Source organism: Aulonocara stuartgranti, assembly GCF_965226115.1.
Source record: "Aulonocara stuartgranti genome assembly, chromosome: 3".
Classification (NCBI taxonomy): domain Eukaryota; kingdom Metazoa; phylum Chordata; class Actinopteri; order Cichliformes; family Cichlidae; genus Aulonocara; species Aulonocara stuartgranti.
The window spans coordinates 50,698,636-50,770,724 of record NC_138941.1 but is presented as its reverse complement, the minus strand read 5'-3'; the positions used below and the strand labels follow the sequence as shown (position 1 = coordinate 50,770,724).

The 72,089-nt window shown below is 41.4% G+C and overlaps 1 protein-coding gene and 2 long non-coding RNA genes across 3 annotated transcripts; all 3 read right to left on the bottom strand.

Annotated features, from left to right (window-relative positions):
* Positions 1 to 4,145: 4,145 nt before the first annotated feature.
* On the bottom strand, positions 4,146 to 12,114 carry LOC309703808. The gene is made up of 3 exons (XR_014276036.1): positions 11,755 to 12,114; positions 11,140 to 11,217; positions 4,146 to 6,959 (listed from the first exon to the last, which is right to left on the bottom strand). It is a non-coding gene; the product is annotated as an uncharacterized lncRNA (long non-coding RNA).
* An 8,856-nt stretch (positions 12,115 to 20,970) lies between these two features.
* LOC309703809 lies at positions 20,971 to 36,622 on the bottom strand. Its single transcript, XR_014276037.1, has 3 exons — positions 36,182 to 36,622; positions 25,630 to 25,707; positions 20,971 to 23,669 (listed from the first exon to the last, which is right to left on the bottom strand). It is a non-coding gene; the product is annotated as an uncharacterized lncRNA (long non-coding RNA).
* Positions 36,623 to 51,568: 14,946 nt separating this feature from the next.
* On the bottom strand, positions 51,569 to 56,872 carry LOC309703797 (uncharacterized protein). Its single transcript, XM_082528704.1, has 3 exons — positions 56,512 to 56,872; positions 55,799 to 55,876; positions 51,569 to 53,680 (listed from the first exon to the last, which is right to left on the bottom strand). Exon 3 carries the CDS (start codon positions 53,559 to 53,561, stop codon positions 51,918 to 51,920), a length of 1,644 nt encoding a protein of 547 aa, XP_082384830.1. The 5' UTR covers positions 53,562 to 53,680; positions 55,799 to 55,876; positions 56,512 to 56,872; the 3' UTR covers positions 51,569 to 51,917.
* Positions 56,873 to 72,089: the final 15,217 nt, after the last annotated feature.

The window sequence follows — 72,089 nt, the reverse complement described above, 5'->3', positions numbered from 1 at the left end:
CCACACACACGGACCAGTACCTCCTCTCTGACTGACACCACCCCATGGAACACAAACTCGGAGTAATCAGGACTTTAAAACACCATGCAGGAAATTTTCTGCTCTAAGCCTGAAGGGAAAAAGAAGGAACACACACACAAGGAAGCTCTTAAAACATGTGGTTATCCTAATTGGGCTTTCATCAAGTCAGTAAAGATGCACAGAAAAGAAGATGAGACATTAGCTAGGCAGGATAAGAAAGACAAAGGCAACAACATTGACATCCCCTATGTAGCTGGTGTATCAGACAAAACTCCTAAACACAAACTTAACAATGTAGTGTTGGTATTAAAAAATTTGCATTGCCTCAATAAAGCTATGCTTTTTTATTAATAAGTGTTAAAAAGTTATACAGTGTAGTATTAAGTAGACACAGCCCTGAAAATAAAGGCATTAGACTATGTGTCCTTGGGGAGTAGAAAGCTGTAGACTTTCGCCCACGCTTGCCTGGGAAAATGTAGATAAGAGGGGACCATCTCTAGTGGACAGTTACTGAGACACAGGGTGGGCCATTTGTATTGTATTTGTATGCCATGGATCTCAAAATGGTGGTGTGCCCCTAACACTTTTATTACAGAAGCTTTCTCATTCTACAAGGTGGGCCATTTATATGGATACACCGTAATAACATGGGAATGGTTGGTGATATTAAAGTCCTGTTTGTGGCACATTAGTATATGTGAGGGGTAAATGCAACCCTCTTCTCCCACTCTTCACACACTGATAGCAACACCGCAGGAGAAATGCCAGCACAGGCATCCAGCATCCATAGTTTCAGGTGCTGCACATCTCGTATCTTCACACCATAGACAATTGCCTTCAGATGACCCCAAAGATAAAAGTCTAAGGGGGTCCGATCGGGAGACCTTGGGGGCCATTCAACTGGCCCACGATGACCAATCCACTTTCCAGGAAACTGTTCATCTAGGAATGAACGGACCTGGCACCCATAAAGTGGTGGAGCACCATCTTGCTGGAAAAACTCAGGGAACCTGCCAGCTTCAGTGCACAAAGAGGGAAACACATCATCATGTAGCAAATTCAAATATCCAGTGGCCTTGAGGTTTCTATTGATGAAGAATGGACCCACTATCGTTGTACCCCATATACCACACCAAACCATCACTTTTGTTGTTCCAACAGTTCTTGGAGGGATCCATCCAATGTGGGTTCGTTTTGTTTGTTAACTTCACCATTCACATAAAAGTTTGCCTCATCACTGAACAAAATCTTCTGTGTGAACTGAGGGTCATGTTCCAATTTTTGTTTTGCCCATTCTGCAAATTCTGTGCGCCGATCTGGGTCATCCTCGTTGACATGCTGCAGTAGCTGGAGTTTGTAAGGGTGCCATTTGTGGGTAGCTAATATCCGCCGAAGGGGTGTTCGACTAATGCCACTCTCCAGTGACATGCGGCGAGTGCTACGCTGTGGGCTCTTGCTGAATGAAGCTAGGGCAGCCACTGATGTTTCTTCATTAGTGACAGTTTTCTTGCGTCCACATTTTGGCAAATCCAACACTGAACCAGTTTCACGAAACTTAGCAATCAGTTTGCTAACTGTAGCATGGGAGATGGGTGGTCTCGTAGGGTGTCTTCAGAATCAGAATCAGAATCAGAATCAGAATGGGTTTATTGCCAGATGTTGAGGTTTACAACATTAGGAAATTGCTGCGGTGCTTCAGTGCAGACAATAAGACAATAAGTCTTGCATTGAAATCTGCTGCAATGACCTGGTTTCTGCGTTCACCAGATATCAACACAATTTTGATCCGCTCCTCACGTGTTAACCTCTTCGACATGTCAATGGCTGTGAACAAAGAGAAACTTGTAAATAACTCATGAAAAAATAAAGTTACGTTGAAACCAAGCACACCATTGTTTTTCTTGTGACATTACCAATAAGTTTGATGTGTCACATGGCCCTCTTCCTATTGAAAAAACAAAAGTTGTATCCATGATGGCCGACTTCTAAATGGCCACCATGGTCACCACCCATCTTGAGGAGTTTGCCCCCTCACACATACTAATGTGCCACAAACAGGACTTTAATATCACCAACCATTCCCATGTTATTACGGTGTATCCATATAAATGGCCCACCTTGTAGAATGAGAAAGCTTCTGTAATAAAAGTGTTAGGGGCACACCACCATTTTGAGATCCGTGGCAACGTGTCATGCAGGACGCATATCCCTTATAGAAGTAATAAAGCGTTAAATGGCCTATTGAGCAGTGTTTTGTCTTCCATTGGATGCCTCTGAGGAATCAAAAGAACTCAGCGAAGTGTTGATATTTACAATAGTGTAGAGCTGGGCGATAGAACGATAACGATATGTATCGCGATATAACTTTTACTCGATAGAGAAATTAAGCTATCGCGATAGACCTCGCCGCTCTTGTCCTCTTTAAAAAAATAAAAAAAAATTTTAAAAAAAGGTCAGCCGATCCAAATTCAGTAGCGCAGAGCCGAACCAATAACAGCCGCAGCGTCACGTCACGTGACTTGTTACGTACAGCACAAGTGCCAAGCCGCACGTGTGTTTGTTTGGGAAGCAGCCAGCGGGTAATGGAGGAAATGAGTGTGCCGACTAGAAAAATCAACCGAGCGTGACCGAAGAGAAAACAGATGATGGTTCCAATGCCGGAGAGATTGTCGAACGGAAGAGCCATAGAAGTTCCGTAGTGTGAAGGTATTTCAGCTATTTCAAGTCTGACAAAAAACAGAGTAGCGTGCACTGTAAATTGTGCTGAAAGCAAGTCTGGAAATACAATAAACTGGTGCATGCATCACACTGTGCGCCACGTTATTGTTTCGGTGAAATGAATTTCTACAATACTGTTACTGTTAATTCTACTCTCTGCAGTGTTTAAATGCTTACATATACACACAGTTACTGTCCGTCCACACATACGACTCGGTTCTGCTTCTATGCCCCAGCTTTGTTTACTTTTTCCCACCGAGGCTTCTAGACTTCTGATTGGCCAACATTTCTGCACGGTTAGGAATCTAGCGCCACCTGCTGCTTTGGCATGTTCATAGCAGCGTTTTCCTTCATTTCTGCCTTTATGTGTAGACGGGATTATTTTTTAAAACGAAAACGGAAAATCTCCGTTTTCAAAAATACCCGTGTACGTGTGGACGTAGCCTCAGTCTCTGACTGGAAGCGCTAATTCGTCATTCGGCTTTTGTCAGACTAAAGTAACTGTTAAAACTGTTTGAAAAGCTCAGCTATACAACAAGGAGAGATTGAGAATTTCCTTTTAGTTCTCAGTTTATTTGATATTGACAAAAGTTAGTCAGTTTTGTCTGTTCTTCTGTAAAACAAACTAAGATTTATTTTTAGAATTAATATTTTGTTTCTAAGTGGAATTGACAATTTAGTCTGTTTCATTTGTTCTATTTTGAAACTTAAACGCTTTAGCGGCTGCCTTTTGTGTAGTTTGCAATATTTGCCTTTATTTATCTGAAAAAGTCTCATGTTCCTTAAGTACATCTACCCTGTTGAACTTATTATGGGAAATAAATATTTAAAAACAAGCTGCTGATAATTTCACATTTTACTTGTGAGGAACGGCACATTTAAATCTTACAAATATAGTTATTTGGCTTATATCGTGATAGATATCGTTATCGCCTGAAATGAAAAAAACATATCGTGATATGAAAAAATCTCATATCGCCCAGCTCTACAATAGTGTATGCAGTAGTGTAGCGAGGAATTCCCAGACCTCTACATTGGATAGACCAAACAACCACTTCATAAATGCATGGCACAACATAGAAGAGCCACCTCAATGGAACAAGATTAGGCTGTCCATCTGCATCTAAAGGACAAAGGTCACTCGAGGATGCCAATGTTCACATTTTGGACAGAGAAGACAGATGGTTTGAAAGAGGAGTGAAAGAAGCCACCTACGTCCACTGTGAATAATTATCTTTGAACAGAAGAGATGGTTTACGACACCAACTGTCTGCCATTTCTAATCCAATTTTGAGATCCCTTGCCAGACGCCTTAACAACCACGGTCAGAATACGGTCCTCTCAAGTTAGTATTGTCATGATGGTACTGAGTGACAGACAGAAGAAAGGACTCACAGACAGGGAAATAAACGCAAAGAGGCAGATTTATTGTTGTAGCAAAAAAATACTCTCAAACACCAAAACATACAAAAATACTAATAAACAAAACCACACACATACACAACCCAAGAACTGGAGGTTTCATTAGGAACATAATAATGATGAAACAAGAATAGGTATGTCCCAACTGCTGAACACCTAAGCTGGGAAAAGGGCAAACTGGGAAGACAGAAGAGCAACACCAAACGCAGTTCAGACACAAGCATTTCATTGCATATCGTAGTTTGTATGACTGTGCATGTGGCGAATAAAATTAAAACTTGAAAGTAAAACAAACTTGGAGAAAAGGTTGATAAAACAATGTGAAAAAGAGGGTGTCAGGTTTATATTGTTGATTGTCATTTATGCTTAGAAATATTTACTCATATATGCTTAAGAGTTTATAGTCGATGTCATATTGATAGGGGTCTGATCCTTAGTAGTCTACAAGGCTTTGTGTGCATTCCAGAGTGTTCTGGCATTCACACCCACATCCTGGGAGCATGGGAGAGGTCGTACCTTCTTTTATTGTTTCATGGTAGGATAAACACATCTATATCTGTTTTAGTATAAGTGCCTTATGTTTAGATGGACTGCTGGACTTCCAGACCAGCAGGTTTAGGGAAGTCGTTTATGGGGTCACATTCTGACCCCACACACACACATACTTACACACACACATACCTACTCACACACACACAGACAGTACTCTTTGTTCACATATATACCTACGTAAGACGTCATGTGTTAATGAGCCTATGCATATTCATGTAACCTCAATAAAAGAGCAGTGTTACGAGGGAGCAGACGAGAGCAACTGGAGTCGGGCGAAGGAATGGCGCTTGTCCAGTTCTCTCCCGTGCACAAGAATCATAAAGAACTTTACCTGCTTGTGTCTTGAACGTTCCAGCAAATAGGTTTATGCTACAAACCTATCAGAGGGAAGATATGATAACAGAACCTAAAGACTAGAAATTACAAATATTACATAAAGCAGAAGAACAAATACAAGAACAGAAATAGAAATAAACACTAAATATTACAATATTCAATAAAACTGAAGCTAGAAACCGCCAATGCCCCAAAGCACAAAACACTGGGTCAAGACCCAGTACTATGACAGTTATAGGAGTCTGCAATCTTAAACTTAACCTCCTAGGACATGGCATCCACATATGTGGACATCACATTTTGGGTTATTTAGACCAAAATACTAAATTTTGCTTTACAAGGGCCTGATATCCACTTACGAGGACATTATACTGCTACTGTTCTATCAAAATTGTAAATGAATATCCTCATATGTGGCTCTTATTTTTCTTAAAAACAAAAATAAGGTAAAAAAAGAAAAAAAAAATCTGGTAATTCTTTCTTTTGATGTTCTTGGGCCCCAATATGCCCAAATATCAAAGAGAAATCAAAAATGCATGCCGTGGAAGAGTTCGGGTCTTAGGAGGTTAAGATGATTGACCAGGACGTCCAAAAGAACTTTGTCAGAGCAATGTCACATTGGTCTGCCAGTTTTGTCATAGCACGACATATAGTGTGGATTTTCTGATGACTCAATAATATTTGTTATAAATGAAAGACTTTCCACAAATTTCACAATTACCATAATTCAACACACACTATAATTGCAGTGTGAACGATCAGATTTTTTTTGAATGTGTACATAGAAGTAACAGCCTTTTAGCACTGACTGCTTAAAAATGAATTAACTCCAGTGTGGATTAGTTGATGATTTCTTAAAGTATCCATGCGACCAAAACCCTTTCCACACTGACAACAGACAAATGGTTTAATGCCAGTGTGGATGGCCTGATGTTCTTTTAAGGTTGTATGCAGAGTAAAAGATTTTCCACACTGATCACAGATGAATGGTTTCAATCCAGTGTGGATGAGCTGATGTTTTTTTAAGCTGCCACTCTGAGTGAAAGCCCTGTCACATTGATCACAGCTGAATGGTTTAAATCCAGTGTGAGCGAGCCGATGTTGTTTTAAGTTGCCATTCTCAGTGAAGGTCTTTCCACACTGATCACAACTAAATGCTTTCAATCCAGTGTGGATGAGCTGATGTCTTTTTAAGCTTCCACTTTGAGTGAAAGCCCTGCCACATTGATCACATCTGAATGGTTTAAATCCAGTGTGGATGAGCTGATGTTTTTTTAAACTGCCACTCTGAGTGAAAGCCCTGTCACATTGATCACAGCTGAATGGTTTAAATCCAGTGTGAGCGAGCTGATGTTGTTTTAAATTGCCATTTACAGTAAAAGACATTCCACACTGATCACATCTGAATGGTTTAAATCCAGTGTGGATGAGCTGATGTTTTTTTAACTTGCTATTATGAGTGAAAGCCTGTCCACACTGATCGCAACTGAATGGTTTAATGCCAGTGTGAACGAGTTGATGTCTTTTTAATTTGCCATTGTCAGAAAAAGACATTCCACACAGATCACAGCTGAATGGTTTAAATCCAGTGTGGATGAGCTGATGTTTTTTTAAGCTGCTACTCTGAGTGAAAGCCCTTCCACACTGATCACAGCTGAATGGTTTAATGCCAGTGTGGACGAGCTGATGTATTTTTAAACTGCTATTACGAGTAAAAGCCTTTCCACACTGATCGCATGTAAGGCTTCTGTTCCCACTGTCAATGCGCTGTCGTCTTCTGGCCTGCTTCATAGTGGTAGAAGTCTTCTCCACAGGGATCACAACAGGTTCATCTTTACTTGCAGGAACTGGTTGGGTTATGTTGCAATCATCAATGGACCGAGGTTTCGACATGCTTTCCATTCTTTCGCCTACAATGACAAAGAACCAAAACAGTCACATGCAGTTATGGAACGACCAAACCTACAAAGTGTACATATGACGCCACATTGCATTCTTAGAACCTTACTTCAAATTAAGACCATACTTCCAAGAAAGAAAATCCACATATGCATTTACGCATCTATATACATCTACATACTTATATACAGACGTGGACAAAATTGTTGGTACCCTTCGGTCAATGTAAGAAAAACTCACAATGGTCAAAAATAACTTTAATCTGACAAAAGTAATAATAAAGTTTTTTTTTTATAAATCTTAACCAGTGAAAGTCAGCTGAATTACTTTAAAAAATAAATGCATGAAACAGGCCTGGACAAAAATAATGGTACCCTTAGAAAAAAATGAAAATAATGTGACCAAAGGGACATGTTAATCCATGGTGTGTCCAATCTTGTAATCAGTCAGTGGGCCTATATATAGGACTCAGTGTGTTGATTGATGACATGGTGTGTATCCCACTCACCATGGACCAGAGGAAGCAAAGGAAAGAGTTGTCTCAGGAGATTAGAAAGAAAATCATAGACAGGCATGTTAAAGGTAAAGCCTATAAGACAACCTCCAAGCAGCTAGATGTTCCTGTGACTACACTTGCACCTATTATTCAGAAATTGCAGATCCATTGTACCGTAGCAAACCTCCCTGGACATGGCCGCAGGAGGAAAATTGATGACAGATCAAAGAGACGGATAATCTCAATGGTAACAAAAGAGCCAAGAAAGGCTTCTAAAGAGATCCAAGCTAAAATTCATACTCAAGGAACATCAGTGTCAGGTCACACCACCTGTCATTGTTTGAGCCAAATTGGGCTACATGGGAGACAACCAAAGAGGACTCCATTGTTGAAAACAAATTATAAAAAAGCCAGACTGGAATATATCAAACTACATGTTGACAAGCAACAAAGCTTCTGGGAGAATGTCCTCTGGACAGATGAGACAAAAATTGAACTTTTTGTCAAGGCACATCAGCTCGATGTTCACTGACAGAAAAATGAAGCATATCAAGAAAAGAACACTGTCCCAACTGTGAAACATGGGGGAGGCTCGGTTATGTTCTGGGGCTGCTTTGCTGCATCTGGCACAGGGTATCTTGAATCTGTGCAGGGTACAATGAAATCTCAAGAATATCAAGGGATTCTGGAGAGAAATGTGCTGGCCAGTGTCAGAAGGCTTGGTCTCAGTCGCAGGTCATTTGTCTTACAGTAGGACAATGACCCAAAACACACAAACACCCAAGAATGGCAAAGAAGGAAACATTGGACTATTTTGAAGTGGACTTCTATGAGCCCTGACCTCAATCCTATTGAGCATCTTTGGAAGGAGCTGAAACATGCAGTCTGGAAACGGCGCCCTTCAAGTGGGCCAAAATACCTGCTGAGAGGTGCAGAAGTCTCATTGACAGTTACAGGAATCGTTTGATTGCAGTGATTGAGTCAAAAGGTTGTGCTGCAAAATATTAAGTTGTGGGTACCATCATTTTTGTCTTGGCCTGTTTCATGAATTTATTTTTTAAATAATTCAGTTGAAGCATAGTTGAAAAGCAATATCTGACTTTCATTGGTTAAGATTTATAGAATTTTTATTTATTATTACTTTTGTCAGATTAAAGTTATTTCTGTGACCATTGTGAGATTTTCTTTCATTGACCAAAGGGTACCAACAATTTTTTCCATGTCTGTATACCAGATGCTGATGTTTACTTTCCTTTTGTCATTTATGTTGGAAGTGATAACAGAGCTGTTAATTTGGTTCACAAATCCCTCAGTCAGAACATTTATTATATTTAGATGGAAGCAAGCGAGTTAACTCCTTGGTAACTTCTAACTTAGTTAAATGTCATAAATTCCGTGTTCATGGATGTTAAACTTAATTGTTACACCTGGTAGAACAGCCACACTCATCTTTTTATTGATGGTGAAAGAATTTAGACAGTTTTTCAGCTCTCAGTAAGGCTGCAGTGGTCATTTGACTTTGGGACCTGCACCAGAGTTTGGGCCCAGACATGGCTAATGACATCAGACATAAAGACTGGATAGTGCTGGTCTACCAAGTCATAACCAGGTCACTAATAGGCAAGTTAATTAATACAGTTGATACACTTTAAAAAACAAAACAGGTTAGCTGAACGAAAGCACTTATACTGCGGACAACCAATACATGTCATCGTCCCAAAAAACATGGCCGCTCCAACGGCTTCAAAATAGTTTTAAACAACAAAGATTTAATGAATAACAAAAAAAATAAAAATTGTAGTTATTCTCAAGTATGTTTTTTGTGTAGTGGAGATAATTTGTAACATATTTTGAGTAACTTGTCATAATAGTCGGGTTTCCTTTTAATGAAAGCAGGTTGAGAACCTGACCTGGTAAACTAACTGAATAATGACCTCATTGAATTGAGCTGTTTCTGTGGAATGACTCGTTCTGAAAACTGATGAGTACATACCATAAATATACATTTTTAAATATAAACAATGTTTTACAAGTATTTCACAGACAAATGAACAATTACAAACAAGTCATTAATAGCGATGGGTATCAAAACCCAGTTCTTGTTGAGAACTGGTTACCACTGTTTCAATTCCTTGGAATTGTTTGCCATTTTTGCAAACGATTCCATTATTGATTCCAGTCGCCCCGAATGACGTCACCATGTTGCGGAGCGTCATTTACCTGGCAGGAATCACCGCGCCTAAGCGGCTCAAACACTCAAAAGTTTGGTTATACTTTACGAGAACGGATGACAACAGGGCAACTTGCAATACTTGCAAAGTAGATATTTCATTTAGAAATAGTTAGCTAGTTTAGTGTTTTCTGTTAATTTATGTTGTAAATTTATGTTGCATATAGCACCTTGGTTCCTGGAGGAACGTTGTTTCGCCTCACTGTGTACTGTTAAACTGTATATGGTTGAAGTGACAATAAAGCCAACTTGACTTGAGGAGGAAACACTACGAATATGCAAAAGCATTTGCTCACAAAACACGCGATGACCTTAAATCAGGGCTGCCCAATCCCGGTCCTCGAGAGCTACTATCCTGCAGATTTTAGATGCATCCCTACTCCAACACAGCTGAATCACATGGTTTGATTACCTCTTCAGCATGCCATCGTGTTTGGCAAAGGCCTGATAACAAGCCATTCATTTGATTCGGGTGTGTGGGAACAAGGATGCATCTAAAAGCTGCAGGACGGTAGCTCTCGAGGACCGGGATTGGGCACCCCTGTCTTAAATGAATGTCGTGGTTTTAATTCCGCTCCAGACTCGTGAATCTCAACCCAGCAGCAGCGGTAAAGTTTGCACGTCCTCTCCCGTTAATACGGCAGGTAAATAATCAACTAACAGTGCATATTATGTTAGCGCGATCTGCCTTATTACAAAACCTGCCATTACTGTGCATTTAGGTGACCGTGATGAGAGAGACAGACAGAGTCTGGCTCAGATGCTGGCAGTTCTCACTGCAGTCTACCAGTAGCATCTCCTTTCAGGCCAGGATAGACGAATGTCACCGAGCTGTGACTAAGTTTGTGGTAAAAGGCTTGCACCCATTTGCCACAGCAGATGCCCCCAATTTTCGGTATGTGAATGTGTTTAATTGTAGGCAGGGACATTACTGGATATTCTTGTGTAATTGCTACAGAATAATTTATGTTACCCTTTGTTATTGCTACAGAAGAATATTTATTTTATTATTTTACATTTACAATTTTTTTTCCTGGGGACCCTGTGCCCATTGAAAAGCCGTAGGCTGTGGATCTCTTATCTCACTGTTGGGTTTGTAAGGCCGTGTTACTCCTAAATTTCTATCTTGTTCAAAGAGAAGATATAAAACAAAGTTCTAAGCTAATCGACCTTAGTGTTCTCCTTTTTTAAAAAGAATCGATAAGGGAATCGATAAAGAATCGAATCGTTAAACAGAATCGAAAATGGAATCGGAATCGTGAAAATCTTATCAATACCCATCCCTAGTCATTAAGATATTCTAGTTGCTTTACGAAATTTTTCTTCAGCAGTGATCTGTCTCTCATTTGGGAAAGACAGGCAAAATGTCAGTGTGTACAGAATTAGATGTTATTATTATTAATAATAATCAAAATAATTACAGATTAATGTCTGTAGAATAATGTTGGTGATTTTTCTTTGTCACCTTTGATGAAGAACCAATGTTTCTGACTACAGGTGCTGAGATGCTGCTCCAGCAGACTCTTCGCCTCCTGCCAGTCACCTGTGACAGCAAAAAGATTTTTATTTTTTAATCCAGTTAAAATTATTGTAGGGCACTACTGCAGACCATTGTATTGTGTAGCATTATTGTGCCTCATAGGTTCAGCACCAACATCAGAATCAGAAAAACCTTATTAATCCCAGAGGGAAACTAAGTTGTCATAGCAGGAAATATACAACAAACAACATGCACTCACTGAGCTTACGAAGACAGGGAGCTGCTACAACAGCCTGCCGCTAGAACAGCGTCATCTTAAAAGACACATTACTGGTTGGTGATTCTGTTATTAAATGTTGAGTCTGTTGTATTCTATCCACCTCATCAAATCATAATACTCAGTACAACATCTTCATTTGAAGGAAAACAAATAGCTGAACACAAACGATTAAAAAAAAACAAGGTCCTGCTGGAAGCTCCAAGCAGACAAAATGACAGGGGCTGAACGGAACGTACAGCCGAAAACAAAATTAGCTAAGAGAGAGAAACCCTGTAGACAGTTATCGAGTGAGGCAACTAATATGATTATAATGTACTCACCCTCGACCCCCTCTCAGAATAACCCGAACTAAAGATACCCCAGCGAAGAAGGCCGGCTTTGTAGTTGGACTAGGACTAGTAAAGACAGCTGGCTCACTCTCCTCCCATGTTAATGGCTACCTTGCAAAGAGACCAAGCTGTCCGAGCTACGAGAGCGTATATGTTTCCAATTACGCATGAGAAACAGAAACGTGATCTGCCGGAGACCAGAGGGGCAGCAGTAAGGAAGCTCAGTACAGCCCACACAATATTTGCCTCAGTCGGCTTGAAAAAAACCTCAAACTCCTTGATAACAAGTATGATGACTGTGATTACACTCTTTCTTCTGAAGGCCTACTTTGTGCTCTGGGCGGGCACGCGCACTACGTCTTCTTCGTCTTTGTGGTTTGTCGGCGGTTGGCAACAAACGTTGGCAAACAACGATGTGGTGTAATACCGCCACCAACTGGTTTGGAGTCTGTTCATGATTCGCTCATACCAAATAATAACACTAATAAAAAAAATAAAAATAAAAATAAATAGATGAATACTACCGCATATATACATCCTCGTATCCTTCCATACAAATCAGCCTGTTTTAGAAACAGGCTAATAAAGCCCCCAAAAACTTTCACATCTGGATTTCCTTTTCAAAAATCCTTTATATCTTGCTTAATCTTGTTTTCCCCCTGGTTTTAAATTATATAACTTCTTTCTTCCTGATCTATTTCAGAGTGCAACAGAACATGTTCTATGTTTGTCATTTATTCCACAGCGACTACATTTCCCCCCTTGATGTATCCCTGTAATGAATAGTTTACAGTTTAACCCAGTGTGTCCAAAAATGAATCTCCTCTCTCCTGGTGCTCTCTGTACTTCTTATGTGTCCTGTTTTCCTTTGAATAGAATAAAACCACCCCCTTGTCCTCTCCTCCTCCCACCGCTACCATCTTTTCCTCATTTTCTGTGAATTATCATGCTCTCCATTTCTGCTTTGCTAATACTGATATTTAAATGTATCTGATCTCCTTTAACAGTATGTTTTGCAATTTTATCTGCCAATTTTATCAGCTTTGTTATTATTTTTATAATTATGTATTATACTGACAATTTCATTCACACAGCATTCTATATAAAACAGCAAGTATATGTAAACTATCAATTCCTTTCTGCTTAGGCTCAAGAGTTGGGAGTTTGTCTTGTAATCAGAAGGTTGCGGGTTCGAGCCCCGGCTTGGACAGTCTTGGTCATTGTGTCCTTGGGCAAGACACTTCACCCGTTGCCTATGGTGGTGGTCAGAGGGCCCGGTGGCGCCAGTGTCTGGCAGCCTTGCCTCTGTCAGTGCGCCCCAGGGCAGCTGTGGCTATAATGTAGCTTGCTATCGCCAGTGTGTGAATGTGTGTGTGAATGGGTGAATGACTGAATGTAGTGTAAAGTGCTTTGGGGTCCTATGGACTAGAAAAGCGCTATACAAATGCAGGTCATTTACCATTACCATTTACCATCAGATGATATCAGCTCAGCACATAAGCAAATCACAGAAGAATGGGGCATAACTGAGAAGGTGATTGCAGTTGTCACAGACAATGGTGCAAATATAGCTGCTGCAGTTCATAAAGCTGGATGGAGGCATCATACATGTTTTGCACACACACTGAATTTAGTTGTAAAAGACAGTGTCAAAGCTGTCCCAGACGTGGTGCAGGTGCTGGAAAAATGCAGTCGTGTCCTTTTTTCACCACAGCACAAAGAAGCTCAAGGATATTCAGCAGTTGAAAATTTCAGAACACAAGCTAATTCAGTCAGTAGATACCTGCTGGAACTCTGTCTTTTACATGTTGGAGTGGATCTGTGTGCAAAATAAAGCCGTGACCACAGCCTAGCTTTTAGGGAAGAATGCATTGTGCTTAAATGTGGGAAAATTATCCCTGATTAAGGAAACAGTTGATGAAGAAGTAACACAGGAAGTTTAATCTGAAAAACATGTTTAAGTCTCCAAAATTATTCCACTTGTGTCACTCTCATGCTCCCACTCTTAACTGTAAGCTCAACACCTACTGTTGGTTCTGTCTCAGGGCCTTCTACTTCAGGGTCTATCCCGAGTCCTCCACCCGAAGGTCCTGCTGCAACAAAAGGACAGATTTTGACATGCAGGTTGTGTCAAGCCAACATCACCTGTCAGCTTTCAGTGATGTACTAATTAAAATACGCCGGTACTCAGAGGAAAACCTAATTCCCTGAAATAAAGATCCATTGGTTTGGTGGCAAGAGCATGAACAAGCCTTCCCATCCCTAAGCAGACTTGCAGTGAGATACCTAGGAATTGTTGCTTCTTCTGTACCTAAAGAGAGAATCTTTTCAAAAGCAGGAGAGGATGTGAGCAAAAAACGGTGCAGATTTAAAGGGAAAACTGTAAATATGCTTTTGTTCCTAAACAAAAACCTGTGAATAAGGGAATGTGTTACTGTCAAATGTTTTTGCTGAAATGTAAAGCCAAGATAAACGTTAAATGACATGTTTAATTATTTTGAAGGGGAGAATCTTTGGTTGCCAGTCTTGAAGAACACCAGCGCATATCCACACATGAAAGATGGAGGGTCCAGATACTTATTTTACACTTAATGGAGCACTGTGGGGAGTATTTCTTGTATATAAACTATATCAGCTATAAGGTTGTTCGTGGTTTGTGTGTGTTGTACGCACACATGCACACACATACACACAGACACACACTCTTCATTTTCATGACTATTTACATTGTAAATGCTCACTAACTGAAAAACATAGAAGTAGGCATTAAAATTTACTGCCTAATTTACTGACCTCTACATTGGAGAGACCAAACAGCCACTTCACAAGCGCATGGCACAACATAGAAGAGCCACCTCCACAGGACAAGACTCAGCAGTCCATCTGCATCTTAAGGATAAAGGACACTCTTTCGAGGATGCCAATGTTCACATTTTGGACAGAGAGGACAGATGGTTTGAAAGAGGAGTGAAAGAAGCCATCTATGTCCACTGTGAGCGACCATCTTTGAACAGAGGCGGGGGTTTACGACACCAACTCTCGGCCATCTATAATCCAGTTTTGAGATCCCTTCCCAGACGCCTTAACGCCCACTCACATCCTGGGCCATCTGATCTCAGGAATTCGCATGATAAGGTGGGGCCAGGTTTCACAATGAACTCACCCGAAACTCTGGCGGATTGGGTCCCACACCCAGTTTCACACCTTGTCTCAGGCGATTAGAGGATCATCAGGGGGTCCTTTTGTCCCTCTGTGGGGGGTTACTCCCACTAGGTTTATATCTGGGACTCTCCACCATTTGACCTTAGAACTGAAGAAGCTTCTTGGATGAGAGGTGAAACGTCTTCAAGTAACTTAAAGAAGTCCAGACACTTTTCTTTGCAAACTCCTTCGACTTTCTAGCAGTCCTTCACAAACAAGGAACAGTCTGACTGTTCTCTCCATCTGTCAGCTGCTGCTGGCTCTTCCTCCTCCTCTTCCCCACACTGCTGAGCCCGGGGTCTTTTGGAGTGTAATTTGTTTCATAGTTAGATACCTGACTGCCAACTAGGGATGGGTACCGGTATCCGGTGCCATGATGGCACCGGTTCTGTCATAAACGGTAGTAACCAGACCGAAAAGCAGCGCACATTTCGGTGCTTTATTTTTTCCTGAGCTGTGATACACTTTAGATTCTAGCCAATCATTTTACGTTTCCGAGGATAGTAGGCGGGTCCAGGTACGTACGTTCTTTTAGAGCAGAGCTACAGCAGAGGCGGAGCCAGATATTTGAAACACCCGGGGCTTAGCCCAAAAGGGTAGTATGCATGTGGGATTTTTTTTTTTTTGTTTGGGGGGGGGGCAGAAATGACTGAAAGATTAATAGGCTCTGTTTTGAGTTTTGTTCAAAAAAGAATGACTTGATATAGGGAAAAATATATATCACATATGCAGGACACCTTAAACTAGTTTTTTAATTAAGCAGCAAAGCAGAACAAGGTCAGGGCTGTATCAAGACACGAGGACTAAACCCCAATTCAACCAGACCCAGAATTGATCCGGAATTAAGACAGGATTACAACAGTTCAAAATCAGGACTACTGAGGACTTAACCAAGACAGAACCAGAATCAGAACTAGATGATAGTAGCACTAAAATCATCATAGACCTGCACTACACTTGTTTTTTAATTCTACCAAAGTACACTATTTAGACTAAGAAAAGTTTATATAATTATTTAGCCTTGTTGTGCAAACAAGCTGCATAATGTAATAAATGTAGAATTTGAAAAATAACAAACCTAAAAAGAAACACTAGGTACGAGATACATGAGGACCTATGATACGGTGATACTTTTGGTAAACAACCATTTGAACAACAGGTGTGTCTCACCTGCTCTTGTTCATCTCTGTTCTGTCCTCTCTCTCCCTCTCTGTTCCTCTCTCTCCCTCTCTGTTCCTCTCTCCCTCTTTGTGCTGACAATCATCAAATATACAGTTGAAACCAGATATTTACTCTTCAGATAAAAACACTTTTTTTAATTGTAACATCAAATCGGACTAAATGTTTATTTTTTTTAGATTGATAAATATAAAAAACATATTTGTTAACTTTAAGAGTAAAGAGAGAAACTGTCTGTATTTCTTAATTGTAAATGGCACCAAATTGTATTCAAAATTGAGCCACACTTATGGAGCTCCACAGTTCTTTTCCTGGTGTTTTGGTTGACATCTCTTGATGTTCCCATGTCACAGAAACAGGCTCTGTGTTTTGCCTTATATGCATCCACAGCTGTGCCACTAATTTACTCACATGGACTCTACTAACCTGTCAGAAGCTTCTTCAGCTCAGAATGGAATCGTCTGGAGTTTTCTTATTAATTAACAATAAACTTAGTGTATATGTGCTCCTAAATTTGATGAAAGTGATGATAAATAGACAGCTCTGTCTCTCTTTATTCTGACATTTAACTCATTCAAAAGATATTTCAATATTTATTTAAAACAAAAATTTACTCTAAATTGATGTTGTACAGTAAAAATGTTTTATGTTTTCTCCCTAAAGTGTAAATATCTGGTTACAAATGTGAATATCCTGCTGCGTACTGAAATCCCTCTTGTTTTGCATAGAAATATACTGAACAACATACAAAGCATAATATATAAAATAACATTTACCTGAGTTTTTTCTTTGAAAGAAGCCTCTAATGTCCATTCTTATGTTTCAGTACATAACTGAAACCGATTTAGTCGGGGAGGGTAAGAACTGAAAATATGAAATAAACACACATGTAAGCTAAGACTCTCTAAAGAAACAGCATTGTTGTTGTTCGGCTTTTCATTTCGCCATTTGTTGATTCACTTGAAGAGCAAGTAACGTAATATTGGTCAAGTGATCAGTTTGATATCAATCTTTCGTGATACACCGTCATATTTACATTATTTGTACAGTAAGAATGATTTGCTTTGGTACCTGCTCAAACTTAAGCTCTCCTTAGTATGGCTGGCTCCGTTTCTCCAACAGCGCACTCACAGGCAGCAGCTGCCCCGCCCCCTCGCTCAGTCGCTTAGTGCCTGAGCTCGGATCATACCAATATCAGGGGGGATTCACGCACAGTCGTAAATTCCCACAGTGTGCACTATGTGCTTCGAATATTGTGTGTAGTAGTGATGGTAAATTTGATTCTTTTTACTGAATCGAGTTTTAATGAGTCACTCACCAAAGTGAATCGGGTGTTTTGAGTCATTTGATTCACTGAGTCAGTTGACCAGAGAGTGCAAAAAAATTTACATTTTCACCCAAACTTAATTTGTTTCTCTTTTCATGTAAATCCCACTGCTAAGATGAATGATTCTAAAAAAAACCCACAAAAAAACCCCAACTATTTTATAGAGCAAAAAAAGAGCAAAAACATTTCTAAAATTAAGCAATTTCCTATCAAAATTGCTTAATAAACATTTATTTTTGTTTATTTTTATTTTATTAGTATTTTCCTTAAATGTGTTAAATATATATATTTTCTCATCTAAATGTCCACTGAGCTGTGAGCCAGGGGGCGGTAATGCGCCTTAACATTGGTTGCCAACCAAGAAGAAGAAGAAGCTGCGAGCCAGGAGGGAGGGGGTGAGTGAGTGATTCGTTCGCTCGTTCTATGATTCAGGACAGGAGGGAGGGGGTGAGCGAGTCCTGAGTGATTCGCTTAAGCTTACGATTCAGCACAGGAGGGAGGGGGTTACTGAGTTCTGAGTGATTTGCTTAGGCCAGGGGTGCTCACACTTTTTCCGCATGTGAGCTACTTATAAAATGACCAAGTCAAAATGATCTACCCACTACAAAAATCCAAAACATATACTTATTTATAAATATATTGAGGATTCTTTATATCTACAATGTATATACATGCATAACCGCAATATCCAATATTTCACAACACAATTAACTATGTAAATTTTTTGTCATTACCTGAGTTTACTCTGATGACTTGCACTGAATTGAATCAGCCAGGGATGCATAGTCCGGACAGTAGCTGCTGACGGCCAGGTTTAAGAGAAAAAACCGAGAGCTAAAAATTGGAGTTAACTCGCTGACTAGCTTGTCAGTTTTACTACACTTCGCGCCGCTGTTTGCGCATCCGCAGCGACCTAAGCGTCAGAAAAAATCTGCTGTCATCTGACTGGCTTCCCTGTATCAATCAAGTGACGGGATGGATGATAGGCTGGCATCTATTTTTTTAATGCCATGCGATCTACCAATACTACCTTTGCGATCGACTGGTCGATCGCGATCGACGTATTGAGCACCCCTGGCTTAGGCTTACGATTCAACACAGGAAGGGAGGGGGTGAGTAGCTCAAATGTGTTGTTAGCATGTTAGCAGAGCGATGCTACTCTGAACCGAGGAGTTATTTTCTTGATGTGAACTTCTACTCAGGGTTTTTTCTTCCAGTTCAGAGCAGAAATGCTTTTGTTAAGAAACTGGCTGTTGTTCCCCCCCGCAATTTTAATTATAATCTAGATATATTTCTACTAATGGAATTAGTTTGCTAACAGCAACAGGGATGAGTCAGTGAGTCAGTTGGGCTTGTGAATCATGATTCACGAGTCAGTAAAGTGATTCTCGAGTATTGAACGATTCGTTCACGAATCGAACATCACTAGTGTGTGTGTATTTTTGTCCTAGATTGTCTGACGCAGCAGTTAGGGGCAAACTCTATGTCCAAGTTTGTCTTTGCACAAGCAGTGCAGAAATGGCTCCGATACGCCCCAGATCGTTTGGGTGGTGCAGGACGCACATCATGCATCCCCATCCCAGAGTAAAAAATTACAAACTTCTGTGAAACATATAAATGTAAATCGGAAACTGTCTTTTAATAAAGTATTTAGCAAACGAAACATGCCTATTGACCTTTTTTTGTTTATTTTTTTTCTGTTACATCACATGCAATGCTTTCTTATTTTAGGATATTAATATTGACATGATACATTGTGAGACATTTGTTTGTTTTTTATAAAGGGTGTCCAATTTGAGGAATAAGTACAATGTGTGTTTAGGTGGTTTAAGTATTGATGGAAACATACAGTAGTTTAGTATTGGTTAAAATACCTATGAAGAAAGGTAGATTTCCAGTCATGATTTAACTGTTGTTTTAATAAAAGGCAACTGTGCGAAAGAGGTGGAAAATCAACACCATAGCTCAACAGTGTTTCAATATCAGAATCTGACATTGTTTCAATGTCAGCAGTATTAGAAAACATAACGTTGAATCAATGTCAGGTTTCAACATTGATTCAACATCAAAACCTGACGTTGTTTCAACATTAAAAAAGGGTGCAAGAGTGACGTTAAGTCAACGTCACACTTCAACGTTGATTCAATGACATCGCCTGATATTGACTCAACATAGTTTCAATGTTTCCTTGCTATCTGGGTCACCACTCCGCAGTCTTCCCCCCAGCCCACATCATAATGCCCTGCCCAGCTTCCGGCACCTTTCGTCACTCCGGCAGAACACACAAACCGACACAGCTTTGCGATCTCTCCAGCATGCAGAGTCTGATGTCGAGGCCTTCCCTATCCGGTCGTTAAGTCTGACGTCACTAGTCGTGTCTGGGCCTAAACTCCGCTGCAGGTCCATATAGCAAACGATCACTATGGCATTACTGAGAGTTGAAAAACTGTCTAAAGTCTTTCATCTTTAATAAAATGCTCAGTGTAACACTGATGTGCGTGTTTCGAATACTCCCAGATCAAAAAAAAGAGTATGTCACCCAAATTTGACACCAAAGAGCTCAAAGATTTGGCCCAGTGGGTTCGGCTATGTACAGGAGAGGCGAACTGAATGAGACTCAGACAACCGCGAGTTTTGAAAAATAACCGGAATTGTATTTTTCTTCTCAATTAGAAACAACAGGACATTATGACAAACATACAAAACATTTACAAATGAAATTATTCCCTTTCGGTACCAGTACTCTCTTAATAATACCTTTTGGCAAAATCACAGTAATCACTCGATGGGAAAGAAATCTTACCTGGGTGCACCCTTTCTAGAAGTACAGTTCACATCCAACAATGAACCACAATTTCAATCATCAGCATATAAATGTTAACACTTATTTGCATTTTCACAGACTTCGTTTACAAATAGCAACAGTTAATCAGCTGGAGGGCTATTTCCGACCGCTCACACTCACTTTTGTCCACATTCATGGAATGTACAGAGTCCGTAAAACGTGTCCTTAAAACCACCCGCCCATGAGTCCAGGGGGATGTGTGTGAAGAAGGGGGACTACGAGTACAAAATGTACTATTTGTAATATTTGTAAATTACACAGCTACTTTCTCACCTTAAAACATGTTAAAAGTTTATTTTGTGGCCCAGAAAGATTAATAAGAGTAATTTTCAAACTTAGTAGCGGCCGCCATTATTGTCAGCTGAAATTTGACTGGGCCGCGCTATGAATTCTGGGTTATGGTTTGCCACGAAGCACACATCCGACCCATCCTTCAAATTCGGGGAAATGAAAGACGCATTTGTCAGCTGCATTTGAAGGAGTCGACGAATTGGGACAGCCTTCGTCGCCTGGCTGTGATGTAATCGGCCTTCAAATGCGGCCTCCGGAGGATGCTGCCGACGTTTTGGGACACAGCTTCAGTCTCTCACTGAAAGTGCTCCTGTGACTAGCTGGTATGTCATGGAGTGGGTGGGAAGTATTATCCATGACTGTCTTTATCTTGAACAACATCTGCCTTCAGACACCACCCTAACGGAGTCCAACATTACTGGCCTTGTGGATCAGTTTATTTAGTCTGTTGGCATCTGTGACCCTCAACCTGCTGCCCCAGCTTGCAACAGCATAGAGCAGTGGTCCCCAACCTTTTTTGCGCCACGCACCAGTTTATGGTAAATGGTAAATGGCCTGTATTTTATATAGCGCTTTACTAGTCCCTAAGGACCCCAAAGCGCTTTACACATCCAGTCATCCACCCATTCACACATACATTCACACACTGGTGATGGCAAGCTACATTGTAGCCACAGCCACCCTGGGGCGCACTGACAGAGGCGAGGCTGCCGGACACTGGCGCCACCGGGCCCTCTGACCACCACCAGTAGGCAACGGGTGAAGTGTCTTGCCCAAGGACACAACGACCAAGACTGTCCAAGCCGGAGCTCGAACCAGCAACCTTCCGATTACAAGGCGAACTCCCAACTCTTGAGCCACGATCGACTGCCCGACAATATTTTCACGGACCGGCCTTTAAGGTGTTGCGGATAAATACAACAAAATAAAACTAGTGCCGGTATTGAAAAACAGAAGATTTATTCATAACACACGTGGAAAGACCCAGGAAAACCGAGTTAACGATAAGAAAATAACGCTAAAAACCCTGAAAACCATACATTTCACACCTGAGCCTCAACTCTTGCAACCCGGTACCAAACGACTCACGGACCGAGGCCCGGGGGTTGGGAACCTCTGGCATAGAAGATAGCACTGACCTTATGCAATCTTGGACTTTGTTGTCATTGTCGGTTGTTGATTTGTCCTATTCTCATTGTCTGATGGATTATAATGGCTGTTTGTACAAAATTTGAAAACTATGCATACTCTCTCTCTTCATAGATAGATAGATGCGTGTGTTTATGTTTATCTGGCTAAATTCGATATGGTTCCAGCAACAGTTTTTACAGTAAGATATGTTTTATATGCATGTACAATCTTTAATATACATATATACACATGAAAACATACATATATGTTATCTGTGGGTGTGGGGCAGAGAGGGTGTTCGCCCAGGGCACCAAACAGGCTAGGACTGCCACTGCTGACAAAACACAGAATGTGAAAAAGAGGGGAGGCATGATAACAGAACCTAAAGACTAGAAATGACAAATATTAGATCAAGCAGAAAAACAATTAAAAGAACATAAATAGAAATAAACATCAAATATTACAATATACAATACAATACGAAAGAAATTCCACAAATTCAATACACGCTACAATTGCAGTGTGAACAATCTGATTTTTTAAAATGTTTACATAGAATTGGCCGCATTTCAGCACTGACCAATAAAAATTAATTAACTCCAGTGTGGATTAGTTGATGATTTTTTAAAGTATCCATGCGACGAAAACCCTTTCCACACTGACAACAGACAAATGGTTTAATGCCAGTGTGGATGGCCTGATGTTCTTTCAAGGAACTCATGCAGCTAAAAGATTTTCCACACTGATCACAGCTGAATGGTTTCAATCCAATGTGGAGGAGATGATGTTTTTTTAAGTTTCTACGCCGAGTAAATGATTTTCCACACTGATCACAGCTGAATGGTTTAATTCCAGTGTGGATGAGCTGATGTTGTTTTAAATTTGTAATATGAGTAAAAGCCTTTCCACACTGACCACAGACAAATGATTTAATTCCAGTGTGGATGAGAAGATGATCTTTTAAGCTTTTGCTGTGAGTAAAAGACTTTCCACACAGATCACAGGTGAATGGTTTATCTGTAGTATGGATGAGCTGATGTTCTTTTAAACAGTTACTATGAGTAAAAAACTTTCCACACTGATCGCAGCTGAATGGTTTAAATCCAGTGTGGATGAGTTGATGTTTTTTTAAGCTGCCACTCTGAGTGAAAGTCTTTCCACACTGATCGCAGCTGAATGGTTTAATGCCAGTGTGGACGAGCTGATGTTGTTTTAAGTTGCCATTTTCAGTAAAAGCCTTTCCACACTGATCACAGCTAAATGGTTTTAATCCAGTGTGGATGAGTTGATGTTTTTTTAAGCTGCTATTCTGAGTGAAAGTCTTTCCACACTGATCGCAGCTGAATGGTTTAATGCCAGTGTGGATGAGTTGATGTTTTTTTAAGCTGCTATTCTGAGTGAAAGTCTTTCCACACTGATCGCAGCTGAATGGTTTAATGCCAGTGTGGACGAGCTGATGTTGTTTTAAGTTGCCATTTTCAGTAAAAGCCTTTCCACACTGATCACAGCTAAATGGTTTAAATCCAGTGTGGAGAAGCTGGTGTTTTTTTAACTTGCTATTTTGTTTGAAAGCCTGTCCACACTGCTCGCAGCTGAATGGTTTAATGCCAGTGTGGACGAGCTGATGTCTTTTTAAGTTGCCATTCTCAGTGAAAGTCTTTCCACACTGCTCACAGCTGAATGGTTTAATGCCAGTGTGGAGAAGCTGGTGTTGTTTTAAGCTGCTATTATGAGTAAAAGCCTTTCCACACTGATTGCACATGAAGCTTCTGTCTCCACTGTCAATGCGCTGGCGTCTTCTGGCCTTCTTCATAGTGATGAAAGTCTTCTCCACAGGGATCACAACTCATTCATCTGTACTTGCTGGCATTGGTTGGTTTTTGTTGAGGTCATAAATTTGGAGAGGTTTCAGCACACTTCCCCTTCTTTTGCCTATGATGACAAAGAACTAAAACAGTGACATGCACTTCACAAAACCTATTTAGTGTACATATACATACATATATCTATACTAGGGCTGCCACAAACGATTATTTTGATAGTCGACTAGTCACCGATTATTTATGCGATTAGTCGACTAATCAGATCATCATCCACTGGACGTAAAACGTACAGCTTATTGCACCAGCAGCATCTGCTCTTATATAACTATCATTAGCTTACAGCTTTAAGCTTTTAAGGTGCTAACTAAAAATAAAGACAAGATGATAGTTTATTCAGTTTTAATGAAATTTGCAGATTGTTTCGGTAAAGTTTAACAAACTCCTTGCTATCTAAAATATAACAGGACACCGGAGTATATTCTCCAGCATCTCACACTTCTGATAATCAGCTGTCTGCTTGACGTTCATTCAGCTGTGTAAAAACTATAACTTTAATCTCAGCCAATCCGATTTACTCAGGAACAAATAAAATACAAAAAAAAAAAAAAAGCCAAACAACAACATTTTTAATTTATCTAAGTGACTCATATATATTTAACCTGAGTAGCGAAAGACGGCGGTGGGTTTGAAAACAATTTGCCGGGAGTCCGGTGTTCTAACGGCGCTAGTGACCTAGCCCCCGGCTAGCTATCGAGCTAGTGGGTAACAGACGTCTCCGAAAACGTCGGAGCGCTTTTGAAAATATGTGGTGTCCTGATAAACTGAGCCGATATTTGAGGTTTACACAGCTACATTCTCGCCTGAAAATATGTTAAACGTTTATTTTGTGACCCAGAAAGAATAATAAAAGTAATATTAAAACTAACTAGCTACCGCCATTGTTGGAAACTAAGCTGGGCCGCGCTATGAATTCTGGGACACAGCTGCTTCTTCTTCTTCTTCGGGGTTTAACGGCAGCTGGCATCCTTGTACATGCAGTGCTGCCATCTTCTGTTTCAGTCCGTTATTACACTCTTAAATCCTGCTACTTATTCCTGCGTCTTTTGTGATCTTACAAAGCTTCAAACGACGCGTCGACTATTAAATCAGTCGTCGACGATTTTGATAGTCGACGTAATCGTGACTAGTCGACAAATCGTGGCAGCCCTAATCTATACACACACACACACACACACACACACACACACACACGAAAAATAGTAATCAATACAAGGGATGGCTATTTTAAAGAATCTAACATTTTTAAGAATCTAAAATCTGAGTATGTTTTGAGTTATTTAACATTTTTTTGTCTCCTAATTCCATATGTGTTCATTTGGAGTTTTGATGGTTTCAATTAGAATCTATAATGTAAAAAGTCATTATAAAACAGAAAAATCATGAGAAAGTGTGTCTAACCATTAGACCTGTGGCTTAGTCAGACTGGCTACAGAGCTGTTTCTGTTTTCCTCATTTACTAAGATTTCATAACTTTATAGAGGGCTTTTTCTTGTTCAGGTCAAAAGAAGCATGAATTAGTCTTCAGTGTAGGTGTACTTATAAGTTCTTCCAGGGAGTCAAACTTCTCTGGTTTGTTGCCTTCATTTTCAGAGCAGCCAAAGTGTGCAGAGGATGTAATACTATTAACAAAATACACTATCAGAGATTATCAGAGGGAATAAAGCACAACTGTGTATCAGCTGTGAAAAATGTATCATGTGCAACACTAGAACATATTATCAGATACTTTATGATAGCAACATGTAGAGTGTGTAAAGGTTACAAAAAATCCAGGACCAAAAACTGATCCTTGAGAAGCTTATTTTCAGGAGGGTTAAAAACGGCTAACTTCATCTATCCATTGATTTAATGTAAGCAGGTTGAGAACATTATTTTTCTTCAGCAGTGATTTGTCTCTCATTTGGGATAAACAAGCAAAATGTCACTGTGTACAGAATTAGATGTTATTATTATTAAAATAACAACCAATTAATGTCTGTAGAATAATGTTGGCGATTTTTCTTTGTCACCTTCAGTGAAGAACCAATGTTTCTGACTACAGGTGCTGAGATGCTCCTCCTGCAGACTCTTCGCCTGCTGCCAGTCACCTGTGACAGCAAAAAGATTTTTATATTTAAGCCAGTTAAATTTATTGTATTATTATAAGGCACTACTGCAGACCATTGTATTGTGTAGCATTATTGTGCCTCGTACTAACATCACAAACATCAGAATCAGAAAAACCTTATTAATCCCAGAGGAAAACTAAGTTTTCATAGCAGGAAATATACAACAAACAACATGCACTCACTGAGTGTAGAAACAGAGTTATGATGGATAAATACTGGATAGTAGGAACAAAAAGAAGGGGGGGGAGGGGGGCGCTTATGAAAACAGCTGCTACAACAGCCTGTGTTCCAGATCTACTGGCGTTTAGATCAACTGGCGTTGGTCGAACAGATGTGTGACAGTCTTGCGTTTCAGGAGCTGCTACCGACAAACCAGCAAAAGAAAAAAAAAAAAAAAAAAAAAAAAAGCCAAATGTCTTGATGTTGTTGAACAACAAAATGTTTAAAAATGTGGCGAGTTTACCTGGTGATATCCTCATGTGCGACGCGATCGCGAAAACAGCAAACAAGTAATACCACGCCGATGTTGTTTACAGGACAGCAAGAGTAAACGATCGGGAGACTCTTGTCGTCGTTATCGTTCCCCTCGTACGGTTTATTTCTCCGGTTTCAGCGTTTTTGCTCCACAACTACAGCGAGCAGTTTACTTTATGCACTAACATGGAGTCGAGTCAACCAGCGCCACCTCTGGCCAAGTGCCACAGCCTACAGCCAGATCAACTTGTGACACACATCTGCACCACGTCTGAATTCGTTTCATGCACAACACATTTGTACTAGGGCTGCCACGATTGGTCGACTAGTCACGATTACGTCGACTATCAAACTCGTCGACGACTAATTTAATAGTCGACGCGTCGTTTGAAGCTTTGTAAGATCCTGAAAGACGCAGGACTAAGTAGTAGGATTTAAGAGTGTAATAACGGACTGAAACAGAAGATGGCAGCACTGCATGTACAAGGATGCCAGCTGCCGTTAAACCCCGAAGAAGAAGAAACTGTCCCAGAATTCATAGCGTGGCCCTGCTCAGTTTCCAACAATGGCGGCACCTAGTTCGTTTTAATATTACTCTTATTATTCTTTCTGGGTCACAAAATAGACGTTTAACATATTTTCAGACGAGAATGTAGCTGTGTAAACCTCAAATATCTGCTCAGTTTATCAAGACACCACATATTTTCAAAAGCGCTCCGACGTTTTCGGAGACGTCTGTTACCCACTAGCTCGATAGCTAGCCGGGGGCTAGGCTAACTAGAGCCATGAGAACACCGGACTTCCGGCAAATCGTTTTCAAACCCACCGCCGTCTTTCGCTACTCAGGTTAAACATGATATACAAGTCACTTAGAGAACTTAAAAATGTTATTGTTTGGCTTTTTTCAGTATTTTATTTGTTCCTGAGTAAATCGGATTGGCTGAGATTAAAGTTATAGTTTTTACACAGCTGAATAAACGTCAAGCAGACAGCTGATTATCAGAAGTGTGAGATGCTCGAGAATTTACTCCGGTGTCCTGTTATATTTTAGATAGCAAGGAGTTTATTAAACTTCACTGAAACAATCTGCAAATTTCATTCAAATTTAATAAACTATCATCTTGTCTTTATTTTTAGTTAGCACATACCTTAAACACTTAAAGCTGTAAGCTAATGATAGTTATATAAGAGCAGATGCTGCTGGTGCAATAAGCTGTACGTTTTACGTCCAATGAATGCATGATCTAATTAGTCGACTAATCGCAAAAATAATCGGTGACTAGTCAACTATCAAAATAATCGTTTGTGGCAGCCCTAATTTGTACCCTTCAATTGTGTCTGTTTGTGCGTCATGCAAATAAACCTTTGAAATGAATGAAATGACCCTAATATTTCACTATTGTTGTAACATCACATGTCGTTAGCGTAGTCTGTCTGCGTCTTTTCTCTGCGAGCAAACATTTTAGAGTTGGTTGTTATATACAGTCTGTATAAGTGTGGTTAATCTAATAAACATTTGTAAGGAGATGGCAGTTACTGTGAATGTACAGCAGGTGATCAGTAATAAACAGTCAGACAATGACTCTGACAATCTCATTCAATCTTGCAGACTGAATGCACCTTCTGTGGAAAGTGGTACCACACAGTGTGTGTGGACTTCCCCTGTGCAGAAGGAGACTACAAATGTTGTGGGTGCTAAATAAACAGAAAAAAGTGATCCCTGTTGTCTTTGCTTACTGATTGTTTTTAGTGTTGACAATCCACATTGCTGGGATTGCATCTTTCAACATGTTTGTGGGTAGATTTGGATGTACCAGGGGTTAGTGCAGCCACTCAGCCTCTACTCAATGTGATCATAGCAGCAGGTGCAGATGTGTCACAAGTTAATCTAGTAGTAGGCTGTGGCACTTGGCCACAGGTGGCAGTAGTGGACTGACCTCCATTTGAAACTGGTCCAGCTGCTGTGTGATAGTGGATCTGCTACAAATTGAAGATCATAAGCAAGTTTTGGAAATGAACCCTTGTATTATGTTGAAGAACAAAAAAATGACATTGATTTTGTTGCGGGTCACTTGGTGTTCGCTTGCTCTGCGGTAGAGTATCACTTCCTGTTCCTGCTCAAACACAGTGGTGTTTCTGAGTAGCTTATTTGCTTAGCAATTTAATTAACAACTTTTAAATACATTCTTCTTTCATAGTATAATCTTCACGTGCTTCATCCGAAGCACACTTTCTGTGTACTCACTACCTAATTTATAGCCAAAGTATTCACTCACTGTCTCTGTACTGTCTCGCTAGCTTAGCTTAGCTCGTAGCTGACTCATTAGCACCATGGCTACTTCACCTGTCCCTCCTGCACTTTCTTGCTCATTGTGTCAGATGTTTAGTTACTCCTCGGCCTCCTTTAGCAGTAATGATATCTGTAACAAATGTAGCATATTTGCAGCGCTGGAGGCCAGGATTACTGAATTGGAGACTCGGCTTCGCACCCTTCATTCACCCGTAGCTAGCCAGGCCCCTGTAGCTGGTGCAGCCGAAGATAGCGTAGGCCCCGCTAGCTGTTCCCCGGCAGACCCCAAGCAGCTGGGGAAACAGGGAGGCTGGGTCACGGTGAGGAGGAAGCATAGTCCTAAACAGAAGCCCCAGGTACACCACCAACCCGTTCATGTGTCTAACCGTTTTTCCCCACTCGGCGACACACCCACCGGGGGTCAAACTCTGGTAATTGGCGATTCTGTTCTCAGACATGTGAAGCTAGAGACACCGGCAACCATAGTCAATTGTCTTCCAGGGGCCAGAGCAGGCGACATTGAAGGAAATTTAAAACTGCTGGCTAAGGGTAAACGTAAATTCAGTAAAATCATAATTCACGTCGGCAGTAATGACACCCGGTTACGCCAATCGGAGGTCACTAAAATCAATATTGAATCGGTGTGCAACTTTGCCAAAACAATGTCGGACTCTGTAGTTTTCTCTGGTCCCCTCCCCAATCAGACCAGGAGTGACATGTTTAGCCACATGTTCTCCTTAAATTGCTGGCTTTCTGAGTGGTGTCCCAGAAACGATGTGGGCTTCATAGATAATTGGCAAACCTTCTGGAGGAAACCTGGTCTTGTTAGGAGAGACGGCATCCATCCCACTTTGGATGGAGCAGCTCTCATTTCTAGAAATATGGACAAATTTATAAACAAACAACTTAAACATAAACAATTACAAAGAAAGAACAATACAGTATCCACATCTGAACCAAAGAGTAAAACAGTGAAATGTGGATTATTAAATATTAGGTCTCTCTCCTCCAAGTCTTTGTTAGTACATGACTTAATAATTGATCAACAAATCGATTTACTCTGCCTTACAGAAACCTGGTTGCAGCAGGATGATTATGTTAGTTTAAATGAATCAACACCCTCGAGTCATTCTAACTACCAGAAATCTCGAAGCACAGGCCGAGGGGGCGGTGTGGCAGCAATTTTTCCACACCAGCCTATTAATTAATGAAAGACCAAGACAGACTTTTAATTCATTTGAAAGCCTGATGCTTAACATTGTCCACCCCAGCTGTAAAACTCAGAAACCAGTCTTACTTGTTATCATCTATCGTCCACCTGGGCCTTACACAGAGTTTCGGTCTGATTTCTCAGACTTTATATCTAATTTAGTTCTGAGCTCAGATAAAATAATTATTGTGGGTGATTTTAACATCCATGTAGATGCTAAAAATGACAGCCTCAACATGGCATTTAATCTGTTATTAGACTCAATTGGTTTCTCTCAAAATGTAAAAGAACCCACCCACCACTTTAATCACACTCTAGATCTTGTTTTAACATATGGCATAGAACCTGAACATTTAACCGTGTTTCCTGAAAACCCTCTCCTGTCTGATCATTTCCTGATAACATTTACAATAATTGATTACACAGCAGTGGAGAGTAGACGTTTATCAGAGTAGATGTCTTTCTGAAAGCGCTGTAACTAAGTTTAAGAATATAATCCACCCACTGTTATCATCTCCAATGCCCTGTACCAACACAGAGCAGAGCAGCTATCTGAACGCTACCCCAACAGAGGTCGATTATCTTGTTAATAATTTCACCTCCTCACTACGTACGACTCTGGATACTGTAGCTCCTGTGAAAACTAAGGTCTCTAATCAGAAGTACCTGACTCCGTGGTATAATTCTCAAACACGTACCCTAAAGCAGATGACTCGTAATCTGGAGAGGAAATGGTGTGTCACAAATCTAGAAGATCATCATTTAGCCTGGAGAAATAGTTTGCTGCTTTATAAGAAAGCCCTCCGCAAAGCCAGAACATCTTACTATTTGTTATGGCCCTAGCTGGGCCTCCTGATACTGCCCTTGTGTGGGCGTGGTGTTTTTCTCCGCCTCCTCCTCTTTTGCTCCACCCCTCTGTCTCTCTCTTGCTCTCTCTCTCTCTCCCCAGGACACAGCTGCTGCTCATTGGACTCACTTACCACCTGGGCCCAGTCAGCAATCACCTCTCTGAGGTCATATAAGCTGGGGATGAGCTGTGAGCAGGATGTGGGGTGTCTCTGCTTGGTGTGTAGGTAGCCTGCCTGAAGTGTGGAGTTGTGGAAGCAGTATAGCTGCTTTACGTGAGTAGTGTGGGCTTGTGGGCCTTGGCAGCAGTAAAGCCAGCTACTGTTAGTGACAGGGTGAGCTTGTGGGCCCCTGGAAGTGCCTCCTCATGGTGTGGAGTTTTTGTTTGGTTGTTGTGTTCTTTGTTGTTGCCACAATAAAGACTATGTTATTTACTAAGAACACCTGTCTGTTTTCCTTTCATTCTGTTCTGGACTCATTTGTTACTGGTCCCCTCACTCGCATGCCTAGACCCCTTTGGGGGGGGACGTAACACTATTCATCACTGACTGAAGAAAATAAGAACAACCCCAGGTTTCTCTTCAGCACTGTAGACAGGCTGACAAAAAGCCAGAGCTCTTTTGAGCCAACCACCCCTTTAACGTTAACTAGTAATGACTTCATGAACTACTTCACAAATAAAAGTTTTATCATTAGAGAAAAAATTACCAATAATCATCCCACAGATGTAATATTATCTACAGCTACTCTTAGTACCATTGATGTTAAGTTAGACTCTTCTTCTCCATTTGATCTTTCTGAGTTAACTTCAATAATTACTTCCTCCAAACCATCAACGGGTCTTTTAGACCCCATTCCTACAAAACTGCTCAAAGAAGTCCTGCCATTAATTAATTCTTCGATCTTAAATATGATCAACCTATCTCTAATAATCGGCTATGTACCACAGGCCTTCAAGCTGGCTGTAGTTAAACCTTTACTCAAAAAGCCATCTCTAGACCCAGCAGTCTTAGCTAATTACAGGCCAATCTCCAACCTTCCTTTCATATCAAAAATCCTTGAAAGAGTAGTTGTCAAACAGCTAACAGATCATCTGCAGAGGAATGGTTTATTTGAAGAGTTTCAGTCAGGTTTCAGAGCTCATCACAGCACAGAAACAGCTTTAGTGAAGGTTACAAATGATTTTCTTATGGCCTCTGACAGTGGACTCATCTCTGTGCTTGTCCTGCTAGACCTTAGCGCAGCATTCGATACTGTTGACCATAATATCCTATTAGAGCGATTAGAACATGCTGTAGGTATTACAGGTACTGCACTGCAGTGGTTTGTATCATATCTATCTAATAGACTCCAATTTGTGCATGTAAATGGAGAGTCCTCTTCACACACTGAGGTTAATTATGGAGTTCCACAGGGTTCAGTGCTAGGACCAATTCTGTTTACATTATACATGCTTCCCTTAGGCAGTATCATTAGAAGACATAGCATACATTTTCACTGCTATGCAGATGACACCCAGCTCTATCTATCCATGAAGCCAGATAACACACACCAATTAGTTAAACTGCAGGAATGTCTTAAAGACATAAAGACCTGGATGGCCGCTAACTTTCTGCTTCTTAATTCAGATAAAACTGAGGTTATTGTACTCGGCCCTGAAAATCTTAGAAATATGGTATCGAACCAGATTCTTACCCTGGATGGCATTACCTTGGCCTCCAACAACGCTGTGAGGAACCTTGGAGTCATTTTTGACCAGGACATGTCCTTCAATGCACATATTAAACAAATATGTAAGACTGCGTTCTTCCATTTGCGCAACATCTCTAAAATTAGAAATATCCTGTCTCAGAGTGACGCTGAAAAACTAGTTCATGCATTTATTACTTCCAGGCTGGACTACTGTAATTCATTATTATCAGGATGTCCAAAAAACTCACTGAAAAGCCTTCAGCTAATCCAAAATGCTGCAGCAAGAGTACTGACAGGGACTAGAAAGAGAGAGCATATTTCTCCTTTTTTGGCTTCCCTTCATTGGCTTCCTCTTAAATCCAGAATTGAATTCAAAATCCTGCTCCTCACATACAAGGTCTTAAATAATCAGGCCCCATCTTATCTTAATGACCTTGTAGTACCATATCACCCTATTAGAGCACTTCGCTCTCGCTCTGCAGGCCTACTTGTTGTTCCTAGAGTATTTAAAAGTAGAATGGGAGGGAGAGCCTTCAGTTTTCAGGCCCCTCTTCTGTGGAACCAGCTTCCAGTTTGGATTCAGGAGACAGACACTATCTCTACTTTTAAGATTAGGCTTAAAACTTTCCTTTTCGCTAAAGCATATAGTTAGGGCTGGACCAGGTGACCCTGAATCCTCCCTTAGTTATGCTGCAATAGATGTAGGCTGCCGGGGGATTCCCATGATGCATTGAGTTTTTCCTTTCCAGTCACCTTTCTCACTCACTATGTATTAACAGACCTCTCTGCATTGAATCATATCTGTTATTAATCTCTGTCTCTCTTCCACAGCATGTCTTTATCCTGTCTTCCTTCTCTCACCCCAACCGGTCTCAGCAGATGGCCGCCCCTCCCTGAGCCTGGTTCTGCCGGAGGTTTCTTCCTGTTAAAAGGGAGTTTTTCCTTCCCACTGTTGCCAAAATGCTTGCTCATAGGGGGTCATATGATTGTTGGGTTTTTCTCTGTATCTATGAAGCGCCTTGAGGCGACTTTTGTTGTGATTTGGCGCTATATAAATAAAATTGAATTTTGACCCGTACTGTGTAAATCCACTCAGAATTGTCAAAAAACTGCAATAAAACAATAGCAACTTTACTTCCCATCAGATAAACATGTAGAACACAAACATACAACTGTTAGACTTTCCATAACTATTTTAGGTACAATTTGGTTTTTCATTCTTACAAACACATTTCTTTTGAACTTGCCCAACGTTCTCAGTTTTTCAATGCTCAACATTTTCAATTTTGTCCACATGATGGACAGAATGTAACTGTGTGCTTTCTGCAGATGTACTTCTTGCATTTCTCACAAAAAGTGCTTGTTTTCAAACAGGAATCTTCCTAACTAAGATTTAAAACAAAAGATTCTACGTCTCCTCCAGTCTCACAAACAGATGACAAACCAAGCGACACACCTGAGTCACTGACTTTCTTAAATCCACTCACTCTCACTGGCTCTGTTTATTACTAATCACTGTGTAACTGCTGTGAATTCACAGTAACTGCCGTCTCCTTACAAATGTTCATTAGATTAACCACACTTATACAGACTGTATATAACTACCAACTCCCAAGTCATGTTGATGGATTGCCTATATTGGCTGGAAATATAAATTTCCAGGGAAAAGACACAGGCAGACTCTGCTTACAGGATGTGATGCGACAACACTAATGAAATATTGATGTGTCATATTTGTCCAAGGTGTATTTCATTGTTATGGGAAAAGAGAATATTAAAATCATGATGACCAATTGGAGTGGTGATTTCTATGACTTTGTGTATATAATTTGGAATTTTGTACAAATGTAGGCCAATAAGGAATATATGATATCATTTCATTCTTTTCAAAGGTTTATTTGCATGACGCACAAACAGACACAATTGAAGGGTACAAATGTGTTGTGCATGAAACGAATTCAGACGTGGTGCAGATGTGTGTCACAAGTTGATCTGGCTGTAGGCTGTGGCACTTGGCCAGAGGTGGCGCTGGTTGACTCGACTCCATGTTAGTGCATAAAGTAAACTGCTCGCTGTAGTTGTGGAGCAAAAACGCTGAAACCGGAGAAATAAACCGTGCGAGGGGAACGATAACAACGACAAGAGTCTCCCGATCGTTTACTCTTGCTGTCCTGTAAACAACATCGGCGTGGTATTACTTGTTTGCTGTTTTCGCGATCGCGTCGCGCATGAGGATATCACCAGGTAAACTCGCCACATTTTTAAACATTTTGTTGTTCAACAGCATCAAGACTGACGGAGTGTGTTTGAGACAACCTCACAAGTGTCACAGGTGACACATTTGGCGTTTTTTTGCTGGTTTGTCGGTAGCAGCTCCTGAAACGCAAGACTGTCACACAACTGTTCGACCAACGCCAGTTGATCTAAACGCCAGTAGATCTGGAACACCTGCCGTTAGATCAGCGCCATCTTAAAAGACATTACTGGTGGTGATTCTGTATGGGCTCAAAATGTGGTCATAAATATTTTGTACTTGTAAAAAAGATGTGTGTGTGCGTAAAAAAGATGTGTGTGTGCGTAAAAAAGATGTGTGTGTGGACTTAGAAAAAAAAACCCTGCAAGTTACAAGTACGGATTTTGACCCTATTTTTCTTTCTTTCATCTGATTGGTCAATGTCATGTCAATCACAAATGTAACAATCCAATCAGAGAACAGATGGGTTTGGCTGTTGGAGGGGCGCTTTTATGAACTGCAGGTCCTTGAAGGGTGATACAGTTTGAAGCTGGAGGATCGCTATATAAATATCCGATAGCAGGTAGGTCCCCTAACTTTCAGTAGCTGTTGAAAGGATAAAGTTGTGGTATATCAGTGGTTAGAAATACCATTATTACTTTAGGATTAGTTTAACACAAAGTCAGGGCCGACCCAGGACCATTGCTGTGAGTCACAGTGCGCAGCATAAAAGTCCTTTCACATCGGACACAGGATGTGCTGCTAATGCTAACTGCTAACTAAAAGCAAAGGATCCAGAATTTGTTACGCTGGCTGCTGGGCTCTGTGGGTTTTTGCAGCAGCTCTACCTGTACTAGATGCACCTGCTCCTTGTCTTTTCTATCTCTGACTTTATGTCCTCTACAAGAGTTTGTTTTTTTTGCTGCTTCTTCAAATGTTCAATAAAAACATGTATGCTAATTCATAACGAAGAAAGCTTTGTAATGAAGACTGTCATTTCCAAAACACTGCCCGCCCCCACCCCGCGGTCCGCAGCGCTGTTGGAAAGGCTGTGGAAGTCCCTGTATTAAACACGTAGTCCTGTGACACAAAAATCACCAAACTCGGACGACCACAGACTGTTTTCCTTCGTGGTGATGAAGGAAAACGCTGGGTTGGCATGTAAAAGGGCATTTATTCCCTTCAAAGACCTGCAGTTCAAAAAAAGCGCCCCTCTGACAGCCAAACCCATCTGTTCTCTGATTGGATTGTTACATTTGTGATTGACATGACATTGACCAATCAGATGAAGGGAAGAAAAATAGGGTCAAAATCCGTACTTGTAACTTGCAGGGTTTTTTTTTTTCTAAGTCCACACACAAATCTTTTTTACGCACACACAAATTCTTTTTACACATACAAATCTTTTTTACAAGTACAAAATATTTATGACCACATTTTGAGCCCATAATTCTGTTATTAATTGTGGAATCTGTTGTATTCTATCCACCTCATCAAATCATAATACTCAGTACAACATCTTCATTTGAAGGAAAACAAATAGCTGAACACAAATGATTAAAAAAAAATAAGGTCCTGCTGGAAGCTCCAAGCAGACAAAATGACAGGGGCTGAACAGAACGTACAGCCGAAAACAAAATTAGCTAAGAGAGAGAAACCCTGTAGACAGTTATTGATTTAGTAAGCTATATAATTATAATGTACTCACTCTGGATCTCCTCTCAGAATAACCCGAACTAAAGATCCCCCAGCGGAGGAGGCCGGCTTTGTAGTTGGACTAGGAGAGAGACCAAGCTGTCCGAGCTACGAGAGCCTATATCTTTCCAATCACGCATGAGAAACATAAACGTGATCTGCCGGAGACCAGAAGGGCAGCAGTAAGAAAGCTCAGCACAGTCACACTATATTTGTCACACCACAAAAGTCTCCGTCGTAGATAACAAGTATGATGACTGTGGCTATAATCATTACTCGGTAAGTCTACTTTCCGCTGTGTGCACGCGCAGTACTTCGTCTTCTTCTTTGTGGTTTGTCGGCGGTTGGCAATAACGACTCATTACCGCCACCAACTGGTAGTGATGTGTCCTGTGTGTCAAAGCTTCGAAGCGTGTGTCGGCTAATCTTGGGGGAGTTTTTGTAAAGCGCGTATCGAGGCTTTCTTTGATTACGTATGCAGTGACGTTCAAGGCCTCGCGGGCAGCCCGTACCATGTGACTGATTCAGGAACTGGCTCGCCGGTTCGCGCCAGATTCGAAATAAAATTGGCATCAAAACACAGCTGATTTCCCCCATCACATTGTGTTGTGGAATTAGATTACGTACGTGCTACATAGATACTTGAGCATTTCATCGTTGATAGAACCAGCAAGGTAGAGATTTTTTTAATCTCCTCTCTCCTTATCTCATCTTATAAAGTATGCACACAGTAATACATATCCCAAATGATAAGTACCATAATAAAAATAAACAACATGACTGACTTTAATTATCCATAAAATCATCACATTCTCTGTAAGATTAAGGTCAACTATTGAATGGTGTATATTTTAAAGACTTTAAAACAAAGTTAACGCTGAAAGTACTAACATCACTTCTTTTTTTTTTGGACGATTTCTGGACGATTCTAGCACCAGTTTTTTACAGAACGTTGTGTGAAATCAAGGAAAATATGGAACGCCAGGACTGCCATAATGAATTAATTAAATACACCATTAAATCATTAGTTAAATGTGTCAATAATTAATTAAAATTGGAATTAATTAATTAAATAAATAGTTATGACACATGTAATTAATTAATTATTGACACATTTAATTAATTATTTATGTATTTCACATTTTAATTAATTATTGACACATTTAATTAATTATTGACACATTTAATTAATTATTTAATGATATCGGGGTGGCTGTAGCTCAGGTGGCAGAGCAGGTCAGCCACTAATCAGAAGGTCGGTGGGTCGATCCCAGGCTGGATCCTCCTGGCTGCATGCCAAATATCCTTGGGCAAGATACTAACCCCGTGTTTGCCTACTGGTGGTGGTCAGAGGGCCCGGTGGCGCCAGTGTCCGGCAGCCTCCCCTCTGTCAGTGCGCCCCAGGGCAGCTGTGGCTACAATGTAGCTTACCATCGCCAGTGTGTGAATGTGTGTGTGAATGGGTGAATGACTGAATGTAGTGTGAAGCGCTTTGGGGTCCTTAGGGACTAGAAAAGCGCTATACAAATGCAGGCCATTTACCATTTACCATATATTTATTTATTTCATTTTGGCAGTCCTGACGCCTGGCTCTCATCATGAAATAATTTTATCTGTCAGCCTCACCCATCAAACTCAGGGGGCGGGGTTAACGCTGATCGAGTCAAAACCATTGCTTTGGCCTGGTGGCCATTGTTTCTAGCACACAACAACCTGCATGTGGAAGCTAACAGAACTGAACTTTGAAAAACCCTGTTTGTGTGTCACCAAATACCGTTTTAATATTTTTTTAGCCGAGAATGTAGTGGTTTAATCTTCATGTGTCTGGTCGGTTTGTCAAGATACAGCCTCTTTGCAAAAGTGCTTCGATGATTTCGGAGATGTCTGCCCAGTCTCACGGCAAAGCGTGGGATAGACCCGCTCGCCTCGCAAGCAATCCCACCGACAAAGCGCAGGCCCCGGTACACAGCTGTAGTAACCCCCGCTGACTTCTTTCACTGAGGTTATATTTATCGGTGTTTTATTTCCTGATGTTCTTATGTGTCCTACGTGTTTCAGTCGCCAATTCTGAATTATAAATAACATTAAAAACATGTTTAAGGAGGAGAGAGAGCAAATAAATCTGTTTAACATCTGATCTTTGGGTTTTTGTTCAGTAATCAGCGTGACCTGTGTATAAACGCGTAAAAGAGATAACGTTGGTGTTTCCATCATGTAGTAACTGCTGGCTTTAACTGTACAAAGGTTGTTCGACACTATGAAACACATACAGACTTCATGATGTTCGGCTAATATTTTTATAGTGAATATTAATCATGAGGGTAAACGGCCCTGTACACCACGCAGCGAGGTCAGCATATCCACGATATCCTCAGCTCCATGAGTTAACACAAAGTTTCCCAGCTGACTATCTAACTTCCAACTATTCCAGAGACGTGAAAATATACAGCATAAAGAAAAGTGTAAGAGACTCGGCAGCAGATTAGAATAACAGTTATACATTTAATAAATCACCAAATGAATCCAAGAAACGAGCAAACCTGTTCCGACAATTTGAATTTGTATTCCCTCAGCTGCAGACTCGCTGCTGTTTAAATGTTTGAAAAGGAAGATTAGATATAAACAAACGTCAAACATAGACTCAGTCTGCCTTCACATTTGATATGAGGCCAGCACGTATAGTGGCTGTGTCCTGTTTTAAGATCATACATGTAAAATTGTTGTCTGACCTCCGTCGATCCAGCCGCTCAGAGTCCGTGGTTACCATGGTTACTGCATAAGCAGCTATAATGTTAACAGCTGGCACTGAGGAAACCTACCGGCAGCATGAGTGTTTATGTTTTTCATTGCAAAAGAACTGTCTGAATGGTTAACTGAAGTTAACTTGGATAAATTATAGTTAAGGAGAATCACAGATAACGCCTACGTGAGCTGTGTGACTGTTCACCACTACACTGAAATCAGCAGGCTATTACTGAAATACACGTGCTATATCATAAACTATGATATAAATAGGGAGGTCCTATTAACATGTTTAGTTTTAAAGGACACCTTCCTGCCTTTAGTCTCCTTCATGAGCAGTATTAGTTTTCTTCTAACATCCAGAAGTCTGCACAATGTGTTTCATAGTTTGTAACAAGCCTTTGACAGGTAAACATAACATGACCGAAAAAGCAAAAAAAAAAAAAAAGAGAGAGAGAGAGTGTTGACATAAGAAGAGAAAATACTCTCAATTATGGAGACAGGCAAATGGTTCATTTATGTTTGATGCGTGTTTATTCCTCCCTAAATATCGTCGGTGAAGTTCGCCATGCACGTCAGTGTGGAATATACTAGGCACAGGTACACGCACACACAGGTCTTTATCGCCAAGTTCCACATTTATTTACACTTTCACACACTGATACTATCGCACAGAATGACAGCTGTCCATCCCAGCTGATGTGTGTCTCTTTTTCTCCTCTCCCGCTCCTCTCCGTCTCACTATAACACAGGGGAGGGAAACCATCATCAGTCCATAAACAACATCAGCTGTTCTTACCGGCCTCGCAGCGCCGTCCTGATGAGCCTTCCGCTCCACTCCTCCCCTGCAGCTGCGCCCGGGGCCACGCCCCCGCCACAGTCAGATTTTCCTGCGCATTTTTATACGTCTGCCAACAGAGAGAGAGAAAAAATCACATTCTAACAGACAGCTGGTGCTTAGAATACAGTTGAATAACTATTAAAAAACAGATGATATTTAGATGATAGTTCAGTCTAACACATGTGCCAGTGAACCATTAAACGTCTGTGAAACTATGCAGTTATGAAACGTAACTTTAACCTCAGCCAAACCGATTTGCTCAGTTGTAAATAAAACAGCGAAGTAAACGTGACCCGACAGACAGAACCTGAGTGAATGAAGTCCAGCGTTTAACCACTGAGAGCTAAAACTCAGCTGAGGTTTGAAAGCTGTGTGCTGGTGATTGGACATCAGCCGCTGATAAAGCTGTTCGCCTATAAAGTGCTCTGTAAGGAAACAAGCTCCAGCAGCTCTGCGCTCGGGGAAAACACTATATTTACTTATCTTGTGCAGAAAAATGCGCTGACATTGCGTTATATCGAGCACCGGCTGCCCGGTTAAACTGTGACTATCACCAGGTAACGTAGGCGTGTTTCTTGAATTAGCAGCAGGTGTTAAACAGCTGACAGATGAGGAGGAGGATGCATGAAGGTAAACTGAGGGTCTGTTGAGCTGATCGCTGGTTTCGTGAGAAAAATGTCAGCTCGTTCTTTATGTTACAGAAGCACAGAGACACAAGACCAGGCGGAAAGAGACGATCGTTCGGTGAAAATGAGAATCTGCGAATGCAACATGTGGAACATGGAGAGTGGAATATGTAAACAAACCGGTTAACGTAACCCCCTCGGTGCACTCTGCATGCTAATTGTTAGCAGAGCTAGTGAAATCTCGGAAAACATCTGAGCACTTTTGCAAACATGTTCTATGTTGACAACCTGACCAGACATACGGCGCGACATTCGCGGCTAAAACACTGTTAAAAGTGTAGCTGGTGACAGAAAAACGGGGTATTTTAAAACTACACCACCACCATTGCTGCCTGTGATTTGATCTGCATTCTGGGATACCTGGCTGCCCCAAGTCTACACAAGCAATCGATTACCTAGGATCGACCTGTTTTGACTTACTTTGCACGGCAACCAATCAAATGTTAGAGAAGCTGCATGGGCAGCGTTAACCCCGCCCCCTGAGTTTGATGGGTGAGGCTGACAGATAAAATTATTTCATGATGAGAGCCAGGCGCCAGGACTGCCAAAATGAAATAAATAAATATATCATTAAATAATTAAATGTGTCAATAATTAATTAATTAAATGTGTCAATAATTAATTAATTAAATGTGTCAATAATTAATTAATTAAATGTGTCAATAATTAATTAATTAAATGTGAAATACATAAATAATTAATTACATGTGTCAATAAATAATTAATTACATGTGTCATAACTATTTATTTAATTAATTAATTCCAATTTTAATTAATTATTGACACATTTAATTAATTATTTAATGGTGTATTTAATTAATTCATTATGGCAGTCCTGGCGTTCCATACAAAAAGGGCAGACTTCGATCAAATATGAATTCTGAAAACATTAATTTCCTGCTAAAACCAAGGAAAAACCCTGTATATCCCTCAAGCTATTGTCCAATATCCCTTATAAATGCAGACCTTAAAATAATCTGCAAAGCTCTCTCAAAGAGACTAGAGAAAATAAACCCCCTCTTAATCATCATCCTGACCAAACTGGTTTCATAAAAGGTAGGCACTCATCAACAAATACTTAATTTGATAGATTACTCATACAGTAAAAACCTTGAAACTACAATATTTTCTTTAGATGCAGAAAAAGCATTTGACAGAGTTAACTGGAAATTTCTATTTGCAACTTTACACAAATTTGGTTTTGGATCCTCTTTCATTAACTGGTTAAAAATATTATATAATTCCCCAACAGCTTGTGTCAGAACAAATGACCAAACATCCTCCAGTTTCTGTCTCCTGAGGGGCACCAGGCAGCGATGCCCACTCTCCCCTTCACTGTTTGCAATTTTTATTGAACCACTAGCAGTAGCAATTAGACAGAATTCAGTAATTAAGGGCATAAAATGCAAGAACGTGGAACATAAAATCAGCCTTTATGCGAATGATTAGGGATGGGTACCGGTGTCCGGTGCCATCATGGCACCGGTTCTGACATAAACGGTAGTAACCAGACCGAAAAGCAGCGCACATTTCGGTGCTTTTTTTTTTCCTGAGCTGTGATACACTTTAGATTCTAGCCAATCATTTTACGTTTCCGAGGATAGTAGGCGGGTCCAGGTACGTACGTTCTTAGAGCAGAGCTACAGATTAAAAATGCCCAAGACGAAGCGGTCAAAAGTCTGGCTGTACTTCACAGCAAAATATGCAAACTCAGCAGCCTGCAACAAGTGCTTTAAGCTGATACTGTGATACTGTCAAAGGAGGTAACACCTCAAATCTGATGAAACACCTGGCGACGCATAGCGTTTTTTTTTTTTTAAAGCCGAGAAATGCGTCGTATTTGATAGCTTGCTGCGAGAATAGACCTCACACCGTGCACATCTACTGCGGGTGGGTTGCCTGTTATCGGACCCGGAGCAACATCCCCCAAAAACACGAAGAATAGAGTCCTGGCCCCTAGCCCTGCCAGTGTAGCAGAAATGATGAGGATGATGATGCAGCAGCAGCCGTTCTTCTCTGCGTGAGTAGCTTAATGTTGTTCGTGTGTAATTTACATTGAGTAGGCTAACCACTTATTACATTAATGCATGTAAGGTGAACTAGCAAACATCATCATAGCTACATGCGGCTGTCTTCTTGTTTGATGGCAGATGCTCCCTTCACCCTGGCCCAAAAGGCTAAAATGACCAAAGAAAAAGTGGAAAACAGCTGAACATGAGAGGTTTTTGGACAAAGTTTGTGTTTTTTCCGTTGTTTAAGCACTGCTTCCAGCCAAGAGTGATACCATATATGCCCCATAGCTGCAGAAAAGGCTAACATTGCTATCTTTTTACAAAAAACCAGCTGAACATGAGAGGTTTTTGGACCAATTTTGTGTTCTCCATTCTTTAAGCACCGGTTTGAGCACCGTTTGAGCACCGGCACCGTTTCAAAAGTACCGATTTGGCACCGGTATCGGATAAAACCTAAACGATACCCATCCCTACGAATGATGTGTTACTTTTTCTCCAAACCTCACAAACCAATATCTCTGGGGTGATTGAATTTATAAACTCTTTTGCAAGAATATCAGATTACTCAATTAACTGGTCAAAATCTACAGTCCTTCCGATTAATTGCTCCTTCCATAATTCTTCTTCTACACCACTGCTATCAGGAAATATAAAATATTTAGGTATTAATGTTTCTCCCAAGCTTGCAGATCTGACTAAATTAAACCATATCCCACTTTTAAAGTAAGTAGAAGGTGATCTGGCTACATGGAACTGTCTACCCATATCACTCATGAGAAGGGATTCTGCTATAAAAATGATGGTCTTACCAAAAATAAATTTATTCTCAGTGATCCCAACTAAACCGCCTCAAAATTGGTTCAGATGTCTAGATTGATAGATGTCCAAATTCCTTTGGAAAAATAAACCCCCACGTATAAGCTTAAAAACACTATAAAAGACCAAGATTAAAGGAGGATTAGAGCTGCCTAACTTTCAGCACTACTTCTTAGTCAACAGGCTTCAATTTATCTCAGGATGGCTAAAACATACCCTCTTAGATTAACCTTGGTTAGATGTAGAACAAGCACTTTGCAATAATCTAGAGATTTCAGATCTACCATTTATCAGCTCAAACATCCAACGACATGAATGCTTCAAAAGCATCAACATCAGCGTTTCTCTGACAGCATGGTGGGAGTTTCTAAAATTGACGGAGTCTTCACTAATCCCATGCAAACGTACACCTATCTGGAACAACCCTGACATATTACAAAATAATAATATGATAAACCTTTCAGATTGGAGTGGTAAAGGAATCAAATATTTAGAACATATATTAGAAGGAACAGAATTTATTTCATTTGACAGACTAGTTACACAATATGGGATCAACAAGAAAAGATTTTTAGAATATCAACAAATTAAATCCATAGGAAAAAAGAAATTTAAACCAGGTCAAGTTGAACTACAAACACCACCAAGTGTGGTTCAATTTCTTACTCTTAAAACCCCCAAATTACTTTCCAAAATATACAGAATGCTTTCTAAAACAGATGAGTCAATATCACTTCCTATTGCAAAATGGGAAGAGGATTTATCAGTTAACTTAGACCAAAACTTCTGGTCTCAGATATGCTTAAAAACCTTTCGGTAGGGATGCACCGATACCGATACTGGCATCGGGTATTGGGGCCGATACTGTAAAATGTGTGTGTACTCATACTCGTAAAAGTTAACCAATACCATGAACCGATACTAACTTATTTCATTAATCAGAGGGTGGCATGTCATTTCTGTTGTAGTTTTTTAGATTGGCCACTAGGGGGACACCTCGCGCTAAACAGGCACATGGTTAGGCGAGTGAGACTGGCAGCTCCAGATAAAAAAGAGAAACTGGAGGCTGCTGTAGCTAGGCTAAGCAAAATGTCAGCAGTGTGGAACGGAACAGCCAACTTTAACTCAGGTTTTGGAAAAACGATGAAAAATGTCAAGAGAAAATCCACGGGCAGTTTAAATAACAGAGGCTCTGACTCATTTTATCGCTCTGGATGACCAGCCAATGCCTGTGTTCTGACAAAACGTCCTACCTTGTCAAAACATCCTACCGTAGCGTAAATTTATGGTCTTATCTATCAATCCGTGCTACCTTATCAGAATATGCTACCTTACGTAGTTAATGGCTCGGTCGTATAGGTAGGACGTTCAGATGGCCAAATCACACTTAAAAACCTTGAGTTATTTCGCTAGGACGTTAAGAACATGCTTCCTGCTGGGATTTATTTAGGTAGCATGTTCAGATGGCCAAATCACACTATTAAAACATGGTTCCTGCATAGTTTTATTTGGGTAGCATGTTCAGATGGCCAAATCACACTATTAAAACATGCTTCCTGCTGGGATTTATTTGGGTAGCATGTTCAGATGGCCTCCAGCACACAATCATCTAATGTTGACAACGAATGCAAAGAGACATGGAGGGGAAAAGACAGCTGTTTATATTAGAAGTTGTTATGTGTTTTCCTTACATTTTTTGCATTTATATTCTTGGTTGCTCTCTTTATATTTTGCACATGCAAAATGTGCCCATCTTTGGCAAGATTCACACTGCACCTGGAAAGGAAAAATAAATAGCTCATATTATGTTTGGTGAATACTATTAGTCAACATTTTAAACATGATTAGCAAGTAATGATACTAAGACTTATGTGTTTCTTTTGTTTTGTTTTGTTTTACCATTTCAATCATGCTGCGGTCAGCGTCATTTTTTTAGAATCATTCATCTTAGCAGTGGGATTTACATGAAAAGAGAAACAAATTAAGTTTGAGTGAAAATGTAAATTTTTTTGCACTCTCTGGTCAACTGACTCAGTGAATCAAATGACTCAAAACACCCGATTCACTTTGGTGAGTGACTCATTAAAACTCGATTCAGTAAAAAGAATCAAATTTACCATCACTAGAACCAGTAGTCCATGTCCGTTGCTATAACAGTAGTTCATGTTTAGAATAAAAGATCCCAGCTCACTGACTTAATAGGGGCAATAGTGTGCCTAAAATGTTACGTAATCTTGCTGATCGATCTTTTACTTTGTGGTAATCTTAGATGAGTAGCTTTATGGACAAAAACCACCAGGTCATTCAGTGTTCCCTTAGTGCTAATGTGTAAGAGATGTTGGTGTACTATAACTGAAGTAATGTTGTTAAGTCCTTAAAGTCATATTATTTTATTGTCATGAATCTATTTTTATCTTTGTATGATACCTGATATATATGGAATATGGCTTAAGTAAACTAAAGCCTAAAATACTTAAGTAATTTAACATTATATAATTCACATATAAAACTAAGAATTGTAATTTTAAATGGTTTAAAAACATGTAGAATAGCATATGTAGGCAAGCATATTTCTCCTTTTTTTTTATTTTTTATTTTTTTATTAAGAAGCAAAGACAAGAAGGGGGGAAAAAGAAATAGGGCAGGGTTTGGTGGTTGAATCATCTGTCCCCACCAATGCCAAAACCTAATCTATGCCCTTGGATTGCAGAAAGTACTCTCTCTGTTCGTGTATTTAACCCTTTAAGACCTACCATAGAGCCAAGGCCGCCAGAGCTTATATTATATTTTTACATGCTGTGGAGCCATTTTTGGGAGCATTTCAAGTTGCTATACACCAATACAACCATTATAGCCCAGATTTTAATAATATTTATTCATTAAGTGCATAGTAATTACATAAATTGCAAAAAAGTGCAATAAACTACAAAAAAATTGAAAATCGTTTTTGCTTTTTTAACATATATTTGTAGTTAGAGAAATTTAGGAGGCTTATCCCTCAAAACTGTAAATACAAAAAAGTTGCACAAAATAGTTTCCCACCACAGGAAATTTATTTTGAGTGTCTTCATAGTTTTATTTTTGAAATACACCAATTTTTATACACTGCAGGAAAAACGAAAATAAATATTATACTGCAAATTTGCAAAAAAGCAGCATATGCATCAAAATAAACTATTTCCAGCAGTGCAATATGAGTCCTAAGCATCCCAGAAACGACACAGAAAGTCATAAAGTCAAAGATAACTTTTAAAAAGACCAGTATAGGCCCTGAGGGTAAAAAAGACTACATTTCCGCGAAAATGACGTCACTTCCGGTTTCGGGCAGGTAATGGCGGAAATGCAAAAGTTCGCGCCGACGTCTATTCCAACGCAGGAAGTATTATGAACAGCTGATCGGATCGGCAAAGCGTGTTTCTGGAATATTATGTTTTTGTTCCTGCAAGCGCTTTTTATGCAGTTTTTGCAAAGCTTTATGTGGAAGGAAACCGTGACCTAGGACAAGCTGATGGCATAAGATGTAAGTACAACTCCTCCGGTTTCATATGCAAAAAAAAATTTTGCGCTAGCTTACGTGGTTGCAGTGCTACTGGGATTTAAAAATAGTTACGCAAAACAGAGCGTGCCCGCTCCGATCGGCTCTAAAGGGTTAAGGGCTACAGCAGATGCAGCTGTTTTGGTGGGAAAGAAGCAGCCTTTGTGATTGGTGGATTCAAATTTAGCAGCTCCAGGCTGTTTGACTGACCTAGACACACAATGGCCAAACTCTTAAAAGCGCCAGTGTGTGTGTGTGTGTGTGTTTCGATGACGCAAATTTCGGATGATAACACCTACTTCTTTCTGGCAGAAATCATCATGCCCCTCCCATGTAATACCTGTAATCGAGAGTATAGAGTATGTCTGGGGAGTGTGAATGGGTGTATAGTGTTCATTTCTGTTTTTTCTCCATGTTGGGCGAGTGCTGAGTATTTGTATTTCTGTTAATAAGGGTGGGAATGTATGCTTTTGTCTGTGTGTGCCAGTTTGTCTATATCTATGAGTCAGGTCGAGTCCCCACCTCCGCCTAACTTGGAATATCTAGCCTACCTTCACCCACCTCACTACCTGCTGGTGGCCGATGCCCTCAGTCGTCGGTGAGTTGGTGGTTCTCTGCGTTCAGGGCTGAGCACTCGGGTGTTTATCCAGCTCACTCCTGATGGCTGCTTGGTGGGGCATGGCGCCTGTGGCCAGATCGGGCCCCTTCCGATGAGGTGGTGTTGCCTTGGGTCTCTGTGGCTCGGTCCACTCTGGTGCGACTTGCTACCGGCGGGCCCTGTGGGCTCGTCACTGCGGCCCTCTGTGGCTTCTGCACCGTGGTGCTGGGTGACCCCACATCTGCGGCTTTCCTCAGCTCTTTCAGGGAGGGTGGTGCGGTTGCCTCTCTGGTGGTCCTCCATTTGCACTGTGGATGTCCGGCCCTGGGTCTCCTCTGCGCCCGCTTCATGCTCTTGGGGGGTAGGGCTATGGCTCCCCAAACCCTCAAGCAGATCTTTGCATGGAGAAACCTTTTGAACTCAAGAGCGCTCATGTGCACAGTTGTACACAAGGGTGCTCACATACACTACAGTAGGTACCAAAAGTATTCAGATTTTCACTCTTTGTTATATTGCAGCCATTTGCTAAAATCATTTAAGTTCATTTTTTCCTCAATGTACACACAGCAACCCATAGTGACCGAAAAACACAGAATTGTTGACATTTCTCTAGATTTGTTAAAAAAGGAAAAACTTAAATATCACATGGCCCTAAGTATTCAGACCATTTGCTGTCACACTCATATATTTTACTAAGGTGCTGTCCATTTCTTCTGATCATCCTTGAGATGGTTCTACACCTTCATTTGAGTTCAGCTGTATTTGATTATAACCAACTGGTGTGGTTTTCCATAATGTTTAGTGAAAGAAGAGATCATGTCAGAATTTGCTTGTCTCATGTTAGCATTGTCATGATGGTACTGAATGTAAAATAGAACACATGACTCACAAACAGGGAAATAAACACAAACAGGAAGCTTTATTTTTGTGGCAAAAAATACTTTCAACTGCAGAAAAAATTAGAATCGTTTTTTTAAGGAGGCGTTCACGGAGCCATATCTTGACAAACACACACACACACACAGTTGCTCTTTGTTCACATATATGCTTGTTTAAGACATCACATGTTAATGAGACTATGCATATTCATGTGTGTAAATAATAAAAGCAGCCTGCAGGGGGAAGCAAGCTGAAGTGAGTTGGAGAGAACTGCTTCCCTCTCGTGAGTGAAAACTTGAGCTCTGTGTGACCTCATTCCTGAGTGAGTTTCTGTTTATCCAGCAGTATCAGGGGTAAAACTCTGACAGGGGCGACATGGGCGGTTGCCCAGGGTGGCGGCGGCATCACGGGCATCTCCCAAAAAAAAGTTGCTCGTACTCATACTGCCCAATCATCAGCCAGTGCATTTTGGAGATGGCATAGGCACCGATCAGTTTTCTGCCGTCCATTTTCTGCGAGTAAAGGTACCCTCTGTTTGCAAGGTGCACCTGCTGCTTGCGGCACAGAGAAGAGAGGGCGGGGCTGCGGGGGATTATCTGGCTGGCTGGAGCGGCATCTAATAACCAACTTGCAAACTAAAACAAAATAAAAACAATCCAACAAACACGAAAACACCAGACATTGTGATACAGACTTATAATTTGCACCGATGTTTTTTCGAAATTCTATAAAGTGAGCGTGAGAGCCCTCGGTGTGCCTGCTTGCTGCTATGCTGAAGTCAAATTAAACTTTATTGTCATCTCCGCGATATACAGTACAGTATATAGAGAGACGAGACGACGAGGCTCCAATTACAGCACTGCAAGTAAACAAACAATAAAAATAAGAAAAGTAAGAAAATACATATACACTTTAGGACTAGTGGTAAAGGGATTAATGACAATTTAAAATTTTACAGTTTGATGATTTAAAGTCTCACACAACCTGTCGACAGAGGAGGGGGCCCTGCTGCTTCCAAATAGGGCACATTTCAATCATGATGTCGTAAATCCAATCCCATTATGTATTCATGATTTGAATCCTGGGTTGTGTGAAATCCCAGAGAATGACTCGGCCTCTGCTCTGTGTGGAAAGGTTTTAGGAATATCACCAACTACAAGCCTAAAACCCCCCACTCCACTGACGACTTGCTCTTAGCCAACACCCTTAACGACTTTTACTGCCGTTTTGACGAGCCATCAGGCAGCCTTCACACCTCCAACGGCCCCAACAATAGAGACACTTTGGACACTCATTCCCCCACCTCTCCCCCCTCCATAGAGCCATCACCACCTTCAAACACTTCACCTACAACACCCCCCTCCTCACCCCACACAAAAGAGGATTTCACACCACCTCCTCCCACCACAACTCTTCATATTCATGAAGCAGGTGTGAGGAAGCAGTTTAAGAGTCTGAATGCTCGAAAAGCTCCCGGCCCAGACGGTGTGTCTCCTGCCACCCTCAGACACTGTGCAAACGAGCTGGCCCCAGTGTTTTCTGGCATTTTCAACTCCTCACTGCAGGCATGTCATGTGCCTGCCTGCTTCAAGTCCTCTACCATAATCCCTGTCCCCAAGAAACCTAGGATCACTGGACTAAATGACTACAGACCCGTGGCTCTGACATCTGTGGTCATGAAGTCATTTGAGCGCCTGGTTCTCTCCTATCTCAAGACCCTCACGGCCCCCCTCCTGGACCCCCTGCAATTTGCATACAGAGCCAACAGGTCTGTAGACGACGCCATCAACATGGCCCTACACTTCATCCTGCAGCATCTGGACTCCCCAGGAACCTACGCCAGGATCCTGTTTCAGCTCTGCCTTCAACACCATCCTTCCAGACCATCTCCGAGACAAGCTTTCCCAGATGAATGTGCCTGATCCCATCTGCCGGTGGATCACTGACTTCCTGACGGACAGGAAGCAGCATGTGAGGCTGGGAAAGAATGTCTTGGACTCCCGGACCATCAGCACCGGCTCCCCTCAGGGCTGTGTTCTTTCTCCTCTGCTCTTCTCCCTGTATACCAACTGCTGCACCTCCACCCACCAGTCTGTCAAGCTAATCAAGTTTGCAGATGACACCACCGTTATTGGACTCATCTCGGACGGGGATGAGTCTGCCTACAGGAGGGAGGTTGAACGTCTGGTGTCCTGGTGCAGCCACAACAACCTGGTGCTGAATGCCCAGAAGACAGTGGAGATTATTGTGGACTTCAGGAAGCACACAGCCCCACTACCACCATCATCCTGACTGACACCCCCATCTGTGGACTCATTCCGCTTCCTGGGTACCAACATCACCCAGGACCTGAAGTGGGAGCCCACCATCACCTCCGTCATTAAGAAAGCCCAGCAGAGGATGTACTTCCTGAGGCAGCTGAAGAAATTCAACCTGCCAACACAGACGATGATGCAATTCTACACTGCAATCATCGAGTCCATCCTCACCTCCTCCATCACTGTGTGGTACGCTGGAGCCACTATCAGGGACAAACAGAGACTGCAGCGTGTTGTGCGCTCTGCTGAGAAGGTGATTGGCTGCAGACTCCCATCTCTGCAGGACCTGTACACCTCCAGGACACTGGGGCGTGCAGCTCGGATCTCAGCTGACCCTTCTCACCCTGGACACAGTCTGTTTGACCTGCTCCCCTCAGGCAGGAGGCTCCGGTCCATTCGCACCAGAACCTCTCGCCATAAGAACAGTTTCTTCCCCTCTGCTGTTGGACACATGAACAATAACCGTATGACTGTTCCCACCACTAACACATGACCCTACGCTGTGTTCACTGCATCATTCCATGTTTGGCACTGATCACCACCTGCACTCATGTATATATCATGTATATATCTATCTACTTAGCACTTTTAATTCTTATTTTTATTTTCATGTCTATTTAAGCGTAATTTATGACAGTATGTTTGCACTGAAGCACCGCAGCAATTTCCTAATGTTGCAAACCTGCTCAACATTTGGCAATAAAACCCTTTCTGATTCTGAAATTAACCCTAGACAAAGTGAATCTGTGAACTAAGGTGTAGGTCTATTAAGTTATGTTGTGGTGATCCTCGAGTTGGAGGATGGGTGTTCATATTGGAGTACAAAAGTAAAACCAATGGAAGATGGACAAGAAAAGTTCAAAGCCATCAGGTCCTAAGTTTAGGAAAAAAGATTAAAGAAGAGGAGGAGAAACGAGCAAAAGAGACAAGTAAGCAGACTTGTCATTGGAAAATAGCAGGTCATGAATCCTGAAACAATCAGAATACTTTATTAATCCTTAAGGAAATTATATGGATTACAGTTATTCCAAGAGAAATTCTAATAATAGCAACAGTGACAGACTAAACTCCAAACAACACATTCTGTTACAGATTTTACACATTTAGGAAATAGCACTAATATATAAAGATCAATCAATTATAAATATCAAGGATTAAAAGAGTGGATAATAAATAAATATCAAGAAAATTGACAAGAATATTACAGAGTAGAAAAGGGCTTATGTAAAAAGGATGTAACTATTGCATATATATACACACACACATATATATATATACACACACATATATATATATATGTATATATATATATATAATTAATATTAATTAACTCCAGTGTGGATTAGTTGATGATTTTTGAATGCATCCATGCAACCAAAACCCTTTCCACACTGACAACAGACAAATGGTTTAATGCCAGTGTGGATGGCCTGATGTTCTTTCAAGGAACTCATGCAGCTAAAAGATTTTCCACACTGATCACAGGTGAATGGTTTAACTCCAATGTGGAGGAGCTGATGTTTTCTTAAGTTTCTACGCCGATTAAAAGATTTTCCACACTGATCACAGCTGAATGGTTTAATTCCAGTGTGGATGAGCTGATGTTCTTTTAAAGTTTTACTCTGAGTAAAAGCCTTTCCACACTGACCACAGACAAATGATTTAATTCCAGTGTGGATGAGAAGATGATCTTTTAAGCTTTTGCTGTGAGTAAAAGACTTTCCACACAGATCACAGGTGAATGGTTTATCTGTAGTATGGATGAGCTGATGTTCTTTTAACCAGTTACCATGAGCAAAAAACTTTCCACACAGATCACAGCTAAATGGTTTTAATCCAGTGTGGATGAGTTGATGTTTTTTTAAGTTGCCATTTTCAGTAAAAGACTTTCCACACTGATCACAGCTAAATGGTTTTAATCCAGTGTGTATGAGTTGATGTTTTTTTAAGCTGCTATTCTGTGTGAAAGTCCTTCCACACTGATCGCAGCTGAATGGTTTAATGCCAGTGTGGATGAGCTGATGTTGTTTTAACTTGCCATTCTCAGTGAAACACTTTCCACACTGAGCACAGAGGAATGGTTTATTTGCAGCATGGACGAGGTGATGTTCTTTTAAGCCATTACTCGGAGAAAAAGACTTTCCACACTGATTGTAGCTAATTGCTTTTAATCCAGTGTGGATGAGCTGATGTTGTTTTAAGTTGCCATTTTCAGTAAAAGTCTTTCCACACTGATCACAGCTAAATGCTTTTAATCCAGTGTGGATGAGCTTATGTCTTTTTAAATGTCCATTTTCAGTAAAAGCCTTTCCACACTGATCACAGCTAAATGCTTTTAATCCAGTGTGGATGAGCTGATGTTTTTTTAAGCTGCCACTCTGAGTGAAAGTCTTTCCACACTGATCACAGCTGAATGGTTTAAATCCAGTGTGAGCGAGCTGATGTTTTTTTAAGCTGCCATTCTGAGTAAAAGCTATTCCACACTGATCACAGCTAAATGCTTTTAATCCAGTGTGAATGAGCAGATGTTTTTTTAAGCTGCCACTCTGAGTGAAAGTCTTTCCACACTGATCACAGCTGAATGGTTTAATGCCAGTGTGGACGAGCTGATGTCTTTTTAAGTTGCTATTCACAGTGAAAGTCTTTCCACACTGATCACAGCTGAATGGTTTTAATCCAGTGTGGAGAAGCTGGTGTTTTTTTAACTTGCTATTTTGGTTGAAAGCCTGTCCACACTGATCACAGCTGAATGGTTTAATACCAGTGTGGACGAGCTGATGTCTTTTTAAGTTGCTATTGTCAGAAAAAGACATTCCACACTGATCACAGCTGAATGGTTTAATGCCAGTGTGGAGAAGCTGGTGTTGTTTTAAGCTGCTATTATGAGTAAAAGCCTTTCCACACTGATTGCACGTGAAGCTTCTGTCTCCACTGTCAATGCGCTGGCGTCTTCTGGCCTTCTTCATAGTGATGAAAGTCTTCTCCACAGGGATCACAAGTCGTTCATCTTTACTTGCTGGTATTGGTTGGTTTTTGTTGAGGTCATAAATTTGGAGAGGTTTCAGCACACTTCCCCTTCTTTTGCCTATGATGACAAAGAACTAAAACAGTGACATGCACTTCACAAAACCTATTTAGTGTACATATACATACATATATCTATACATACATACATACATACAAAAACACACACACACCTAGTGTGAAAATTAGTAATTAATACAAGGGATGGCTATTTTAAAGAATCTAAAATTTTTAAGAATCTAAAATCTGAATATGTTTTGAGTTACTTAACATTTTTTTTGTCTCCTAATTCCATATGTGTTCATTTGGAGTTTTAAAGATTTCAATTAGAATCTATAATGTAAAAAGTCATTATAATACAGAAAATGTTACATTTTTGTGATTTATATTGTTATCATGATAGATGTCTTATATCGGGATATGAGATTTTGGTCATATCGCACAGCCCTATGAGAAGGTGTGTCCAAACATTAGACCGGTGGCTTAGTCAGCCTGGCTACAGAGCTGTTCCTGTTTTCCTCATTTACTAAGATTTCATAACTTTACAGAGAGCTTTTTCTTGTCCAGGTCAAAAGAAGCATGAATTAGTCTTCAGTGTAGGTGTACTTAGGGCTGCTCGATTATGGCAAAAATGATAATCACGATTATTTTCACAGAAATTGAGATTGCGATTATTTGACGATATTTATTTAACCCTTTAAGACCTACTATAGAACCAAGTCCACCAGAGCTTATATTATTTTTTTACATGCTGTAGTGCCATTTGTTGGAGTATTTCAAGTTGCTATACAACTGTTATAGCCCATATTTTAATAATATGTATGCATTAAGTCCATAGTAACTACATTAATTGCAAAAAAGTGCAATAAACTACAAAAAAATTAAAAATAGTTTTTGTTTTTTTACATATATTTCTACTTGGAGAAATTTAAGAGGTTTATCCCTCAAAACTTTAAATACAAAAAAGTTGCAAAAAATAGTTTCCCACCACAGGAAATTTATTTTGAGTGTCTTCATAGTTTTATTTTGGAGATACACCAATTTTTATATACTGCAGGAAAAACAAAAAAAAAATCCTATGATGCAAATTTGCAAAGAAAACAGCATGTGCCTCATTTCACTGTGGGAAGTGTTACGAACAGCTGTTTCTGGAATATTATTTTTTGTTCCTGCAAGAGCTTTTTATGCAGTTTTTGCAAAGCTTTATGTGGAAGGAAACCCTGACCGAGGACAAGCTGATGGCATCAGATGTAAGTACAACTCCTCCGGTTTCATATGCAAAACAAATTATTGCGCTAGCTTACACGGTTCAGGTTCTACAGGGATTTAAAAATAGTTACACAAAACGGAGCGTGCTGCTCTGACCGGCTTTAAAGGGTTAACAATGACTTTAAAAAAATAATATAAAATAGTGTGCAACACCACTGAAGTTTTTTTTTTTTACTTCTCTTTTCAAACAACAGCAGTCACTCTCCTCTCCAAATAACTTCTGCTTAGCTTTCCGAGCTTCCCTCGGGTCCTCTTAATCAGCGGTCTCCAACCTTTTTTGCGCCACGGACCGGTTTATGCCCGACAATATTTTCACGGACCGGCCTTTAAGGTGTCGCGGATAAACGAGGGAGGGGCTAATAATCGGCTCAGTCATTTTTAATGATCGTTGCCCAGATCGTAATCGTGATTAAAATTTGATTAATTGAGCAGCCCTAGGTGTACTTATAAGTTCTTCCAGGGAGTCAAACTTCTCTGGTTTGTTGCCTTCATTTTCAGAGCAGCCAAAGTGTGCAGAGGATGTAATACTATTTACAAAATACGCTATCAGAGGGAATAAAGCACAACTATGTATCAGCTGTGAAAAATGTATCATGTGCAACACTAGAACATATTAATAGATACTTTATGATAGCAACATGTAGAGTGTGTAAAGGTTACAAAAAATCCAGGACCAAAAACTGATCCTTGAGAAGCTTATTTTCAGGAGGGTTAAAAACGGCTAATTTCATCCATCCATTGATTTAATGTAAGCAGGTTGAGAACATTATTTTTCTTCAGCAGTGATTTGTCTCTCATTTGGGATAAACAGGCAAAATGTCACTGTGTACAGAATTAGATGTTATTATTATCATTAAAATAACAACCAATTAATGTCTGTAGAATAATGTTGGCGATTTTTCTTTGTCACCTTCAGTGAAGAACCAATGTTTCTGACTACAGGTGCTGAGATGCTCCTCCTGCAGACTCTTCGCCTGCTGCCAGTCACCTGTGACAGCAAAAAGATTTTTATATTTAAGCCAGTTAAATTTATTGTATTATTGTAGGGCACTACTGCAGACCATTGTATTGTGTAGCATTATTTTGCCTCATAGGTTCAGCACCAATATCAGAATCAGAAAAACCTTATTAATCCCAGAGGAAAACTAAGTTGTCATAGCAGGAAATATACAACAAACAACATGCAATCACTGAGTGTAGAAACAGAGTTATGATGGATAAATATTATATAAAAAGATAAATATAGAGATATCGCAGGAACAAAAAGAAATTTGGGAGGGGGGGGGGGGTGTGTTTACGAAGACAGCTGCTACGACAGCCTGCCGCTAGATCAGCGCCATCTTAAAAGACACATTACTGGTTGGTGATTCTTTTATTAAATGTGGAATCTGTTGTATTCTATCCACCTCATCAAATCATAATACTCAGTACAACATCTTCATTTGAAGGAAAACAAATAGCTGAACACAAATGATTAAAAATATAAGGTCCTAAACTGCTGGAAGCTCCAAGCAGACAAAATGACAGGGGCTGAACAGAACGTACAGCCGAAAACAAAATTAGCTAAGAGAGAGAAACCCTGTAGTCAGTTATCGATTTAGGAAGAAATTATAATGTACTCACTCTGGATCTCCTCTCAGAATAACCCGAACTAAAGATCCCCCAGCGGAGGAGGCCGGCTTTGTAGTTGGACTAGGAGAGAGACCAAGCTGTCCGAGCTACGAGAGCCTATATCTTTCCAATCACGCATGAGAAACATAAACGTGATCTTCCGGAGACCAGAAGGGCAGCAGTAAGAAAGCTCAGCACAGTCACACTATATTTGTCACACCACAAAAGTCTCCGTCGTAGATAACAAGTATGATGACTGTGGCTATAATCATTACTCGGTAAGTCTACTTTCCGCTGTGTGCACGCGCAGTACTTCGTCTTCTTCTTTGTGGTTTGTCAGCGGTTGGCAATAACGACTCATTACCGCCACCAACTGGTAGTGATGTGTCCTGTGTGTCAAAGCTTCGAAGCGTGTGTCGGCTAATCTTGGGGGAGTTTTTGTAAAGCGCGTATCGAGGCTTTCTTTGATTACGTATGCAGTGACGTTCAAGGCCTCGCGGGCAGCCCGTACCATGTGACTGATTCAGGAACTGGCTCGCCGGTTCGCGCCAGATTCGAAATAAAATTGGCATCAAAACACAGCTGATTTCCCCCATCACATTGTGTTGTGGAATTAGATTAGTAGGTGCTACATAGATACTTGAGCATTTCATCGTTGATAAAACCAGCAAGGTAGAGATTTTTTTAATCTCCTCTCTCCTTATCTCATCTGTTCTTATAAAGTATGCACACAGTAATACATATCCCAAATGATAAGTACCATAATATGAATAAACAACACTACAGATCCTATAATCTCATTTCTGTCTTTTAGTTTATTAAAAAGTGAAGCGCCACACGCTAGTTTGTCTCATTATCCAGAAGTACATAAGCATAATTATGCAGTTACACAATCATACCAAAACTCTGTCCTGATAGTTTCAATCAATCAATCAATCAATCAATCAATCTTTATTTATAAAGCACTTTTCATACAGAAAAAATGTAGCACAAAGTGCTTTACATAGTTAAAAGCAGCCCACCCCACCCTCCAACTCACTCCCCACACTCTCAATACACATATATCCCCCCACCCCCACCCACACACACATACACACACGCGCACACTTAAAGAGTAAAAATTGGGCTGGGCTCGCATGAGCCAAGTGAGGAAACATTATAACAGGGAGCCGTCTGCACCGGGAGCCGGTCACAGACCGCAGCCTCCGGGCTGGGCACACAGCAGGAGGGAGGCCAAGGAGCCCCCCAACCAGGCTGAGAGGACCCCAGAGACCCAGCAGCCACGGTCAATAACAGCCCCGGTGCAGAGAGCGCCCTCCGAGGAAACACTGGAGATATGACGCAATACGATATATACAGGGTAAAATGATAAAATAAATAAGAACAGGATAAAATATAAATATAAATAGAGTAAGAAGATTAAAAAATGAATAAGAATAAAATCAAAAAATATTAGGTAAATCCTAAATTAATAATAGAATAACAGGATAGAATAAATAAGCATAAAAAATAAATAAACGCTAAGTAAAAGCTAAATTAAAAAGGTGGGTCTTGAGCCTGTTCTTAAAAACATGTACGTTCTCTGCGGCCCTGAGCTCCTCCAGCAGGCTGTTCCACAGACGAGGACCATACCACTGAAAAGCTGCCTCTCCGTGAGTATGTGTCCTGACTTTAGGGACAATCAAAAGGCCAGTACCAGAGGACCTCAGGGTCCGCGAGGGTTCGTATGGTAAAAGCAGATCTGAGAGATAAGAAGGCCCAAGACCATTAAGACATTTAAAAACCAATAAAAGAACTTTAAAATCGATCCTGAAACACACGGGGAGCCAGTGCAGCGATTCTAAAACCGGTGTAATGTGGGCCCGCCCTCTGGTCTTCGTCAGCACACGAGCTGCCGAGTTTTGCAAGAGTTGTAAATTTGAAATATTCTTCTTAGGAAGACCAGAGAGCAGGGCATTACAGTAATCAATGCGACTGGTAATAAAAGCATGCATCAGCATCTCCGTGTTGGCCCGAGAGAGAATAGGGCGGACTCTGGCTATATTTTTTAGATGATAAAATCCAATTTTGGTTACATGTTTAACATGTGGGATAAAACCAAGCTCAGAGTCAAAAATAACACCCAGGTTTTTCACTTGTAGCGAAGGACATAGTGAAAATGCCTCTAATTTAGACAAGAGTTTCTCTCTCTGAGCCTCAGGACCGACAATTAAAACTTCAGTTTTGTCCTGGTTAAGCTGTAAAAAGTTTTCTGCCATCCAAGATCTTATATCCAAGATACAGTTAAAAAGGGCATCCATTGGTCTGGTGTCATCAGGAGACACGGAGATGTACAGCTGCGTGTCATCAGCGTAACTGTGGAAGTTCACTCCATGCCTCCTGATGACACTGCCGAGAGGCAGCATATACAATATATATATATATATATATATATATATATATATTAGGGGTGCAACGATACACAAAATTCACGGTTCGGTTCGATACTTTGGTGTCACGGTTCGATATTTTTTCGATACAAAAAATGTTCATGCATTTTTAATTTGTCATTTATTAAAATTATAAATATATATTTTAACTCAAAAGTACAGTTTTTAAATTTAACCCTCACCCTTGTGCGTGTTTTTTATTTTGACAGCGAATGTGCACCTGCGGACCACTTATGTGCAGCCCTGGTTATTTAGCTCATCATATTGCAGCCACAGAAATTATTTTGTCCATGAAACCATAAAGCTGCACTTTCTTTTTGCCTTATAGTCTGATTTGTCATAACTTCTCCGTTTTGTGGTAAGCTTTTCTTTGGCTGTCACTTCTTCACCCTGACCTGTCTTATTTGGCTCAGCAGAACTGAAATGCTTTCGACTACTCCGCCGAGGCTGCACTCTCGAGCCTAGGCGGAGTAGTCAAATGCAGATTCACTGAGCGCTCAACACAGACAGCATCGTCAGAAGGAAAGTTGATGAAATAAATTAAAATTTTTGTATTGTTCGATACATATGCGTACGGAACCAAAAGTTTCTGATGTCATTTAAAAAAAAAAAAAAGAAAAAAAAAAAAAGAAGGAAAGTTGATAAAATAAATTACAAATTTTGTATTGTTCTTTTTTTTTTCTCCCCTTTGGTTTTCTTTCTTTCTCTCCCCCTCTTTCTTTCATTCTTTCCCCCTGTCCTATCCCACAGTCATGTCTGTCCCGTTTGCAACTGAAAATAAAATAAATTCATAATTATAATAAAGGTCAATCAAATGGACCAATATGATGATCCACTTAAAATAAATCCTCTTGGCATCTTTCTTGGCCTCAAGACAACAATTCTGATGGCTATAGATCCAAACGGGACACAAAAAAAAAAAAAAAAAAAAAAAAAATTGAAAAAAATTGTATTGTTCGATACATATGCGTACCGAACCGAAAGCACTGCATCGAACGGTTCAATATCGATACGAATATCGTTGCACCCCTAATATATATATATATATATATATATATATATATATATATATATATACACACACACACACACACACATACATACATATATATATATACATACACACACACACACATACATATATACATATATATATATATATACTCACGATTCGATATTTTTTCGATACAAAAAAATGTTCATGCCTTTTTAATTTGTCATTTATTAAACTTATAAATATATATTTTAACTCAAAAGTACAGTTTTTAAATTTAACCCTAACCCTTGTGCGTGTTTTTTATTTTGACAGCGAATGCGCACCTGCGGACCACTTATGTGCAGCCCTGGTTATTTAGCTCGTCATATTGCAGCCACAGAAATTCTTTTGTCCATGAAACCATAAAGCTGCACTTTCTTTTTGCCTTATAGTCTGATTTGTCATAACTTCTCCGTTTTGTGGTAAGCTTTTCTTTGGCTGTCACTTCTTCACCCTGACCTGTCTTATTTGGCTCAGCAGAACTAAAATATATATCTGTCTGTGAAGGTTCTCAGTCATCCAGGTCATCGTAGTAAAATATAAATCCTGCTGCTTTTACACACGCACTCACATAAGCTCAGCGATTCTCTGCGCGATCAACCTCTCACATGTTTAAGCTGCGGGAGATTTCACATGTCATGTTTGCATAGTAAGCTAACGATTAATAAGACGATGTCAGAAGAATTGGTGCGCAAATTATCATCACTCACAGATCAGTGCTGTCGCTCTCTATACACAGTTCGCGCGATTGCAAAGTGAAAGCAAAAAAACAAGCGCAAATTCAAAAGCGATTTTTTTTAATGTATATATATATATATATATATATATATATATATATATATACACATTAAAAAAAAAACAACCACCCAGCATGCCCCTGCGGGCGGTTTATCCTTCAAGCTCGGGTCCTCTACCAGAGGCCTGGGAGCTTGAGGGTCCTGCGCAGTATCTTAGCTGTTCCCAGGACTGCGCTCTTCTGGACAGAGATCTCCAATGTTGTTCCCGGGATCTGCTGGAGCCACTCGCCTAGCTTGGGAGTCACCGCACCTAGTGCTCCGATTACCACGGGGACCACCGTTACCTTCACCCTCCACATCCTCTCGAGCTCTTCTCTGAGCCCTTGGTATTTCTCCAGCTTCTCGTGTTCCTTCTTCCTGATATTGCTGTCATTCGGAACCGCTACATCGATCACTACGGCCGTCTTCTTCTGTTTGTCTACCACCACTATGTCCGGTTGGTTAGCCACCACCATTTTGTCCGTCTGTATCTGGAAGTCCCACAGGATCTTAGCTCGGTCATTCTCCACCACCCTTGGGGGCATCTCCCATTTTGACCTCGGGACTTCCAGGTTATACTCGGCACAGATGTTCCTGTACACTATGCCGGCCACTTGGTTATGGCGTTCCATGTATGCCTTGCCTGCTAGCATTTTGCACCCTGCTGTTATGTGCTGGATTGTCTCTGGGGTGAAGCTCGCACACAAGAATTTCACTCACATGTGCTGTACCAATGTACCTGCACATGTGATGTGATAATAAAAGTGATTTGATTTGATTTGATTTGGTGTGATAGACCCCAGCCTCTATGGATCTTGTGCTCAGAGCTTGTTCTTGTGCTGCCATGATTAGTGCCTCTGTGCTGTCTTTCAGTCCAGCTTTGTCCAGCCACTGGTAGGATTTCTGGATATCAGCCACCCCCTCTATCTGCCAGTGGTACATACCATGCAGGGGCCTGTCCTTCCATGATGGTTCCTCGTCTCCCTCCTCTTTCTTGGGTTTCTGCTGCCTGAGGTATTCACTGAGCACTCGGTCAGTTGGGGCCATCTTCCCAATGTATTCTTGGATGTTTGTTGTCTCATCCTGGACTGTGGTGCTGACACTCACCAGTCCCCGGCCCCCTTCCTTCCGCTTAGCGTATAGCCTCAGGGTGCTGGACTTGGGGTGAAACCCTCCATGCATGGTAAGGAGCTTTCTTGTCTTTATGTCAGTGGCTTCTATCTCCTCCTTTGGCCAGCCTATTACCCCAGCAGGGTACCTGATCACGGGCAGGGCGTACGTGTTGATGGCCCAGATCTTGTTCTTACCATTCAGCTGACTCCTCAGGACTTGCCTGACCCTCTGCAGGTACTTGGTGGTTGCAGCTTTTCTAGCGGCCTCTTCATGGTTCCCATTCGCCTGCGGGATCCCCAAGTACTTGTAACTGTCCTCTATGTCTGCAATGTTGCCTTCTGGTAGTTCAATCCCCTCAGTTCTGACTACCTTCCCTCTCTTTGTTACCATCCGACTACACTTCTCCAGTCCGAACGACATTCCAATGTCATTGCTGTATAGCCTGGTAGTGTGGATCAGTGAATCGATGTCTCGTTCACTCTTGGCATACAGCTTGATGTCATCCATGTACAGGAGGTGGCTGACAACTGCTCCGTTCCGTAGTCAGTATCCGTAGCCAGTCTTGTTAATGATCTCACTGAGGGGGTTCAGGCCTATGCAGAACAGCAGTGGGGACAGAGCATCTCCTTGGTAGATCCCGCACTTGATGGTGACTTGTGCTATGGGCTTGGAGTTGGCCTCTAGTGTTGTACGCCACACCCCCATTGAGTTCCTGATGAAGGCTCTTAGGGTCCCATTGATCTTGTACAATTCTAGGCATTCCAGTATCCAGCTGTGGGGCATTGAGTCATAGGCCTTCTTGTAATCAATCCAGGCAGTGCACAGGTTGCTCAGTCTGGTCTTGCAGTCTCGGCTGATTGTTCTGTCTATCAGTAGCTGGTGTTTTGTGCCTCTGGTATTCTTGCCAATTCCTTTCTGTGTCCCACTCATGTATTGACCCATGTGCCTGTTCATCTTAGCCGATATGATGCCTGACAGGAGCTTCCATGTAGTACTGAGGCAGGTTATTGGTCGGTAGTTGGAGGGGACCGGTCCCTTCTTGGGGTCCTTGGGGATCAGGACCGTTCGACCTTCGGTTAGCCATTCCGGGTGTCTCTCGTTAACTAGCAGCTGGTTCATTTGTGCTGCCAGACGCTCGTGGAGTGCAGTCAGCTTCTTCAGCCAGTAGGCGTGAACCATGTCGGGCCCTGGTGCTGTCCAACTCTTCATACTGGAGACCCTTTCTTGGATATCTGCCACTGTGATGGTTACTGGACCCTGTTCAGGGAGGTCGCTGTGGTCTGCCCTCAGATCCTCTAGCCACTGAGCATTGCCGTTATGGGTTGCGTCCTTCTCCCATATGCTCTTCCAGTATTGCTCCATCTCCAGCCTTGGTGGTGCTGTTCTCTTATTATTATTATTGTTTCCTTGCCACTGAGAGTACACCTTTGCTGGTTCTGTGGAGAACAGCTGGTCTCCTGCCTTCTATCTCTCTGGTGTACCTCCTCAAGTGGCTGGCCAAGGCTGTGTGTCTTTGCTTGGCAGTTTACAAGGCCTCAGGTATGGACAGCTTGCTGTATTTCTTAGGCACCTTATTTGTCGCACCTTTCTGCAACTCCGTTAGTTGGCTAACCTCCCTCCGTGCTACTTTGATCTTGCCCTCTAGCCTCCTTCTCCATGGAGGGTACTGCCCCTTGTGGCTGTTCAACTTGTAGCCAAGCATCTCACTGATCACTGCTGCCGTATTGTAGATCAGCTTGTTAGTGTCGGTAATCGTGGTTGTAGGTATTGCCCGTAGTGCTGCATTAACATCATCTAGCAGACCTTCTGAGGGTACTTCACGTAATCTTGGTAACCGGCTACGGGGGACACCGTACGCAGACAGCATCAGATCTCAAAATGGTGGAGCATTGATCAAACTCTTATAGCCTCTAGTGGCCCCCACCTTATCATAAAAGCCTAAACATTCACATTCTTTCTCTCACACAGCGCCTAAGCTACGACCTTGGCTCACTGTTTATCTGCTCCTGCTGAGATGGGGCAGAAAACTCCAGTATGTTCTGTTCTCTTCTAATCAGACAAATAAGGCGATGACTTTCTGCGAACAGTATTTCTTATAACTCAGCAGTATAATGCATCATAAAACAATATCATTCATTCACAATAAATCAGCAGTCTAATATAATGCAAATCAGTTTAACAAATGCAATAGTTATCACCTTCTTCTAATTCAGGAGAATAATGCAAACTAAAACTACATAATAATTCACAATCTTTAATTAGGGGTATAACATGGCATAAAATAATATTATAATCCCACACTCCCCCTGATGAGCTCTTTAGAATAAAGAGCTCACCTACACCCTGTAATCCAGTGTGGCCAGGTTCATCTCTTCTCACTCCTGAGGCCCTTTGTCCCCCCGTTGGGTGAACCATATGTGAGATGACCTCTGAGTTTGCGCAGTTCAGATGCAAGAAAAACTATTATTACAACAATAGCAGGTACAGATGACACTCCCCAGTCCTCCCACAGCTTTATTTTGGTGCTACCTTATACTCTTCAGACGTACTCAGACTAGAACCTCTGTCCAAGGAGCTTTTAGCCTTTATTTTATTGCTGCAGCTACCAGTGTCTTCCAGTTGGGTGATCCTCTGCTCTTCTTTCTTCAACCTCAGGGGTTAGACAACCCTTCAGTCGTTGCACAGATCAGGGGATTATTCTGCCCCGATTTCAAACAACGATCTGTGTATCCTCGGGTCCTGTGTGTCCTGTGTATCCCCCAGAAAAAGAAACAGGAAAGTGTCCCCCTTTTGCCCAAGAGCCTCTCGAACCTCATTGGTCTGGTGTTCCTGGATTTCCGCCAACCCCTTCATGGTTATTGCTGTGTTTATGGGATCCATCCTTTTGAGGTGACTAATCGGAGCCCAAACGCCATGACACTTGAACCCAGTTGGTGTCTCGGCAGTCACTGTGTCTGTCTCTGTTGCGAAGGATCCTCGTATATCTGTGACCTCGTCTGGTGTCTGTTCCTTTCTCTGTAAGAGACAGAAAACCAAAACTCTATACCTAGCTCTAATAATCTAATGTTGTTATCTACTGATCTTCTGGTGATTCAGAATTGGTTTAGAATATTCAGAATGTCCCAGGGACTTATTCTAATCATATCCTATGTGTGTGTAAGCGTGTTTGCATTTAGCCCTCTGTACTCAAGGCATTTCCTACACTTTATCAGTCCGGACCATCACGCCGAACGAAGCTTATGACCTTCAAAAGACCGAGTGCCAACTCATTATAAGCACATTTGCAGTGTGTGTGTGACAAAGTGGGTGAGAAGACCATTTGTCTACATTCTTAGTTAACATTCTTGTTTTGATTTAACCATATTTCACATGTAATCTGCAATAGGCAAACATCTATTATCCCGGGTTTGTTTATGTTCTGCACTTTTACAGATTATATAATATAACATCTTGGTTTAAATCAATTCATACAAGTTTGTTAAGTTAACATGTTATTTCTTTCAACTGTTAATTTGTATTGTTTTGAACTTACCTTTACCTACCTGTCTTCCAGAAGGAAAAGGAGGAAATGTAGTTCTACTTCCTGCTTTATACCTTCTGGGTTCATCTGAGGTCACAGGAAGGGACCAAGTGCAGGAGGGGAAGAATTCTTATAATTTAATAAAGTTGATTTTAAAGGGTTTATAAAGAAATAGAGTTAATGTTGTGATATGTATTGATTACACCAGAGTTTATGTTGCCAGTCAAGAGGAGTAGTAGAGGATGAATATAATCATGTTCATCTCACCTACCTACTGAATGGAATAGTCCAGAGGAGAAAGTGTTTGATTAAGGGGACTATTTAAGCAGACGAACTCAGGTGTTTCGGAAGAATGGTTCAGGTCAGTGTAGCTGTGTGCAGTTTGACCTTAATTTCCGTTGATTTAAGTTCAGTTATGTTTATTTGAATTGAGTTAATTATAGAGTTGAGTTTCTTATTTGTTTCTTTGTAAATATTGTTGGGCCACAGAATGGTGAATAAATCACTTGCTACACTGGACAGCATCAGTCTCCTGCACTTCTTTGACCGCTTAAGTCGAGTCCTACCACAGTGTGCCTGAAAATTATTATTAAAACCACTCATTTTAACAAAAGACAGCAAAAACAAATTAGCCATTTTTAATTCTAACATTTGCCCCCCAAAAATCATGTGTTTGCTTCCGCCTACTGTCCCACGGTTTCCTCTCCAGTGTGGTACTCAGCTTCTCATGAACACAGGCATTTTATCATCTAAATGCTATTCAGTTCATTTCAATGATTAATGCATAAACATGGAAATAATGATTTATGCTTCTCACTGGATCTCTAAAAAGTCCGGAAACCACTATTAGCTTAAGCTTTACCATACCTAAGTTATTAAAACACAAATGAAGTCATAAAAATGTTCATATAATCCTTGTTTGATGTTAAAACTCAACTTCCCCCCCTTTTTTGACACATTCCCATGTGTCAAATCAACGGAGCTAGAAAATCAAAAGAAAAGGTTAGTGACCTCCTATCTTAGAAGGTATGAGACCTCCTCCTATCCAGTGTCTTTGCTCCAGTCCTGTCAGCCTGTGCCAGGAAATGAAACCAATTTAATTGTCATGTTAGATCTATTCAACTCCTGGCTCCAGAGCCTGCGTCTGCAGAATTGCCAAGAAACAAAACCCGTAATGATATGAACTTCACTTGAATATGAACTTGTTGACTACTTTTGACACAGCAAAGGAAGATTCTCTCCTCCTTGAGGACAGGCACTGACTCCCACTTATCTCCTGGAGCCAACTGTCCCTTATAGAGACACAATATTGCAGCTACAAGGTTTTGCAGATTGTTAAGTTGATCTGTGTGTAATGCTCTGAATCAGGTATGTAATATTAAATGAATGTCGTTTAATTAACTGCCCCTACTTAAAACTTAGCAAAAGATATAACTGAATAAAAGATCACCAAGAAAAACATGATATCAGTGTTATGTAAGCGCGTGCGGCCTTCTATGCTCGAAGTCACTCCAGTCCATAGATCAGCCAAACATCGCGTTGACCGTAGCTTTTAACCCTTATTAACTTGAGCACAAATCTATAATGAGCAACAAACTGCAATATGTATAAAAATGATCATGGTTACACCTGCAATGAAAGATCATATGATTATCCTGACACCTGTAAATAGAAGATTAACCTGAGGTTATAACAATCACTGTAATACAAATGTTAATGTATAACAATGTAATGTAACAATGCTTGTTATATGATTCTGATGTAACAATAATGCTGATGCTAAAATAACAGTAAAACACCCCCTTTTATCCCGTTTATAAACTTGACACATAAACGTTCATCCATGCCTCTTTTAAATTTTATTTCCCCCTGCTTTTCCCTTACTGACCACAGCAGGGGAATCTTTGTCTTGATTCAGCCATGAATCCAGCTCACCTGATTCATCACTGAGCCCCACCGTGACTGGCATCTGACAGGGTGGCGCTGCATACTCTTCCTTTAATGTCTCTATGTTCAATCTGTTAATTAGAGTGCTTAAACATGAAGTAGACTACGTCATGAATGCTTTAAAATGCTTTAAAAGCATCAACATCAGCTCTTCTCTGACAGCATGGTGGGAGTTTCTAAAATTGACGGCGTCTTCATTAATCCCATGCAAACGTACACCTATCTGGAACAACCCTGACATATTACAAAACAATAATATGATAAACTTTTCAGATTGGAGTGGTAAAGGAATCAAATATTTAGAACATATACTAGAAGGAACAGAATTTATTTCATTTGACAGACTAGTTACACAATATGGGATCAACAAGAAAAGATTTTTAGAATATCAACAAATTAAATCCATAGTAAAAAAGAAATTTAAACCGGGTCAAGTTGAACTACAAACACCACCAAGTGTGGTTCAATTTCTTACTCTTAAAACCCCCAAATTACTATCCAAAATATACAGAATGCTTTCTAAAACAGATGAATCAATATCACTTCCTATTGCAAAATGGGAAGCGGATTTATCAGTTAACTTAGACCTAAACTTCTGGTCTCAGATTTGCTTAAAAACCTTTCATCTAGAGCTGGGCGATAGAACGATAACGATATGTATCGCGATATAACTTTTACTCGATAGAGAAATTAAGCTATCGCGATAGACCTCGCCGCTCTTGTTCTCTTAAAAAAAAAAAAAAAAAAAAAAAAAAAGGTCAGCCGATCCAAATTCAGTAGCGCAGAGCCGAACCAATCACAGCCGCAGCGTCACGTCGCGTGACTTGTTACGTACAGCACAAGTGCCAAGCCGCACGTGTGTTTGTTTGGGAAGCAGCCAGCGGGTAATGGAGGAAATGAGTGTGCCGACTAGAAAAATCAACCGATTGTGACCGAAGAGAAAACAGATGATGGTTCCAATGCCGGAGAGATTGTCGAACGGAAGAGCCATAGAAGTTCCGTAGTGTGAAGGTATTTCAGCTATTTCAAGTCTGACAAAAAACAGAGTAGCGTGCACTGTAAATTGTGCCGACAGCAAGTCTGGAAATACAATAAACTGGAGCATGCGTCACACTGTGCGCCACGTTATTGTTTCGGTGAAATGAATTTCTACAATACTGTTACTGTTAATTCTACTCTCTGCAGTGTTTAAATGCTTACATATACACACAGTTACTGTCCGTCCACACATACGACTCGGTTCTGCTTCTATGCCCCAGCTTTGTTTACTTTTTCCCACCGAGGCTTCTAGACTTCTGATTGGCCAACATTTCGGCACGGTTAGGAATCTAGCGCCACCTGCTGCTTTGGCATGTTCATAGCAGCGTTTTCCTTCATTTCTGCCTTTATGTGTGGACGGGATTATTTTTTAAAACGAAAACGGAAAATCTCAGTTTTCAAAAATACCCGTGTACGTGTGGACGTAGCCTCAGTCTCTGACTGGAAGCGCTAATTCGTCATTCGGCTTTTGTCAGACTAAAGTAACTGTTAAAACTGTTTGAAAAGCTCAGCTATACAACAAGGAGAGATTGAGAATTTCCTTTTAGTTCTCAGTTTATTTGATATTGACAGAAGTTAGTCAGTTTTGTCTGTTCTTCTGTAAAACAAACTAAGATTTATTTTTAGAATTAATATTTTGTTTCTAAGTGGAATTGACAATTTAGTCTGTTTCGTTTGTTCTATTTTGAAACTTAGACGCTTTAGCGGCTGCCTTTTGTGTAGTTTGCAATATTTGCCTTTATTTATCTGAAAAAGTCTCATGTTCCTTAAGTACATCTACCCTGTTGAACTTATTATGGGAAATAAATATTTAAATCAAAACAAGCTGCTGATTATTTCACATTTTACTTGTGAGCAACGGCACATTTAAATCTTACAAATAGTTATTTGGCTTATATCGTGATGGATATCGTTATCGCCTGAAATGAAAAAAACATATCGTGATATGAAAAAATCTCATATCGCCCAGCTCTACTTTCATCTAATTAGAAATCCCAGTCTTCAATTAATTCAATACAAAATATTACATAGAGTGCACTATACAGGTCATCGGATGTTCAAGATGGGCTTTACGTCTACCAACAACTGCTCACACTGCCAAACCAATTCACCGGACAATTATATCCACGCTCTTTGGTTCTGTCCACCAGTTCAGAAGTTTTGGCGCGAGATATGTGAAGACTTATCGAAGTGTCTGAAATGTAACATTCCAACTTCCCCCTTAGTGTGTTTGTTGGGCAGCTTAGATAATGTCACTTCAGAAAAGAATATAGCCCATATGGTTTTCACTGCCCTATGCATAGCCAAGAAAACAGTCCTCATGAACTGGAAAAATAAAAATAATCTTAATTCTAACCAATATAGAAATTATCTATTAGATTACATTAGCCTTGATACAGCCTCTGCCACCACATCAGATCAATTGCTCTGGGCTCCTTTGATCAGCTCCATCACCTAGTGGGGGTGGGGGGTCATAGTTTGGTCCCGCCTTCACTGTTGTGATTGGTGTGGGAGTAGGGACAGGCTTAGGGCGTCGGGGGGTTCCCCGGAGGCATCTTCCTTGGGGGGGCTCAACCCGGGGTAGCGGTCATGTCCGGTTAGGGGCTCTGTTGGCTCTCAGGTGACTGTTTCCTCGCGGCTGCGTGCAGCGGGGCTAGGGGAGGGTCTGTGCTGACGGACGTGGGTTACTGACCTGGTAGCCTGGCTGCCCCTGGGTGGGTCCGGGATGAGCGTGAGGTTCTGGGGGCGCTCCGTCTCTGGGCTGGGACCCGGACCGGGCCTCGGGGGCTTGGGTCCTGGTTGGTGTGTTGCCGGGGTTGTGGGCGGGTGGGTGAATGGGGGCCCAGCCCTGGAGCAGGGTGCCGCCGGTGCATCGAGCCACCTGGGGGGCTCTTCAACTGGTGGGGGAGATTGTCACATCTTGCAGGAGCTTTCCTCTCCTCAGGAGCTCCCTCTGCAGGAGGGGGAGATACAGGAGAGGTGGAGGAAGATCTCAGCCTGGGTGTTTATTGTCTTATGTAGTCTGGAAGATGAGTGGATGGTGGGGTGGGTGCAGTTTTCTCTGTGGTGGGGTTGGGTAGACTGTCCCGGGCTCTGTGGGGCCGGGAGGCGCTGCTGCACTGGGCCCCGGTCTGGATGGGCCTGGGCCCCCTTTCCCTGGCGGGTCGCGGAGTATGGGGGTGCCTACTGGGGTCAGCGGGGGAGCTGGCCCCAGGGAGGGGTCACTTGCCCCTCCCTTCCTTCCCTCCCCATCTCCAGCTGCCTCCCTCTTCCCGCTCCACCACAACCACCCACACATGCAGGACCTTGGAGTAGGGGTATGTCACCAGGGTGCAGAGGAGGCTACCCCCCCCCCCCCCCCGTCCCCTTCTGGCTGCCTCTGCCTCAATTTTATCCCACAACTTAGACATTCACATTACTCGCACTCTCATTACACATACATATAGGATCTTGGGGGTGGGCACGATACACGGAATCCAAAGTACCATCAGGGTGTACACCCCACCCCTGGCGTCGTTGCCCACCTCTCAATTTTAAATACACATAGACATTGAGGGCTAGCAGGAGGGACCATGCGCTTACCTGCTGCTCTCTGGCAGGTAGCTCCATGCCCTCCTGGGTTTTAAATGCACCTTAGAACACAAATGCATCAACACTACAATGAGCGAGTGGAGGGAGGTTTGGAGTCTTCTCTCACCCCCGTTCTCTGCGACCTGCTGGAGCGGGGGGGGGGGCTAGGAGGAGGAGTTGGCCGTCCGACTGCGGTCTGGAGTGTGGGGCCTTCCTGCTGCTGCGGAGTCGGGGCGGTCTGCCTCCCCCCACCGCAGGGAAAAGGGCAACACCACCTGGGTCTGGGTGCAGTTCCCCCCCTCAGGGGCAAGGGTACCTAGACCCGGTTTGTAGAGTACGCTTGGGGAGTGTGATCGTGTGTACAGCGTCTCTTTATGTCTGTCTCCACGGTGGTTGAGTGTGGAGTAAGTGCATATGAGAGCATGAGGGTGGGAATGGATGTTTGTATCTGTGTGTGCCTGTATGTCTGTGTCTATATGTCAGGTTGGGTGTCAGGCGCCACCTCTCTGGGGACATCTCAGGCCCTCCAAGGTTTGGAGGCCTATCTCCCCCTACCACCACTTCCCCTGCCAGTGGCGGACCCCCTCAGACATCGGTGCGTTGGTGGCTCTCTGTGTCCGGGGATGGGCATCCAGGTACACACCGGCTCACTCCTTGGCGGCCGCCCATCGGGGCCTGGAGCCTGGGGCTCGCTCGGGCCACCTCGGAGGTGGGGTGCCCCCGGCCTCTCGGCCTGGGGCTCGGTCACTCAGGCGCGGCTGGCTGCCGGCGGAGCTCACGGGCGCATCACTGCAACTCCCCCTGGCTGAGTGAGCCCTCATCTGGGACTCTCCTCAGCTCTTTCTGGGACAGTGGCGCGGCTGCCCCTCTGTTGGTCTTCCTTGGTCTCTTGTGTTCTGGGGGCCTCTGGATGTCTGGAGTTTTGATCTCCTCCATACCTGCTTCATGCCCTGGAGGACGGGGCTGTGGCCCCCCCACACCCTCTAGCAGATTATTACAAGAAGGAACCTTTTAAAAAACAAAAAACAAGCGCGTCCATGCTCACAGGTGTACACATGGGTGATCACACCCACAAACTGCACCCTTTTTGGCTCCTACCTCAGGGCACACTGTGTTCTGTTGGTCTTGTGTGCTGCACAGTGGTGTTTAGTGTTTGGTAT

Excerpts from the sequence above, each read along its gene's own strand:
- LOC309703797 (XM_082528704.1), bottom strand. The coding sequence starts at position 53,561 with ATGAAGAAGGCCAGAAGACGCCAGCGCATTGACAGTGGAGACAGAAGC.